Below are 72089 nucleotides of genomic sequence, written 5' to 3' on the forward strand. Positions count from 1 at the left end.
TCTAAACAGTGGAAGCGCACAAGCGTTGTTACAATTTCTGAACTGATTGAAAAGCTTCTAGACCAAGGCTATATTTATAGCCTTGGTCGGGGTGCCTGGAGGGTCCTGGGCACCTTGGCGGGGATAAATTTTATCCCCCAATGTTCAAATCGAGTCAAAGCTTGATCTGGTCAAACTTCACGGTCCGGGCACCCAGAAGGGTTCCGGGCGCCCCGGACCCTAAAGTCAACCAATGTTGACTTTTTCATCGAGGGACAACTGCTCCGGTTCAGTTCACCTCGGTCCGGGTTTTCTACTCCGGATTCGCTTGCTTGGGTGATCTCTGCCATCTGGAAAAAGGCTCACCCGAACCCAACTTCCGATCTTCTCGAGCGGGCTTCCCTCCGGCTTCTCTTCCCTCGGAATCGCTGCGTGTTTCCTTCTCATCCGCCGGCGTACCCATCCGCAGTCTTCGTCCCTCGAACGCACCGCGTGTCGTCCTTCTCGCTAGCTGCGTCTCTTGCTCCTCGAGCAATCTTCCGCTCCGGCTTTCGTCCCTCGGAACCCCCGCACGCTTCCTTTTCATCCGCCGGTGTACTCTTTCGCAACGCCTCGTCCCTCGGACGCACCTCGTGCCGTCCTTCTCGCTAACTGCGTCTTCCACTCGACTACCTGTGCTCCTAAACTCCTGCACACTTAGACACAAGGTTAGAAACATACAGGACCTAACTTAACTTATTTGATCACACCAAAACAACCTTGGAGTTCCAACAATCTCCCCCTTTTTGGTGTGAGCAACTCAAGTTAAGGTAGGGTAAAAATAAACATGAAATAAACTTAACTAAATTTACAATTAAGTGCAAAAATAAAACAAGTTAAATTTTGGTCTACCTCCCCCTAGACTTATACTAATCCTTCTCCCCTTTGATCATAAAAAAATGGAGTTTTTTAAAAAAAATCTAAGGGTTAAAGACTTAGAAAATTTTGAGATCCTTAAAAATTTGTAAATTTTCACATAAACAGTCTCAAAAAAAATTTAAGTAAAATTTTAAGAAAATTTTCTAAGTGAAATTAAAAGAAAATTCTAAAAAACTTAAGAAAAAATTTTCAATTTTAGAACAGCTTTTAACTTAGGCAGAAAAATCTTCTGAAAATTTTCCTAAGTACAAATTTAAGTCTTTGCAAAAATTATTTTAAAAAAATCCTAACTTAAGATTTTTCTAAGTAGAAATTTCATGTAAAAATATTTTTCTAAGCTTAAAATATTTTGAAAAAAATGTTTGAAATTTTTTTAAAAAAAACATTAATTAATTCTAATTTTAATGCTTTGACCGAAAGTTAATTAAATATTTATTTCAATATTTTGGCTTCCAGGTCGTGGCGAGGCACTAGGCCTTCCTGGTTATTGGAGCAACAACCACTTCCTTAGACAAAGCCTCATAGAGAAATTCACTATTTAATTTTCTCACTGAAAGCATTAATTTTGTTTAAAATTTAGAGTAAGCAAGATTTAGGAACCCAATATAAGTTCCAGCCTACTGGATTAACTAAATATTTCTTAGGTACATATTTTCTTGAAATATTCCTAATTTGTCCCTGGTGATATCTATAATACCAATTTAAATTTTTAAATTTTCTAAAATTAGATGAGCATGCATGATTTTTCAAATTATCTACTTGAATTTTCAAATCTTTATTTTCTGATTCCAATTTCTCGTTTTCTAATTTTGATTTGTTTAATTCTTCTAAGGGACAAGATTTAGCCAAAATTATTTTTATGTTTTTAATCTCCTTTTCTAATTTGCAACAGTCTTTTGTTAATAGTTTAACAAACTTAAAGAGTTTATCGGGAGGAAGTGATCGTACCTCACTTACCTTGTCGATTTCGTTGTCCGTTTCTCTCCTTGAACTGTTGCTTTCTTCCGACGTGGCTCCCCCTTCGTCGATGCTCATTTCGGAAGAATTTGACTCGCAGTCGTTGTCTTGATGACTTGCCATTAGAGCAAGTCCGGAGAATGCCTCGACTTCCGACTTCGACGATGTATCGTCCCACGTCGCCTTTAGGGCCTTTCGCTTTTGGATAGGCTTCTTACCCTTCTCCTTGTCTTTGTTCTTCAGCTTGGGACAGTTGTCCTTGACGTGCCCTTCTTCGTCGCAGTGGTAGCAGCAGATCGTCCTTTTCCTCTTCCCCTGCGGATGGTTAGTAGATATGGATTTACAAAGTTTCTTGAATCTTCTTACCATCATTATCATTTCCTCATCGTCGAAAGAAGATTCCGACTTTAGTTTGTCTCTCGAAGCTTTGAGGGCGACGTTGTTCTTGGGCTCCTTCATTCCTACACATCTTGACTCATGCACTTCAAATGTTGAAAAGAATTCTTCTAATGAAATTTTTTCTAAATCTTTAGAAATGTAAAAGGCATCTACTAATGATGCCTATTTGGTATTTCTAGGAAAGGAATTCAAAGCGTACCTTAGCGAATCTCGGTTACTTACCTTTTCTCCGAGATTCGAGAGTCCGGTGATGATCTCCTTGATTCTCGAGTGCAGGTGTGCAACCGTCTCATCTTCCTCAAGTCGCAGGATTATGAGTTGATTGCGAAGTAGATCTCTTCGGGCGAGCATGGCTTCGGACGTCCCTTCGTGCAGCTCGAGGAACTTCTCCCAAAGTTTCTTTGCCGAGTCGTAGTTCCCGATCCTGTTGACTTCTTGAGGTGGAAGAACACTTAGCAGATGATATTCTGCTTTGCCGTTTGCTACGAAGTCGGCCTGCTCCTTTTTCGTCCAATTATTTTTCTCCTTACCTTCCGATGCTGTAAAACCAAATTCCATTGTAAGCATTAATTCAAAATCGGTGGTAAAGAATACCTGCATCAGCTTTTTCCAAGTGGCAAAATCCCCTTCGAATTTCGGTGGATGGATGCTTGGTCCGGCCATCTCGTTGCTTCGTTCGGCAGTTAGTCCTCCTGAAACGCCTCGGCTCTGATACCACTTGTAGGACCGTTGCGGCCGGCTAGAAGGGGGGTTGAATAGCCCTGTAAAAATAAAACACAACTCTTCTTGACTTTTCAAACTAACACTTGCATATAAAATAGAAAAGCAATATATCAAAACAGAAAAAGACGAGGCACCAGATGTTTACTTGGTTACAACCGGGGAGGTTGTTAATCCAAGGAAAATGATCGCACTACTATCTCCTTCAGGCGGAGAAACCTCTTTTACAGCAATGTAGGCACAGAAATAAAGAAGTTAATCTAAACAGTGGAAGCGCACAAGCGTTGTTACAATTTCTGAACTGATTGAAAAACTTCTGCACCAAGGCTATATTTATAGCCTTGGTCGGGGCGCCTGGAGGGTTCCGGGCGCCCTGGGGGAGATAAATTTTATCCCTCAGCGTTTAGATCGAGTCAAAGCTTGATCTGGTCAAACTTCACAGTCCGGGCACCCGGAAAGGTTCTAGGCACCCCGGGCGCCCCGGACCCTAAAGTCAACCATTGTTGACTTTTTCATCCGGGGACCACTGCTCCGGTTCAGTTCGCCTCGGTTCGGGTCTTCTACTCCGGATCCGCTCGCTTGGGTGATCTCTGCCATCCGGAAAAGGGCTCACCCAAACCCAACTTCCGGTCTTCTCGAGCGGGCTTCCCTCCGGCTTCTCGTCCCTCAGAATCGCCGCGTGTTTCCTTCTCGTTCGCCGACGTACCCATCCGCAGTCTTCGTCCCTCGAACGCATCTCGTGCCGTCCTTCTCGCTAGCTGCGTCTCTTGCTCCTCGAGCAGTCTTCCGCAGAGGCTTTCGCCCCTCGAAACCCCCGCACGCTTCCTTCTCGTCCACCGGTGTACTCTTCCGCAGCGCCTCGTCCCTCGGATGCACCTCGTGCCGTCATTTTCGCTAGCTGCGTCTTCCACTCGACTACCTGTGCTCCTAAGCTCCTGCACACTTAGACACAAGGTTAGAAACACACAGGACCTAACTTAACTTGTTTGATCACACCAAAACAACCTTGGGGTTCCAACACAGCGGTCATCTCTCTAGGGGAGCTCGCTAACCGTCACAACCAGATGTCTACTGGGATATGTCTGCTACCTCGCTACTTACTTCTCTTTATCCGCTCAGCCCGTACAATTTCCTTGTTGCTGCAGTTCTAGGTAGAGAGTCTGACCATGTGCTACAGACTCGCTTATTTGGAGCATGAAGTCTAGCAACTACGCACTTCGAGTGGCCAATCAGTAGCTTTAGAGGCACGCGTGGAATAGCTGACTGCCGAGGCCACTCAACTGAAGGCCGACCAATCTGTAAAAGAGCACCGAGTTGCTGGAGGCAGAGATGGGAAAAAACGTGGAGCAAGCTTCACAACCGACGCGACTCAATAAGCAAGCCAGCACCTTCGAAGCGAAGATCCATTCGGCCAACACCAGGAACCTCTGAGCCATCGAGGATTTAGAGCTCAAGAACAAAGAAGCTCAGAGTCTGAAGGAGGTGGAGGTGACACTGCAAGCTGAGTGAGAGAGCTGATTGGCTAAATAAGTAGCGGCGTAAGAAAAGCTGGACACTAAGATGTCGCGCTGGCTTCAATGAAAGCCAAACTGGAGGCCTCTCGCATGGCTTTGGAGGTTTATCAAGGTGTCGAGTCAAGCCGATTCGAGCTTATGAAGCGGGACTACCTTTGCTCGGAACCTTTCAATGACCGACTCACCGATCGGATGCTTTGCCTTTTCAACCTCGCCATAGATGGTGTTGGTGCAATATTCCCTAGGTCAAGGTTGACCTGGTTGACTGAGCTTGAATTGGTTCAAGCTCGAGTCTTGATGTTTGAGTTTCGATGGTTGACAATACATGGAGACAAGACATGGAAATTGCAGGTGCAATTGTTCATGTGGTGAGATTGTGAAGGAGAGTCAAGTAGGTCAAGGTTGACTGGATACTTGACTGGAAAATCCTGATGAGTGAAGCCAGGTGAAAGTCCTAACTGGGAGGTTAGGCAGACTGAAAAGTTTTGGTGAGTGAAGCCAGGCAAATGGATAGACTTGGTGAGTGAAGTCAGGCAGAAGGAAAATCCTAGTGAGTGAAGCTAGGTGAAAGTCCCAGTGAGTGAAGCCGAGCAGCTGAAAAAGTCCCGGTGAGTGAAGCCGGGCAGTTGGAAAATCTTGGTGAGTGAAGTCAGGTGAAAGACCTAGTGAGTGAAGCTAGGCAATATGGAAAGTCCTGGTGAGTGAAGCCAGGCAAATGGAAAGTCCTGCTGAGTGAAGTCAGACACAGGAAATCCAGATGGATCAAGTTTGATCAGACATCTGGTGTTGGGAAGCCCAAGTAGGTCAAAGGGATTGACCGGATACTTGGCACGGGAAAAGTCCAAGTGGGTTAACGGGATTGACCGGACACTTGGTGAGGGAGTTCTAGCAGGTCAAGGGTGACCAGATGCTAAGCATGATGTACCAACAGGTCATGATTGACCGAATGTTGGTTTAGGAGACTTTGGACTTGTTTTTGGGTAAAAACAAGGGCTGGATCGATCAGTCGATCGATTGGCTCATGCCAAATCGATCGGCCGATCGATTGGAAAAGTCCCCGCGACAAGCCTCCTCCCAATCGATCAGTGGATCGATTGGGAAGAAGTGTCGCGCGAACAGAAAGCCTCCCAATTGATCAGCCGATCGATTGGGAGCCTCCGATCGATCAGTCGATCGATTGGGAGGTGTGATTCACACGATAAGCCCTGGATCGATCAGCCGATCGATCCAAGCAATTCCCGAGAGCACAGAGGCGCTCTGGATCGATCGGGCGATCGATCCAAAGCCTCCCCGATCGATTGGGAGCAATCCGATCGATCGAGATTTGACCGTTTGCGCAGGATATAGCTGTTGGCGTGCGTTCGTCTTCGGCAGAACTTCCAGAGCTCACGATTTTCATCCCAGATCTTCACAGCAACTCCACAAAGCTCTCACGCCAGATCTTGAAGGTTCTTGGAGGCTTGTGCTGGTGCACGTCCAAGTCAAGAGGCGAGGAAGAAGCTAGGGTTAGGGTTTTTGTGCATCTCTTGTAAGCTTTTGCTTGTATTGTATTTCCCTTCCCCTTCTTCTTGTACTGTGAGCTTGTAGGGCTTCTCCGCCTTTGGTAGTTACCGAAAAGGAGTGTTTACATAGTGGAGGGTGCATGAGTGTGTGGATCCTTGGATTAGTCACCTCTTCTTGAGGTGGATACCAAGTAAATCCTAGAGTTAGCGTTGTGTGTATGTTTCTTTGTAATTTCCGTTGCACATCTTTGAAGAAACAAGTAAGGACGAGCACGAGATCGCGCCGAGCTATTCACCCCCCTCTAGCTACATAATTGGTCCCAACAGATGGGACGCTCGACTAGCTGATGGTTTGCGGCCATATTCCTGCCACTCTGACCAACAAGGTCATCAGCCGGGATTAGCTGACCATGCTTGACGATGTGTTGGCCTATCTCGAGTGAGCTCGCCTCTTAGGAAGTTTGCCTCTTTTTTGTACTGCCCCTTGATATTTTGTAAAAAATTTCTAAGTGTTAATGCAAGTTCACCTGTTCGGCATACCTTTGTTTTCCGAGTATGTTTATTCAAGCATCGCCATGAGTCATTCAGCATTTCCTTATTTTGTTGGTTGTCTCGCTTACTCATGCATGCTTTGCCGCTCAGTTCGAGTAGGACTACAAACCACTTACCGTTTTGCGAAAAATTTCTAAGTGTGGTGCTATGTCCTCCCAATCGTCAATGTAGTCGGGTGCTGGGGTGTCCAAGCGATCACTCCCAAGCTTCTGAACCGCTTTAATTTAGTGGAAATAGTTGCTTCGTTGAGCAGCACATTTCTTGGTCAGTCTTATTCTTGGCTCGTCGTTCCTCTTTGTTTGTCGTAGACTTAGTTTTAGAACGACCAAACAGCTAAACTCGAATTTATAGCCGCTACTCGACTGTTGAAGATACATACTTGGGTTTAACGTCGTCGCTCGACAGTTGACGTAGACTTGAGTTTAAGGTCACCACTCGACCGTTGGTGATGATAAGGGTTTAAGGTCGCCGCTCGACCGTTGATGACGATAAGAGTTTAAGTTCACCGCTCGACTTTTGACGACGACAAGAGTTTAAGGTTGTCGTCGGACCGCTAATGACGATAAGTGTTTAAGGTCGCTGCTTGACCATTAGTGAAGACTAGGGTTTAAGATCATCGCTCGACCATCGACGTAGAACAGGATTTAACGTCGCCGCTCGACAGTTGAAATGCGTAGACAAGTGTTTAACGTCGCCGCTCAACGGTTGAAGTGCGTAGATGAGGGTTTAACGTCACCGCTCGATGGTTGAAGTGTGTAGACGAGGGTTTAACATCGCCGCTCGACGGTTAAGGTAGACAAGAGTTTATAGTCGCCGCTCGACTTTTAACTTGACCGATCGACACAAGAGTCTGGAACACTTAGACTTTTTATTCATTTTCTTCCTGCATCCACAAGACATACACTTACACAAGTATATATGTATTTACACACACACCTCTCACCCGACCCTATAGGGTTGGAGATGGTTTACGCTTCAATGTTGTTCTAGCTTTCTTCCTTTCTCGTCCTGCTGGTAATAGACTTCCGAGTTGAGCTTCTGCATGACCTTGTAAGGTCCCACCCATGGGATTTCGAGCCGGGTGACATCACCGACCAACTTTATTCTTTTCCACACTAGATTGTCGACTTGGAAAGACCTTGGGATCACCTTCCAGTTGTAGTTTTACTTCACTCACTGCCTGTACACCGTGAGCTGACGCGGCCTTATCCCGAACTTCGTCCACCAAATCAAGCTGTATGAGTCTCCGCTCAGTGTTTCCCTCATTGTAGAGTTGCACCTGGTCGGATTCGACTACGACGTCGACGGGGACCACCGCTTTACCGTTGTAGACCAGTTGGAATGGTGTGACGTCGATCACCTCCTTTGGTGTCGTGCGAAAAGCCCACAGGACACTGGGGAGTTCATCGACCCAACTACCTCCTACGTAGTCGAGCCGAGCCCATAAGCCTCTGAGGATCTCCCGATTGGTGACTTCCGCTTGGTCATTGCTGGGGGTAGGCTACTTAGGTGAAAGCTTGTTGAATGTCATAGTCTTCGCACCACTCCTTGAGCCTCCGCCCGACGAATTACCTCCCGTTGTCTGAGACGAGTCGATGAGGGATGCTGAACCGGCACAAGATGTTCTGCCAAATAAACATGATGACCATTGTTCGGTTATCTTTGCTAGCGGCTCGACCTTCGCCCATTTTGAAAAATAATCCACCGCGATGAGCAGGAATCTTCGTTGAGCGATCGCCATTGGGAACGACCCAACGATATCCATACCCCATTGGTCGAACGGGTAAGACACCGTGGATGTCTTTATCTCCTTGGGCTGTCGGTGTGGGATGTTGTGATATCTTTGGCACGAGAGACAGGTGGCTACTATCCGAGCGACATCTTCTTGAAGCGTGGGCCAAACATATCCAGCCAGAAGGATCTTCCGGGCTAGTGATCGACCGATCGGATGACTTCCTCAGGAGCCTTGATGTACTTTTTGGAGGATATACTCTATGTCTTCTGATCCCACACACTTGAGCAGCGACCTCGAGAAAGCTCGCTTATAAAATTGGTCCCGATCAACGTAAATCGTCCGATCCTTTTTTTTCAATAGACGGGTTGCTTCCTGATCTGTCAGGGTGTCGCCTGATTGGGGGAATTCAATCATCGATGTCCTCAAGTCGCTTAGAAAGGAGAGTCTCTTCATCCGATCGACGTGCACCACCAGTGAGACCTGCTCGATCGGCTGACATATCACAACAGGGGATAATGAACTAGCTAATTTAGCCAGTTCATCTACTGCCTAGTTGTCTACTCGGGGGATCTTCTGTATAATGATCTCTTGGAAATTTGCCTTCAGCTTCTCGAAGGCTTCTGCATATAGCTTGAGTCGAGAGCTGCTTATTTCAAACGTCCCTGATAGCTGCTGAGCGGCTAACTGAGAGTTCAAGTGGATAAGGATTTTTGAAGCCCCAATGTGCCGAGTTGCATGTAAGCCAGCTATCAAGCCTTCATATTCAACTTCATTATTAGTGGCCCGATACTCCAGACGAATAGACAATTGCAACCTGTCCTCCCGTGGTGAAATCAACAGAATACTGATCTCACTGCCTTGTTGAGTGGATGAGCCATCGACGTATATTTTTCATGTTACATTTGGCTCGGTGTTTTGGACCTTTGTGACGAAATCAGCTAAGGCTTGAGCTTTAATCGTCATTCGGGGTTGATATTGAATGTCGAACTCACTGAGCTCGGTCGCCCACTTGATTAACCGTCCGGGCACCTCTGGATTTAGAAGGACCCTTCCCAGGGAGTCTCTGAGCGGCTAGCACCAATGCACATGCTAATTTTTCAAGACAAATGTAGTGTGATTCTGCATCTTTCAATATATAACTCAAAAATATACTGGTTGTTGTTCGTGGCCATTCTGCTTTACCAATGCCGAGCCAACTCCATACTTGGTGGACGACAGGTAGATCCAGAGTGGCTTGCCAATGTTCGGCTTGGCCAATACAGGCAAAGAGTTGAGATACTCCTTAAGCTCTTCCAGTGTCTTGTCGCACTCCGCATCCCATTGGAATTTTGTCATTTGGTGTAGTACCTTGAAGAGCGGATGACTTCAGTCGGATGACTTGAAAATGAACTTTGAGATCGAGGTGATTCGTCTGGTCAGCCGTTGGGCCTCCTTTAAGTTGTGGGATGGGGGCATGCCTTATAGCGTCTTCACCTTGTTTGGATTCACCTCGATGCCTCGTTCGGTGATGATGTATCCGAGGAAGTGGCTATTCTTTGCGCCGAAGAGTCATTTGCTCGGATTTAGCTTTATCTCATATGCCCTTAAGGTTCAGCATATTTCTTCGATATCTGTACAAAGATCAACAGCTCGGAGGGATTTTATTAATATGTCATCGACATCGGTCGATCTACCGACGGAACACTTTATTCATCAGCTTATGATAGGTGGTGCCAACGTTCTTCAATCCGAACGGCATGACATTGTAACAATACGTTCCATCGGCCATGATGAAGCTGGTCTTTTCTTGATCCTCCCGGGCGAGCGACACTTGGTGGTATCCTTGGTACACGACGAGCATGCAGATCAGCTCGTGACCCGCTGTTGAGTTCACCATTTGATCTATCTTGGGCAGCGAATAGAAATCATTTGGGCACGCCTTATTCAAATCGCGGAAGTTGATGCAGATCTACCACTTGTTGCTCGGCTTGAAGACTAATACGACATTAACGAGCCAACTCAAGAATTGGACTTCTTGGATATGACCGGCCTCCAGCAGCTTTTCTATCTCTGCACGGATGATCAGGTTTTGCTCTGCGCTAAATTCCCTCTTCTTCTATTTTACCGGCCAATCATCTGGTTAGACATGAAGCTCGTGCTGAGCCACGTTTGGTGAGATGCCCGAGAACTCGTGTGTTGACTAGACGAACACATCATGGTTTTATCTGAGGCAGACGACCAGTTTTGCCTTCTTCTCGGTCTCCAGGTCGGCGGCGACAAAGGTTGTTGCTTCCTACCGGCTTGGGTGAATTTGAACCTCCTCCTTGTCTTCATAGACCAGCGTAGGGGCCTTTTCCGTGATAGCGTTCACCTCCAAGCGCGGATTTTTTCGAGCAACCCTCGCTTCAAATTTGACCATCTCGACATAGCATCGTCGAGCGGTCAGCTGATCGCCTTTGACTTCACCCACCTTGTCGTCCATCGAAAATTTAATCTTCTGGCAGAACGTGGATACCACCGCTCGGAACTCATTGAGTGTCGGTCGGTCTAATATGACATTGTAGGCCGACAACGCATCCACCACAATGAAATATGTGGTCATTGTCCTCTTTAGCGGCTCCTCCCCGAGCGAGACGGCCAGGCGGACTTGGTCGATCGGCAAACTTCATTGTCTGTGAATTCATAGAGTGGAGTCATCATGGGCAGCAAATCGCTTCAGTCGATTTGCAGCTAATCGAACACCTTCTTGAATATGATATTCACCGAGCTCCCTGTATCACCAAAGGTTCGGTAGATAATATAGTTAGCGATTACCGCTCGGATGATCAGTGCGTAGTCATGATGGATCTCCACTCCTTCAAAGTCTTTTGGGTCAAAACTGATCTCGGGTCCTTCGACCTTCTCCTTACTGCAGCCAATGACATGGATCTTGAGTCACTGAACGTGTGACTTCCTTGCTCGGTTGGAATCACCACCGGTTGATCCACCAACGATCATTTCTATTTCTCCCCGAGTGGCGTTGCTCGTGTTCTCCCCTTCTCGAGCCGAAGGTCTGCTCTGCTCGGCAAATGCTTGGGCAGGACTCTGGTTGTTCCTCCTTTGAGCTTGATGAGGGCGTAGTTAGGTCCTCGTCCTTTCTTCGTCTCTTCTCCTGGTTGATCAACACCTGTGTCGCCGATCAGGAGATGGTGATAGACGACGATATCCCCGCGGAGCTGGCCTGCTAGCTATTGGCGTCAGGTTATATCAGTCCCGTGTGTTGTGCGTCGTCGACTAGTGGAAGAAGCAGAACATTGACATTTACACTTTGCTTTTTGCATCCTTTGGGTGATCGGTCGCCACATGTTGTACGACATGCGTTCTGGACTCGTTGTGTGACTACGCACCCCCCGATCGAGACCCCGTGGGAGGCTGATGGCTGCTCGACGGACATCGCTCAGGAGCTGCTGTGGGTTTGTTCGACACCTCTCTTCTTCTGACCGCATGAGATTCCTCCACGTTTATGTATTCTATTGTCTTCCTTTGCAAGTGGTCGAAGTCCCTCGGCGGCTTCTGAATGAGCGATTGGAAGAATTTTCCCTCGGTGAACCCCTGGGTAAAGGCGTTCACCAATACGTCTGGGGAGACTGTTGGGATGTTTATGACCACCTGGTTGAAGCACTATATGTAGGCCCTCAATGCTTCCCTGGGCCCTTGCTTCATTGAGAATAAATTTACGTTCGTCTTCTGGCAACGACAGCTACTGGCGAAGTGGTGTAGGAACACAACTTGAAAGATCTTGAAGCTGTGGATAGAGTCGATCGACAGTCTTTTGAACCAACGTTGTGCTGATCTAGAGAGGGTGGTGAGGAAGACCCGACACTTTATCCCATCGGTGTACAGATGAAGTATGGTTGTGTTATCAAATTTGGCGAGGTGGTCGTCCAAGTCAGTAGTTCCATTGTATTCTTCGATCACCAACGAGGTATAATGCCGGGGCAGAGGATCGTTCAGTATCACTTGTAAAAATTGCTGATTGATCCACTCGAGCGAATCATTGTCCCTTGGCGCCTTTCCTTTCCTTATGTCCCGCACGGGTGCATTATCTGAGGAAGACCCCCGATCCTTGTCCGCTCAGCCCCATTCCTCTAATGGGGTTCTGAATAGCGCCCGATGGAAGGGGATTAGTGCATTGGGCGGTTCCCCATATGTGCCAGTTGACTTCTTGTTCTTCCCTCGAGCGGATATTTGGTCCACTCGGTCTTTATGTTCAGCCGATTGGCCAACGACTGATGCTGCGAGTTCCTGCACTTGGCGCTTGGCTAGCGCCTGTTGCTATTGCTGCTACACTATTTTTGCCGCTTGGACTTGTATTAACATGTCGAGCTCCTCTTGCGCTAGCATCACCGTGGTGAATCGTCCAGCGTCCTCCATGTTCTCGTTCGGATGCATGCTACATTCCTACAGAGGGCGCCAAAATGATCCTGTCCGAAAGCGGGAAGGTGGAAGGTTGGGGATGTGACAGATTTGCTGACCGGCTGTAGACCTCGCTCCGCTATGCAAAACAAGTAACGTCAGTGCTGAACCCGCGAACCAGGGAAGGGGTTCCAGGCGTTGGTCCTCCGATGCTCAAGTCAATTACCGAAATAGTGGAAAAAAGCGGAGTAACAGTAACTCTAGCACAAACAATGAATAACGCATACCTTCTCTGGTAATGGACCCCCAATTATATAGTCCTGGTGGACGACGTGCACGCTCCTCGAGGCGTGGGTACATTCTCTAATATGTCCTATGAAGGGACCTGTCAAGAAAGTACCTCTAACACCATACCTTAACAGGACATGTATATCCCTGACAAAACAGTAGAAGCTTCTGCCATATGATCTGCCTGTTGTCTATGCCTGGTGTCAGCGGCATTATCTCCTAGAAGGATATCGAGGGATACAATAATGATCTCACTGCTTGGTCGAGTGGGGTAGCCGCTCCGTCGAGACACTTCCGTTCTGTTGACATTAACTACTCTTCCCTGTAGTGACTGTAGTAGTGTACCCCTCCCATTCGGACAAGCCCTCCGATCTCCTTGGCGTCCTGCTGCTCCACATTGCACGTCTGATTATCTTATCATATCATCCCAAGATGGACAGGTGGTCCGCTCGAACATGTCTATCGTTGGTTGGGCACTGACTGCCCCGACCGACCGTTGCAGTCGTCCTCCGTTTGGCTCTTTGACACCTTGATGTTGACCATTTTGACTTTGACCACCACCTTGGCAATTGATCCTGTGCCAGGTGGCCCTCCCTATATCGCCACATCAATGACTATTGTATGTCAATCGGAATTTCAATTGAGCATTTAGTTGCCTATGTGGTAAAAAAGGTGATTCACACGCCCCAGCGCCACAGCGCCCTAGCCAACCCGTCCCTATGTCAACACGGAGGAGGTAAATCATGAGTGACTACTAGCCATTAGTGCAAGTCGCCAAGACATGAGGGAGGGCATGCTCGGACGCGACGAGTTTTGACCCCAAGACCTCATGTGACAATACCCTATGCCCCAACCATCGCATCACCCCGAGGGGCAGCATTTAACTGCTTATGTCCACACACAAAATGGACTAGCAGAATCATTTACTAAACGATTGTAATTAATTGTTAAACCACTACTCATGAAAATAAAACTTTCATCTTCTGTTTGGGGTCATGTCATAATACATGCTACATCATTGATTCATGTAAGGCCAACAAATTATCACAAATACTCAGCGTTACAACTTGCCTATGGTTGAGAACTTGATATTTCTCACCTTCGAGTATTTAGTTTTGCAGTACAGATCCCTATCCTACCTACACAAAGAACCAAAATAGGTCTACAATACAGATTTGGGATTTACATAGGGATATGATTCACCATCCATTATTAGATATTATGAACTTTTGACACGAGACTTGTTTACTGTAAGATTTTCATATTGCCACTTTGATGAAACGAATTTTTCATCGCTGGGGGAGGAAAGTTGCATCTTGAAGAACAATGAAAAAATTTATTAAAATGAAAAAACATTATCTCATTTTGATCTCTGCAACAATTAATGTGAGCAAGAAGTGGAAAGAATCATTCACATGCAAATAATTGCAAATCAATTGCCTGATACTTTTGTTAATATAAAAAATATAACAAAGTCATACATACAAGTAGAGAATACTCTAGTAAAAATCGATGTCCATGTAGGATCATCAATTAATCTACCTATAAATGTATCTAGAATATGCCAAAAGTGTGGTTGACCAATTGACTCAAAAGACACTATACTTCAAAAAAGAAAGATACAAGAAAATGAAGAATCAAAAGCTCTAAAAGAAGCAATTATAGATGATAAAGTAAGAGAAATCAATGAACCAGATGTGGATAGTAATGAGATTTCAATAAATTATTTGATGTCTTATAAAATATGAGATCGAAATAATACAACCATTGATAATATTTTCGTTCTCAATGTGGCCCTTGACATCATGCAAGGTAATGAAGATCCCGAATCACAGTTTGTCAAAGATTATAAAAAAAGAAATAACTGGCCAAAATGGAAGACGGTTATACAGACTAAACTAGAATCTTTAGATAAATGTAAAGTCTATAGGGTCTATAGCTCGAATATCTAAAGATGTAATCCTAGTAGGATATAATGGGTGTTTGTACAAGAAAAAAGGGGGCGCGCGGGGGGGGGGGGGGGGGGAAAGTTATGAGATACAAAGACAAGACTTGTAGCTCGAGGTTTCTCACATAGATCTAGAATCGATTATGAGAAAACATTTTTACCTGTGATGGATGCCACTACTTTTCGATTTTTGATTAGTTTAGCTATATCAGAAAAATTGGACATGCGACTTATAAATGTGGTCACTACATATCTATATGTTTCACTCAATAATGATATATACATGAAAATCCCTGAATGATTTAAACCACCAGAAGCAAGTGATGTAACCCTCAAAATCATGTTCTCAATAAAGTTGTAAAAATTATTATATGTATTAAAACAATCAGGGTGCATGCGGTACAATTATCTAAGTGAATACTTATTACAAGAAGGTTATACAGATAATACTATTTGTTCATTCATTTTACAAAAAAAATAAGACGGAAGAAAGTTTTGCAATTGTGGCAATATATGTCAATGATCTAAATTTTATAGGGACTTTCGAAGAGCTTAATAAGACTACCAATTATTTCAAAAGTGAATTTGAGAGGAAAGATTTAGGAAAGACAAAATTTTATCTTGGATTACAAATTAAACATTTAACAAAAGTAATATTTGTTCATCAATTCTCATACACAAAAAAAAAAAAAAAAATTAAAGTGCTTTTATATGGATGATGCACATCTATTACCTTCACCAATAGTTATTCTATCGCTTGATATTAAAAAAGAGATATTTTTTATCCACTCAAAGACGGAGAAAATATTATTGGTCCAGAACTATCCCATCTTAGTATAATTGATGCATTATCATATTTTACCAATTACACTTGTCCAACTATTACATTTTCTGTTAACTTTCTACCAAGATGTAATTCTTCTCCAACAAGACATTGGAACGATGTTAAACACATATTTCATTATCTTCGTAGTATAATAGACATGAGATTATTTTAATCAATATGATTAAATTTATCTTTAATAAGATATATAGATATAAGTTATCTTTCAAATTCATAAATGCTAGATCTCAAATAAGTTGTGTTTACATAAAGAAGCATTGCTATATCATGAAAGTTACCAAAACAAGTTTTAAATCACTCCGAAGTCATTGCAATGTACAAAGTTGAAAATGTATATAGCTGAGATCTATAACTATAAATATTTAAGAATTATACGGACTAACAACAACTAAAAGAAGACTTCATTGAGGATAGAATAAAATATATTTTATTAAAATTCTTCTGGTGACAATTAGCTAATTTATTCATAAAAGTATTACTGATATAATATTCAAGAAATTAGTGCACAAGTAAAAATACATCAAATAAAGAATAAAATCAGGGGAATATTTACTGCGATAAGGGAGGATGTAAAGGGAGTGAAGGCGGCGGAATCCACCGAGAGCGAGTACCACCACGAAGCAGAGCTGCTGCTGGGCGCAGGGCACCTTGACCCAGTCGCGGGTGCACACCGCCTCTCATATCCCCTCGTCCTCTGTCTCCACCGGCTCACGCAGACGGCCTCCTCAGAGTCCAAGCGTCTGCCCGCTCGAGCACCAGGTCCTCCTCGAGCTCCGCCACGGTCGCTCCCTCCGCCTCTGGAGACACCAGAACCCACCGCTCTCCTCCTGAAGAACAAGTTCGCCGTTGCCGGAAACCTCGATCGAAAGCCTCTTCATCGTTCCTCTGCTCGTCTGCTTCGATTGATTGCGACTAACCGGCGAATCAGGTTTAGTCGGCGTAAACCGATAACACGAGGCAACTATTTTTTTTTTTTTTTAAAAAAAAAAATCATGTCATGCATTCTCCGGGATCTTGTTGGCAAAGCCAAACTTCGACGCCTAGTCTCTACTCAAGTTCGTACCCACTAAAAAAAGGACGCATTGACATGTAGGTCATCAGCCGGGTCCACGTACAACCCATTAGCGAGAGAGGTGCGTTAACTGATTCGTCCACGGGAACAAAATCCATAATTTTGTAATCGTTCCAATAATTGCAACAAAATCCAAAATTGACAGAGAAAAGGGAGTAATTTATATAAAAGCTTAATTTCAAATTTTGTTTTGAAAAATTAAAAAATCCATTATTGTTATTGATCCTAATTCGTAACGCAAAATAAACGTGGTCGATTCGATGACGTCATCTGACGAAACTAGCAGTCGCTAAATTAGCAAGTTTCCTAAAAATCGAATTTCTTTTCAACTCCCCTCCAACCCAACCATTCCCTTTCATGCTAACACCACGTCGTCACATGTTACGTCACCGGAACCACTTTGCAGCCACTCAACGGAGGAGTACACAATCGTGTATCTTACTCCGAGTCATTCTTTAATTTAAAAATAATTGACATCGGCCGTCATCTCGGGTCGCTTTCACGCGTCGCTCCACGTTGCACGTTTTTTTGCCACTGGCCCTCCGTGGGCCCGCGGCGATCTCTCCATCTCGTCCGTTCATCGCGGGGCGAGACGCTTCGTTGTCGTCGGTCGATTAATCAGGCAATCGCGAGTCCACGTCGGGCCGTGTCGGCAGTGCATCTGTCGGTCCTCGCCCCATCGGATGGCCAGCACATCGCCACGTAATTGACCGTTGACAGCGCCTTAGACGCATCGCCGTCGAGCCCTGCCGGCCCGGGCGGAGCCAAGGGCCCAAGGTCCCCCCTCTAGTGCGCCACGTGTTGTGGGCTCGCCGGGCCCACTCCCTGGCGTCCTCCACTAGATGCGCTTCACCCAAGATGCAGCCATTTATACAGCCAGTCAGGCACACAGTGTGCTCGGACGAACGTGGGTATACGTTGGAGGCGTGCGTGTAGAATAACGAATGCTCGACTCATTCCGACGCCCCCGCGTCACGTGAAGATTGGCGTTCCGGGAAATGGACGGCTGAGATGGCTGGACAGGATGGTATAAGTGCTTCGTCTTCGTCTAGTTAAATGATTTCTTCCTCACTTCTGGTAGTGCGTTCACAGTGGCGCGAGGGAGATGTCGGTGCGGAGGACCACGCACCAGCTAAGCAGCGGGATGATCGTCTCCGGCCCGCCGGAGCCACAAAAGGAGCGGGCACCGGCCGTGGGTTCGAGGGCGGCGCCCTACACCGGTGGGGACGTCCGCAAGTCCGGCGAGCTCGGCAAGATGTTCGACATTCCCGCGGTGGGAGATCCCGGCGGAGGATCGTCCAGGTCAGTGTCCAAGTCCCACTCGGGGCCGATCGTTCGGTCCGCTTCCTCCTCTGGATCCGGTCCGGTGCCTCCGCGGAAGACCTCTGGCCCGCTCGCGCAAATCCCTCCGACAGGGCTGATCACCTCGGGGCCCGCGCGTTCGTCCGGCGGGCAGACAGATCAGTCGCCGCTGCCTACGAGGAGGAAGAAGATGGAGGCCAGGTATGGCGGAGCGGTGACTGCGGTGGAGGACGAGGAGTTCGCGTTTGGTTTGTCGCGGGGTTGGAGATGGGTGCTGGTGGCGGTTTTCGTGGCGGGATTTGCTGCGGGTGCATTCGTGTGGGTAGCGGTGGGGCGATCAGTGATTCTGATTGGGGTGGCAGCGGTAGCGGCGCCGGTGGCGGTGGTGTCGATGTGGAATTGGACGAGGGGCAGGGAAGAAGTGAAACGATTTTGGCAGTTCTACCCAAATACTTCTATAGACATTAGAAATCTCCAAATTGGGAAGTTGGTTAAAATCACTGGGGTATTCCTTTCCTCTCGAAGCTTTCATTGCAACTTTTTTTTTCCTTCTTTTTCTCGCTGCTTTGTTTTATTCTTTCTTGTTGCTTTACGAGGATGAAAAATCTTACTTTAAATGAGCTACGACACTAGCTAATAAAGAATTTTCTAAGTTTGATAAGATATTATTGTCTTACTAATTCTGAAAGGCTGATTGAGGCACCAGAAAGCCATGCATCTCATTTATTTAACTATTTTTACGAATTTGGAGTCAGATTTTTTCCCCCTCTATGAAATTAGGCAATAAATTGAAACTAGTTTTCAAGGCACGACAATTTCAGAAAATGTTGAGTAACAATAGAATTAACTATGAAATACGTGAATGCATGATAATTTCTTAAGAGAATGAACACACTATTTGACCATTCGATTCGCTGATGGCTTGTCGGCATACCTTTCTTATGCATGTAATTTATGCTTTTTTGATGATGAATATCTATTTCCAGAAAGTTACATACTTGGGAGAACTAAGCTTTTTTATGCTTTTAGTCGCATAAGAAGAAAAAAAGAACTTTTTGGCCTAATTTTTGACTCGGAAGCTGGTCACTATGTTAGACACCTTCATCTTTGTAATGACCTAAAACTTTCCCATTTGTGCTAAAATCTCTGAACTTCAATATGCATATAATTCTTGTGTTTTTTTTTTCTAAACAATGCATACTAGTATTTTATATATGTTGTGTTTAGGTGAAAGCTAAATTACATGTTTCTTGAATGCTTTTCTCAGGAGTTGCAATTACTAGTATTAAAACCGGCATTTGTTGTTTTATTTGATTAAAAAAATTATTTCTTCAACATGTTAGGAGGGAAGTTCTCTCTGTATGGTGGGGGCATAATAACTAGTTTCCTTATTTATTTCTGGAAAAATTAATTAATTGCCTTGCAATTTTATGTTAATTCAGACAATGACCCTTTAGAATTAGTTGTTATTTCAAGCTGTAGACAACTTAGTATAATACTTCAACGAGAGATTCGTCAACATATTTCTTGTTTTCTTTGCTAAGTGGATACAAGTAACTGAATTCTTACTGGATCTCTCAAATAAGCTTAGGATGATATTGCTGTTGGAATTCGAAATATTCTCTGTTGCTTTTTATCATTCCATATGTGTTTTTATTGTTGATTGATACTTTATTAAGCATTGTTGCAAAGGTGACACATGGTACATGCGAGGTGTTCAAGTTATTGAAAGCAATATGGTTAGTTTGACTTTGAGGGATATTGACTGTTTTCAGTTGTTTCCTGTTTTTGTCTTTTGTGCAGCATGTCACTTGTGGAAGCATCCCTCTTGAGTCATCTTATCAAAATATCCCCAGGTGTATATATGCATCTACTGAGCTGCACGAGAATAGAGGATGGAGTGGATTTACTACTAATCCTGCTCATAATTGCTCCTCATGGAGACTCAAATTTGTTGAGGTTAGACTTTGATTTGGTTTTTAAATGACTAATCAAGTCATCTTAGCTATGATTGTCCCTTCCTGCACTTCTATCTAATTATTACACACTACACAAATCTGAAATGAAATGACAGATTTTCCTTAGAGCAACATTTATCTTAGCTTTACTTGTCACGACCTATAGCATCATCACCTAGACTGTTACAAATTTTAAAATTATAAACCTCTATTTTAAAATTTGAAATCTAATGCAGATGCCTAAAATAGCTTTAACCTTGATCTAAGCCTTTGGAAGCTTTGGGCAACCTTAGCACTCTATCCAAGGAGAAATAGAAATATTTTGGTCCAACCTTTTCAAGTCAAAGCTCTCTAAGAGCTTGTATAAGAAAATAGAAATATATCCCTGCAAGCTTTTGAACTGTAAGCTCTCTAAGAGCTTATATAAGAAGAGCTTCAACGACTCACTTTCATTCGCCATCAACCGACTGGAAATCCCTAGTTTATTGCTTGAACAAATGTTACATTGGACAACCAACGATGATATCAATTGACTATTGCTCAAACCCTTACATTCAGTTGACTCCTTGGTCAACTAACATGCTCTTATTGATTGAATTCCTCTCAGTTTATTGAATTCAGTCAGTGATCCCTCCTTCTGTTGACTTCTTTGTAAACCTACACAAAGTTTTGGGACCAAGCTAAATCATAGAATATAATTTAGGACCGATAATTTCTCGGTTGAAGATTTCAAATCAATTTATTACCACCTAGTTGTCTACCTCTACCTAGATGAATCTGTTATTTCCAATGATGTTGCATAAATACACAAACTTCAATGTTACATTTGTTGGTAATGGGAATGTGCAAACGTGGGTTTGCCCATGATACACACGTTACCCATATATAATAAGTGGAAATTACCATTATACCCCTAGGGGATTCCCATTATATATATACGTCCAAGTCATTCATTAAAGAGGTATGTGAGAGGCAGAGAGACAAGAAGAATGTTCAAGCAAGAGGCGGAATTTGGTTCGTGGATTTGTGAAAGTCTTTCCGATTCTATGATCATTTTTCCGACAACGAGCAAGCACGAAATTTGTTCTTTGCCTTCAACAGATTGCTTTGCTTTGGGAGATCACCGTAACTTTTTACAGTTTAAGAATTTCGGTATTCTTTATTTTCATACTTTAGTATCTACATTGGTATCAGAGCATAGATTGTAAAAGCATGAAAGTTATCTGAGTATGTCTTCTTGGCCCTTGTTCGCTGTCACTAAGTATGACGAATGGAGTTTGTCTCCGTCGTGTTCTGTCTCCGTGGTTTCTGTTGACGGCAAGTGAGATCGTGACTATGTCGCGATCTGCCACCATTGTCGGACACTAGGAAATACTAGTCGCCGCGGAGGTCCCGAGTCGTGAAGGAAGAGAAAGACGGCTTCCTCATAAACCCATGTCGGTCGTGCGTCAAGGGCATTCACTGGAAAAACACGACTGTGTGTTGGGAATTTTCCTTGAGCCGACGGCATCGCGAGCAATAATTAAGAGAGCATACTCCTGTGTCCGACGACCACATCACGACGGGAACGAGCATTTGCCTGCTGTTCACGTAGGTGGAGATCGTGGCGGCATGGGTGACGGGCGTGACGGAAAAAAAACCAAACGGTGCTGCGTGGATGTTTTGAAAAAAAACCCAAATGCATATTAGGTTTAGAACATGTGGCAGCAACAATAAAAACAATATAATATATTGTTTTTACTATGACAAAAAAATGTTAGAGTAGTTTTTTTTCTGCATGTTATTAATTAAAATTGGGATTATTGGTTCACTGTTTAATTAATTAGGTTGGGTTTTAACCAATTTGGTTTCACTTAAAAAAATATCTGATTCATTGAACCAACCAACTAGGTTGGTTTAACGAGACTAGTTGGTTCAATTAGGCCCCGGTCTGATGCAAACCATTAGTTGGTTAACCAAACCAGTTTGATCCAAACTATAATCAATTTGGATTGATTTGATTAAATGGGCTTAGACAAGAACAACATAGGTAAGACATCCCTGCCCAATTACCGAGCTCAGGATCGGGATCCCAATCGACCGGTCCAGTCTGTCGGTCCAGTGAGTCCACTGGAGCTCTACAAAATAAGAAAATTAGTTTTTCTTATTTACTTATGAATTCTGTATATTTTTTATGCATATGTATGAATTGAAAAGAACCAGTTTGATTACTGGTTTGTCAGTTTTATACTGACATTATTATTTTTCAATTCTATATGACACGGATGATATGCACGATGACTCGTCGCGATGTGCGACGGAATGAGCGAGGAGATTCAAGAGATTGAGTATGACCCATTTCATGGAGTCAGATGGTATATTGGACGACTTGATCGATTGTTCTGAAAACTTGAAAAGGAAGAGTTCCCATCCTCGATAATTACAAGATTTGGGCTTTGATTCGTTTACTATGGGGGAATCCATAGGTGGTAGCATACCATATATGGGGGCTCTTCGAAGGGCGAATTTCATATGCACAGTTGTACGTGAAACTATTTCACCATGAGTTCCCATAGGAGGATCTTGAAGAATCTGAGGATGATCCTGAAGAATCCGAGGAGGATCTTGAAGAATCGGAGGATGATCCTGAAGAATCTGAGGAGAATCTTGAAGAATCTGAGGATTCAGAGGAAGATCCTGAAGAATTTGAGGAGGATCAGAGGAAGATCCTAAAGAATTTGAGGAGGATCCAGAGGAGAATCCTGAAGAATCTGAGTTGGATTATGAAGAAGGTTCAATGATAGACCAAATTGAAAATCCTGAAGTTGGTCTACCTGAGACTGCCTCAAATGAGTCCAGGTTGAAAGGGATTGAGTTGACCACTGCACTGTGTTTGTTCTAGTGGGAGTAGTGTTAATCTATCTAATTTATTATAGTTCTATTTTTGTTACTGTCGTTATGTACGAATAGTATTAGTCCATTTAATTTTTGAGTCGTGTAATAATTTCTATTGTTATGTACGAACAGAGTTATTTTATGAAAAGATACGTGTTAACGAACTTGAAAATGATTAGTTCATGTTTACTTTAATGATTTATTCATTCAATGAGTAGTTCATTTGTTAGGGATGTGTATAATAGTATTAATCAATGTTGATTTGATTGGTCATACGAATGATGAGTGGAAACGTAGTTACCACTTCATTTTGTACATCAACTCAAATTAACATTGAGTAAATCAAAAAATGCATGCATATGAATTACACTGAATACTAAATAATGTGTTTATTTATGTTAGATCATGACAATTAAAAACATCATAGCTGAACTCAATAAGGGAGAGAAACTTAATGGGGATAATTACAAAATATGACACCTCAGGATATAATATATTTTTTAGGATCACGAAGTTATAGAGATTGTTCATTAGTTTATGGAAGAACCTGCAGATGGTTCTATAGTACAACATAAATGTGATCTTGATGCCTATAAGGTATGGAAGAAAAAAGACTCTACTGCTAAGAGTATATTGATTAGTTCTATGCTAGATGACTTGGTTTTTTAGTATGAGCCATTTCATCAGCTTCATGCTGTCGGGGTAACCCTTAGAGAGAAGTACAGCGGAGTTAGTTTAAGCAAGTTTCGTCGGCACAATAAAGTTTGGTAGCTACAAAAAGCGTCCGAATGTTACCATGGTCCAACGTCTAAGGGAAATGGCTAATACGATTCGAGAGCTAAAAATTACTGGTCATTGAGTTGACTGATGAACAATAGGTTCGGGCAGTAATTCGTTCTCTTCCTAATTCTCAAAAAACAATGAAACAGAATCTTACATACTATGAGAGTATCAAGACTTTCACTGATGTCTCATGCTATGTTGAACTTGAGGCGGAGAGAATTGAATCCACAAGGATTTCTAGACAAACTTTTGTAGCTGAAGGTTTTGTTGGAGCATCCAGATCCAAAAATAAAAGGAATTGGTTCCATAAAAAAAAGGGAAAAGGAAAAGAAGCTGGTGTTATTGTTAGGCAAGACTCAATCAAGAAGTAAGGAAAGAAGTATGAAAAGAAACCTAAAAGCAAGCTGACTTGTTATAACTATGGGAAGAAGGACCACTTTGTTTGAGATTGTATTGAGCTGAAAAAGGTAGATTTATATTTAATTTCTTTTCATGAATATTATGTTGTTAGTTCAGTATTGTTAGTTGATTATTATCCTTTGTGGATTATAAATTCAGGAGTAATGAACCATGTAGCTCGTGATCGAGCTATATACGTGGAGTACCTTCGGGTATCGGCTGACAACAAATGGATATATATGGGAAACAATACAAGGATTGAAGTAAAAGGAGTTGGCACATGCAAACTCAACCTGTGGACGTACCTTATTTCTACATGATGTCCTTTATGCTCTTGAGATTTGACGAAATCTGATTTCCGTTACTAGTCTTCTTGATTTGGGTTATTGTAAAAACTTTTTCAGTCAATGTGTGAAATTTCGTATTAACTCTGTGTTAATTGGATGTGATTATGTAACAAATAGTTTCATGGTTCTTGATGTAGAACCGGGTATTAATTATGATATTAATGATTATTTTTCAAATATTGCTCTTACTAGTGATGTTGATATTAATGATGAAGTTTGACATGCTAGATTAGGACATGTTGCACCAGAATGAATAAATAGATTAGCTAAAGAGGGTCTGTTAGGCACTCATGCTAGCGTGAGCATTGTCTTGCTGGAAAAATAGCTAGGAAATCATTTGGTAAGGCTATTTGAGCTAAATCACCATTGCAATTAATTCATTTGAATATTTATGGTCCGATGAATGTGAATGTTAGACATGGAGGTTCCTATTTCATTATATTTATTGATAACTTCACATATTTCGGTCATGTGTATTTGATTTCTCATAAATTTGAAGCATTAGATTGTTTCAAACGTTATTTGAACGAAGTTGAGAATCAATTGGAACGTAAGGTTAAAACTTTACGCACTGATCGTGGAGGTGAATATTTGTCTGATCAGTTTAAGACAATGTGTAATGATAAAGGGATTATTAGACAACTAACTATCCCCGGAACTCTACAGTAAAATAGGATTGCTGAAAGAAATCGAACTCTTCTAAATATGGTTAGGTATATGATGACTCAAGCTAATTTGCTAATTTTCTATTGGGGAGATATGTTATTAGCTGTAACCTATATATTTAACGGAGTGCCTTCTAAATATGTTTCATCTACTCCATATGAACATTGGACAGGCAGAAAATAGACCATGGGAGTCAGCTGCCTATATTCATGATAAGACTCACAAATATGGAAAATTAGGACCCAGATGTAAGAAGTGTATCTTCATAAGGTATTCTGATACTTCTAAGAGTTATGTTTTTATTTGTGAGCAACAAGATAAAACCATATCTGAAATAGTGTCAAGAGATGTCACTTTTTTCGAAACTGAGTTCCCAACAAGAGGTGAAATTAATAAGATAATTCCTTTATTTGCAATAGAGGAAGAGGATAATGTTCCTTTATCAACAAATCAGGTATCACAAGAGATGCCTGAATCTAGTCATCCTAGTGGGAGTGATTTGTCGATGAATGAATTAGGTTTTCAACCGTCAAACCTACGAAGTAGTTGTCAGATTATTCTTCGGAGAAGATTTGACATTGAGAATGAGATATTAATGATTCTTCCAGTTGATGATGAGGAACTTTGAACAACTAAGGAAACATTGAGATGCTTAGTTAGAGAAAAATGGAAAATTACAATGGATGAGGAAATGGAATCTATGAGAAAGAATCAAGTTTGGGATTTAGTCGATCTTCATATGGCCGAAGGGCTATTGGGAATAAGTGGATTTTCAAAATTAAGAGAAAAGTAGATGAATCGATTAATCGATACAAAATTGACTGGTTGCAAAAGGATATACCCAAACGGAGGGTATTGATTTTGAAGAGACATTTTCCTATTGTTGTGAAGTTTGTGTCAATATGTGTCATCTTAGCTATAGTAGCACATTATGACCTAGAATTACATCATATGAATGTAAACCTTAATGGTAATCTTGATGAGAAAATCTATATGGTATGACTAGAAGATTATATTGCTGAAGGCTAAGAGAATAAAGTATGTAGACTTAAAAAGTCTATATATAGGATAAAGCAACCATCAAGACACTGAAACATAAGATTTAATGAAGTCATTTTATCTTATGCTTTCAAAATGATCAATGAGGATCATTGTCATTGTGTTTACCTAAAAAATGAGAAAGCAAAGTTGATTATCTTATCATTATATGTTGATGATATGCTAATAGTTAGAAATGACATTAAGTTTGTGATAGAAGTCAAATCATGACTTTCATCATAATTTGACATAATAGATATGGGAGAAGCTGAATACATCTTAGGAGTAAAGATCATTAGAAATCGATCGAAAAGACTTTTGGGTTTGTCTCAAGAGACTTATATCACTAAGATGCTACAACACTTTAATATGTCAGATTGTAATATTGAACAAACACTTGTAGCGAGAGGTACTGTTCTGAGCAAAAGTATGTATCCCAAGATTCTTGATAAATAGCCAAAATGAAGAAAAAATCATATGCTAGTATCATTGGTAGTTTGATGTACATTATATTGTGTACTTGTCTTGATATAAGCTATGCTGTTAACTTAGTTAGCCGGTTCCAGTCCAATCTAGGATTGAGACACTGGAAACGGTGAAGAAAATATTCAGATATCTCAAAGGGACAATAAATTATTGTTTATATTTCTAATGATCTGAGATGAGCTTGAAGGGCTACATGATAGAAAATTCAAATCTGGTTATATCTTCTTTCTGAATGAATGGCGACACCATCTTATGGAACAACAAGAATCAGACTTGTGTAGCCCTGTCGACAATGAAAGCTGAGTATATGGCTTGTGCAGCGGTTGTGCAAGAAGCTGTTCGGTTGAGAAGGTTCTTGAAGCATTTGAAGATTGTTGAGAATAGTGGGAGTATTGTGATAGTCAAGCTGCTATAGCTTTTTCCAAGGATCCCAAATATCACAATAAAACCAAGCATATAGAAATTAAGTATAATTTTGTAAGATATATTGTTGACAAAAAATAAATAATTCTTGAATATGTCCCTACACGTGCTATGCTTGCAGATCATTTTACTAAGTCATTAACTAAAGAGTTATTTCAAGGATATGTGAAGTCTTTGAACTTCGTAAAATGTAGCACTTTGTAAAGACAATTGGATATATAAAATGTCATGATTTATTTAGTGTAAATGTAAATGTCTTTGTTACATTTGAATAAAGTCTCGGTGAGCATGTTGGCAGATTGAGATTGGTCCATGTGGGCAATCATCTCTATTTGTTAAGTATAAATAAAGGTAAGGTTGTTACTTATGGGGCAACTTATGTAGCTGTGAACAGAGACATACCCATAAGTTAAGGTCGACTTGATAATTGTGTCAAGATGAGATCATTTATGTGTTAATAATGATCGAAGTAAATGAACCCACCATTTATTGAACCTGCTAAAGGATAGATTTAAATTCATATGTTGAATTCAGAATTAGACATTAGGTATGTCTAGATCAAAATCAGTACGATGTTAAATTTGAAAAAAAATATGCATTCTTGTTAGTAAAAAGAATAATATCGTAGCATGTGATTCATACCATATGTGCTATTGCGATAATAAGGGTAGTAGGAGAATGAATCTTTGCTTCTCAATTATGTAAGACCCTTGAGATTATAAGTTAATTTCAGTTTTACCCTATGTGACTATTCAGCTGTTTACTTGAAGTTTTAATCAGTGATTGCTACTTTAACATGTAACCTATTGACTATGGATGATTCGGTCTATGAAGCATAACTTGGAAAGCGGCCGATTAGAATGAATAAATTCTAGCTAAAAAGAAAGATTAAGATAGATTTACATCTTTGACATTTATTCACTCGTCAACCAATTATATTTTTCGTTGAGGACACACAATGTAATTGTGAATAGTTGTCTTAATTATAGATATGAGACATGCTCTCGACATAATTGTCGTTATAAGGGATTAGAGATGTTCATATTAATGTAAATGATTTAATCTGGGGTAAAGGCAATATATAGATACCTCTGATTCATTTGGAAAAGCGGCTAAGTGTAACAACTTTATTAGCATTGATCGCTCAAAGAGTGGCTATGTATCTTATTAGCATCAATCGCTCGGTATGTTTGCTGTCACACGAACCATTTTCCCTAATGTATGAAATGGATGTTCTTGTATAGTCTTTGTGACTTAATTCTATTTAGTCTTTGTGACTATCAGCCTTGGTGACTTGACTTGGACGAGCGGGAGATGTTGGTAATGGGAACGTGCAAACGTGGGTTTGCCCATGATACGCACGTTACCCACATATAATAAGGGAAAATTACCATTATACCCTTAGGGGATTCCCATTATATATATGCGTCTAAGTCATTCATCAAAGAGGTATGTGAAAGAGACAGAGAGACAAGAAGAACGCCTAAGCAAGAGGAGGGATTTGATTCATGGATTTGTGAAGGGCTTTCCGATTTTGTGATCATTTTTCCGACAACGAGCAAGCACGAAATTTATTCTTCGTCTTCAAGAGATTGCTTTGCTTCGGAGATCACTGTAAGTTTTTACCGATTAAGAATTTCGGTATTCTTTATTTTTATGCTTTAGTATCTACCACATTTCACTCATCTCACGGTCTTATGCCCTTAGGCCTTCTTTTGTCCTAGATCAGATAAACCAAGCTTCTCAAGCATATTCCATGATCTAATCTTCTATACCTTCTGAGTCCACATTGTACTAGGCCTCCGAGTCATTAGGCACACGATCTCCGTGATGGTATCCTCTACCACTCCTTGCTCTAAAGCATTCTTCATGTTCCTCTAAAGTTCCAAAACTGGTTCAAGGCCTTTGACCCATCAAACACAAACCATTCAACCAACCAACTCTACGAGCTCTATGTACACTGTGCCAAATCTCCACATGCATGTTTGCCCTCCACAGTTTCCAAATGTACCCGGTGACATCTTTGTTGTCCAGATCACTACAATTGTGAGAAATTTACATCTCGTATGAAATTCCTGGTGTCACATTGTTGGAAGTCTGAAAAGTCAGCCTTAGGGTTTTGAGTTAGGAGTTTGTGTGGCACTACTGGGTTAGCTGGGCCTAACACTAATTTGATGACCAGAACCGAACCCAATATATACAGCTGGGGAACCTACCATAATTTCGGATGATGGGGCGACTCTAGTAGGATGTTGATGTCTTTGAAAGATTCACACAGAGAGACTGTCTTGTACTAGCTGAAGTTGACACAGCTGCCTTGTATCTTCCGGGTGCCCCAGTATCTTAAGAATTCTTCTTTTGTTTCTCCACATGCAACATCGGCATCACTCATTCAGTTGATGCCTTTTCTAAATAGAATCAACCATCAACTTAAACAGCACCAAGCATGGAACATCAGCCAACCACTCATGGAATTGATGTATTTCCTAAATAGCCTTCCATGCATCAATTAAATCAACATTGTGAAACTAGATTTGCAGTTGGTTCTAAATGAATATATTATAAATTAACTTCTCAAATGTTTGTAAGTGTAAATATAATTTATAAGCCAATTTTGTAGTTTTTGTTCTCTATCCATGTGTTTCATTTGAGTGAGTGTTGTCTAGCTGACCTATGTTACTCTCCTTCATATGCAACTTACTCTGGATGTTCTATCAATTTTAGTTCAATGTATAGGAAGTGCTATTTAGTTAACTGGCTTCTTATTTTGACAGAGGTATGTTGCAGATTTCTACATATCTGACCCAGACAGTGGAACACGGTTTCTTGTGAGAGCAGGAAACGGAGCTAGAGTGACTTCTTTCGTTAAGCCTGCCACTATTATTGAGATAAACAAAGAAAATAAAGATTTGTCTCCTGATTTTACAAGTTGGCTGACAGAACGCAATCTTCCAAGCGATGCTCACATAATGCACCTTAAAGAAGGGTAAGTTTTGAACAATTTAAAATTTGATAAAGAAACTGTTCTGTTAGCTAGTAACTGCATCTGCAATCAGTTCTCTTGTGTCAACTAAACCTTTTTTTTTTTTAAAAAAAACTTTTCAGAATCACTGAATTGCGAACCTTGTTGCTTTTCTGAATCGTGCTCTATCTTTTCTTGTTACTTCAAAATGTTTCTTTTGTCATGGCGATCACTATCAAATTATGTATGTCACAAATATTTGGGGCCACCTCAAAATGTTACACTATTAAGCCCTACGACAAGAATATCCAGTTGACAAACTTATCATTTTGATGACATGATGTGTTCCCTTGCTTCAATTCTCACAGTTTCTTGCTCCGTCATATGATTATGTCATCATCTTAATTACTAGAACTTCTTGATCAATGTGAATGACAAGGGATAAAGCCAATGAACATGATTATTAGGAATTGGCAAAGCTTGTTTCGAAGTCCACTAGTTCACAGCCATTTTGCAACCATCCCGTCCTTGATTTCTGGTTTTTCAGATAAAATAATAAAGAACATGATGGTCACCAAACTATTTGTTTGTATATCTGTATATTCAAATGATCTGAATGTTATAGTGATTTAGTCTTAAATAAAGTTCAATAAAGTTAGCTTGAAAAGTCAAGACATAGCTTGATGATGATATTATGATCCATCTATAACATTAAGAAGACAACATTGAAAGCAGCTCTCTTCTATTTGGTTAGATATCACTTGTTTTCTTTAAAACTCATCATCATACTAACTGATGAATGGCATGATAGGTTCATCAAGGAGGGCAACACCGCAAGTGTTATCGGTATCCTTCGGAAGCATGAAAATCTAATCATTATCGATCCACCTCCGGACGCCGTATCAACTGGTTGTCAGTGGAGAAGATTTTTCTTTCCAATGTCGGTCGACGGCCTTATCCTAATAGGTGATGAACGACCAGATGAAGTGATATACCAGGTGTAAATATTATAAAATTATTTCATACATCCTCTTGCATCAATAGGCAAGGAAGAGAATAATTGTGGCTGCTTTCAAAGTGTATCTTCTTTGTAGTGTCTTAACTTTTCAGTTTCAGTAGGTGTCTTTGGGCATCAAATTTAAGTTGAAGCAGTCGATATGTCTTATACATTGAGTAGTCAACTGAAGCAAGTATTAGATCTCTTGGTGTCCCTCGTTTAGTTAATTCTCAAGAACTGTTATAGCTAGTTTCTAGTCAAACTTGTGCATATTGTAATTAAAGAGTATAGTGTACAAATGCACTTCTTAGCCAGTAATGTATCCTAGCTAGCAATAATGCTTCATGAGTAACAACATTTTCTAATCCAGTTAGACTCAACCGATACAGTTCAACCGGTTGAACGCAAAGACAAAGGTGATATTCATAGTGCCAGGCTAACCAAATTCTGGAAGATGCAGACAGTAAGTTTGATTTTATTTCTAGAAGATGTACCTTTTTATCTTTGTTTTTCAAATGCTCAAAACGCCTTGGATGATATGATTATGAATTATTCTTTGAAAGATCTTTCTAAGGTCTAAGTTTTACCATTTTGAAGGGCTGTTGAATTGATGAGAGATGTTTTTGATTATTTTAAAATTGAATTTAGGCCATTTAGTTCTTCTTCTCTACATGAAATGAAACCAAATTTCTTAAAAAGACCCTTTTTTTAAAAAAAAAAAATAAGAAGAAGAATTGTTGTTTATTTCTTCATTTTGTCATCTTTAGGTTTATAAGGTGGGTCAGAGTTAAAAGTTTATTTTTATTATTTATTTCAATATAACACTTTTTTTAAAAAAAAATAGTTAAAATTACAAAAAAAAAATTGCTAATTTTTAACCAATATAAAAGACTATCAAAATTCAACTATTTAAATTATTTTTTTAACTTTCAATAATATTCCGGTTAAGTTGAGATCTAGACTAATTTCTAAATATTTTAAACTACTAGTAAGACAAATTATATTTAATTTTATTATCATATTAATGATCAAGAGGTAAACACTCACACTAGAGAAATCGATTGCTCAAGCTTCTCGACTAACAAAAATAGCATATATAAATAATTAGAATAAATTTGTAAAATATATATTTTTTAAAAATTTATATCTTATTTTGAGGTTATTTAATTATAAAAAATAAAATAATTTTTTTTTTAAAAATTTATATCTTATTTTATTTTGAAAATAAAATTTCAAAATAAGTAATTAATCAAATCAGCAACAGCAGGGCTGAAAAGAGGAAGAATAAAAAAAAAAAAAAAAAAACTTTTCCTCACTGGAAATAGATAGATCATAGAAGAGGGTTTAAGGGCCGCGTTTTGTTCCGCTTGAAGGCGCCGCCGTGTTTATCCCTGCGCTCCTTAAGCGCCGCCACAGCCACAGTTTCGCAGCCTCATCAACCCTCCATAGTTTTATCTTTGTCGACTACTCAAGGACGCATCTTCTGTTTCGCCTCCGTTCTCGCCCCCTATCGGCACTCCTACTCCTTTTCTCACCCTAATGTCGGAGTTTGATGCGCGATGAAGCTGTCTTCATCCGCCCGAGTCTCGTATCAGTGAAGATACTGTAGTTCGATAAGCTCTTGTTTGATCCCGGCTTTATTTCGTGGCATACAAATGTGGCGCGGCATTGCAAGAACGGCATGCCGCTCCTCCCGAAACTTCAGGTTCTCTGGTGACAGGCCGGCCGAGTTCCCTACCTTCTCGTGCTTTCTGGGTTCGTCTACAAATTCAATTTTGTGCAAGGAAAATACGATCTTTGACTCGTCCCTTGCCGCTAGACTCTTGGATGTTCGTTTTCGAAGGAAGGGGCAGGCGGGTGTATCAGTTTGGGAAGTTACGGGCCTGCACACGAATTCCAGGAGCTTCACTAGCATTGCAGAGGCGGTCTCTTCTACTGATGCGGATGAAGATACCTCGACAATTGAGGAGATGCGTAACGACAATAGTGGAGGTGGAGGCAAGCACAAGGATGATGGGATTGTTACTGAGGTTAAGATGAACCAGCAGTTTCAGAAGTCACCAAGGATGATAGCAGGAATGATTTCAGGCAAGTATTTATCTCTGCACCGGAGACAGGTAAAGATAGAGACTGAAGCTTGGGAGCAGGCGGCAAAAGAGTACAAGGAACTCTTGATGGATATGTGTGAGCAGAAGCTTGCCCCGAATTTGCCGTTTATAAAGTCCTTGCTCTTGGACTGGTTTGAGCCATTCAGGGATGCTATAGCTGCAGAACAGGAGATATGTAAGAAAAATAATTCTAAGTCATCACATGCTCCGTTCTTCAATCTTCTTCCAGCAGATATGATGGCTGTGATCACTATGCACAAGCTCATGGGTCTTGTGATGACTAACACTGGACATGGGAGTGTTCATCTAGTTCATGCTGCATGCCAAATTGGCGACGCCATTGAGCAAGAGGTGCTAATACCTCCTTATGGTGCATTTTCACATTGCTGTTTATTTACTTTGTTGTCATAACTATGCACTATCTTCATGGTTCTTATGGTAAAACAGCAAGCAGGTTGGCGAATACTAAAATCTCAATTCACCATCGTGAAAATTTTGGGAGCCACCAGCTTAATTGACTTCATTCTAGTAACAAGTACAATCCTTGGAGACTGTAAATATTTAGTGAAGTTAAAAATCTGTTATGTCTTAACTACAAGTTGACTATTTCCTTAATATAGAGTGAACTCTCTTCCCATGGCTAGAAATGCTTAAATGGAATGTGACTTGTGCCAGTCAATCTGTATATTCCTCGTGTCAATGTGCCATTGAGATGTTAAACATTACTCTTAACACATTTTCACTGGACAGATATAGAGTACAAAGGCATCACACACATACCAATATAGTATCAAATTACCAATGTTAAACAATACTCTTAAAACATTCACACTGGACAGATATAAGGTACAAGAGCATCACACACATACCAATATAATATTAATTTACCAATCTATTCTATAATTCTTTTCATTACCCTTAGGTCTTGAGGAAAATGATCCCACAAACTAAAGCAGACTAATTCTATTAAAAGATGTTGACCTTCTGTTTGGATTGGACAAGGTGAGATATGATATATTGAAATCAGATTCTATTTCATTCTAATTTCCTAGTGTAACAATGAATGGAACTATGACTATTTCATCTAAGTTGAATAATAAAGGATTTTACTGCAGATTCTGATATTCGAGAATTTGCTTCTTGTACATATTATGTATTAATCTACTATAACGATGCAATACCTAGTTATTGCATTTATCCTAGTGATCCACAAATGACAAAAATCTCTCTTTTGCTGCCTATATCTCGTTGAGAGGAAGCCAAAACTTTATTTTTTTTGTTGAGTAGTTGCAATAACACTTTATTAAAATGATTAAATTCATTTAATTGAAAACTTATCCAATTAGTTATAAGGTATAATGCAGAGAGACAAAGTACGACAAGCTCCATAAATGTAAAAGAAATGCTGGAAATAACAGTAAGTCAACAGAAACCCCCCAAGTTATGCAGAACTCCAACTCTAGTGTCTTAGAATAACAAAAATGGTAGTGCTTCTAACAACTTGACCAAAACTGTTATTGCCCACCTCATTCTAATGGGAGGCAAACATAAGTGAAGGGTGTTAGTGAAACTGGTAGGAGAATATCAAAAGAAGTCATAAAAAGAAGAGAAAAATGAAAAATGTAAAAGCAAATGCACCAAATTAGGAGTCTAACCCTTGCTATCATCATGGAAGATCCTACCCGTACATCATCTCTATGCTCAATGCAAGTGACTCATCATAATTATAAAAGAAGGGTGAAACTCACTATCTAGCATAATAATTATTGCACTCACCTGGTGTAAGTAACTCTATCAGTGCCATTTGGTAGAACAATTGTAATCTTTGGAGATTATGGTTTTAATTTAGCTTATTTAATCTTCTGACCTTTTATTTTCTCTATTTAGCTGTGGATGGTAATTTAAAGTCTCCTTTAATTTTCTCTATTTTTTTTGTGGATTTCCTTTAGCATTTTGTTTCTCTTTAATCTTGACTTGGTAATTTAAAGGCCATTTGCAATGATACTTGCTATATACTTAGTTTCCTTGTCAATACATTATTGCTTCCACACGTTCTATATTGGCCTGATTGGTACATGTGTTTCAGGTTAGAATCCACAGGTTTCTAGAGAAAACAAGAAAGAAGAATGCAAGGAAAAAGAAATCTGAAGAAGTGGAAGGTGACAGCGTGATGGAAGACCAAACATTTTTGCGGAAGAAGGTAACAACTTTGATGAAGAAGCAGAAGATTCGCCAGTTAAATATGATTGTCAAGCGTCAAGATGACTCCAAACCATGGGGTCAAGCTGCTCAGGCCATGGTATAGTTTCTTTTATATTTTTGAAATTTATTTCTGTATATATTTTCGGTTGCAATTACAAATATCATTTGTCAGGTTGGAAGCCGTTTGATTGAGCTGTTAATGAATACAGCTTATGTACAACCCCCAGTTAGCCAGTCAGCAGATGCTCCACCAGATATTCGACCTGCCTTCAGACACACACGCTCAACTGCAGGAAAAGAACCGAAGTAAAATTCTGTTAATATTCCTTCATTTAAGCCTGTTGAAATCCGTTTATTTTCATAAAGTAATATTGCTTCTTTTTATACAGGAAGCTCACTCGTCGTTATGGGGTTATTGAATGTGATCCAGTGATTCTTCAAAGATTAGACAAGACAGTGAGTGCTTACTTACTCACTTTTAAGCACTTCACATTCTTGTGATATTTACTCTTTTTGTATGACTAAATTAGCCTGCTCTAAATAATTTTCTGGTTTACAGGCAAGACACATGGTTATTCCTTATGTGCCTATGTTGGTACCTCCAATCAATTGGACAGGGTAGGTTCTTATGAATCTTGAATACTGGAATTTTGGTCAACATGCTTCTTTATGATCTTGTATTGTGGGCTTGAGATATGTGAAATAATACTGTCCCTTGATCATTTTGAAAGTTTCTCTTGGCTACTTTGTTTTATGGCCATGTGTTCAATCAGAAATTTTCATGACCTATTTTAGCTGCATTGTTGTGACTTGTTACTATGATATGTTATTTGCTTTTCTTTTATACAATGACTTTGATTATTACAGGTTATAATTGGTTTGAAATATGCAGATTAATCTACTGACCAACAATGCTTGTCAAGTTGACTCATTGAAGAAATCAGCTTCCTTGTTAACTGCATATTTGTATTTATTTGAAAAAAATGTTTTTGATTTAATTGGATGACTTTATTTTCTATCTAGGTTTGACAAAGGAGCACATCTATATCTACGCTCTTATGTAATGAGAACACATGGAGCAAGACAACAAAAGCAAGCAATTAAAAAGGCTCCGAGAAAGACGATGCAAACTGTTTTTGAGGTTTTATATCTGTTATAATCATTAAACCTCACCATTGCTCATTGGATTATAAATTCTTTCATATTTTCAACAGTATTTTTTGAGATGGAATTTGAAGATGCCAACTAAGTCAGATCGTGAAATTGATGGTTATTGATACCTAAGATTCCATGATTAGATCATCAGCTTTTACTTGTGGAAAAAGAGTACTTGTATCACAAAATTGTTCTTCTTGTAACCGTTTCTAATTCATATGGTTTCGTTGTTTATCTGATATTTAGCATTTCTAGTATACTATTATAAAATTTCATGAGTTTTGTTTGAATATTTTGGAGTAATTATTCTTTCTCCTATGAATTTGAATATTTGATGGATAGAGGAGTCCTTTTCCTTCTCTCTCTTCTTCTTCATTGAATTACCGTCAACTTTCACATATGCACTTATTGCCACTAGCAAGAGCCTGAAGACTTTTTTCTTAATATCTGTACTGCAGTTTCATCCTATTGAGCTTTTGTAGAAATGATATGGTTTTCTTATTGAATAAGGTATTTTATTTATTACTAGAGCACTAATCCCATATATTTTAGGCACTGAATACACTTGGTAATACCAAATGGAGAGTAAACAAAAGTGTTCTTAGTGTTGTGGAAAGAATATGGTCCAGTGGAGGACGTCTTGCTGACTTGGTTGACCGCGAAGATGTGAGTTTATATTTAGCCTTGAAACATTTTTTGATTAGCATAATTTTATGGCAAAGAATGGGAGCTTGGCTCAACGATAAAGTTACTGCCGTGTGATTTTATGACCACGGATTCGAATCGTGGAAATAGCCTCTAACAATGCATGGTAAAGCTGTATATAATAGACTCAATATTATCCGACCTTTTCATGAGACCCCACATTGGCAAGCTTTGTGCACCGGGTTACCCTTTTATAATTTTGTGGCAAAGTGTTCATTATTTTCTCATGACAATGCAACATATTTAGTGTTTTCATTGGTTTTTTGCCCCTTGTTTTTTCTCACTCCAGATTCCTCTTCCCGAGAAACCTAATACAGAAGACGAGGCTGAAATTCGAAAGTGGAAGTGGAAAAAGAGTTCTGTTAAGAAGGAAAATAGTGAAAGACACTCTCAACGCTGTGACGTGGAACTTAAGCTTGCTGTAAGAAGTTTGTTGTTGTGTTATTGTCATACTTCAGTCAGTTCCTTTTTACTACCACCTATAATATTATTCCGTCTTTATTCTTGAGAGCAGGTAGCTAGAAAAATGAAAGATGAGGAGGGGTTTTACTATCCACACAACCTGGATTTCAGGGGTCGTGCTTATCCAATGCATCCCTACCTAAACCATCTTGGTTCTGATTTATGTCGAGGAGTTTTAGAATTCGCAGAGGGACGCCCCCTAGGAAAGTCTGGCTTACACTGGTTAAAAATTCATCTGGCAAATCTATATGCTGGTGGAGTGGACAAGTTGTCATATGATGGCCGATTAGCATTTACAGAAAATCACTTGGAGGATATAATTGACTCTGCAGATAGACCACTTGAAGGTAGGCGTTGGTGGTTAGGTGCCGAAGATCCCTTCCAGTGCCTGGCTGTTTGCATCAATCTTGCCGAGGCAGTAAGGAGCTCTTCCCCAAACGCTACAGTCTCTCACATACCTGTACATCAGGTGTGTGGCTGTTCAAGTTCATTCCTTTGTACTTCTTTATTCTATCTGAGATCTTAGATTTTGTTTTAAATTTGCATCAGGCTCTATGTTGTGGCTCATGCCTTGTATCATGCCATCATATATTGGAATTGTGTGAACTGCAGGAAACCTGATTTTATAGTCAATAATTGAATTTTGAATTTCAGCTTCCCCAATTGTTTGATGGACAGTTGGATAGTTAACTGACCTCAAGATCTGCAGGCCGCTGTAAATTCATATTTGACATTTAAACAAATATATGCTATAGAAGTAAATGCAAAGTTAATCCTCATGTTTCTCTACGAAGCTCCACTTTCCAGGATGGATGAGTTAGAAATTCTGTACTGTGAGCTTCTTTTGGATTTTGATTTGCCTTAAAGGAGAGGGTTTCAAATAATCTGAGGAAATGTTTAGATAGTTGAATTTTGACTTCATAGATTGACAAAGAGAGAAACATTTCGCAATTGGTTATTTTGATGTGAAGTATCCATGTAATTGAGTGAATCACAATAATAGTAACTCTTAGTTTGAATTTAAGCTATGTTGGTAGTTATGGTGTGTAACAAAAATGGTGATTGAACCTTTTCTTTTTCAGGATGGATCTTGCAATGGACTTCAACACTATGCAGCTTTAGGAAGAGACAAGGTAGGTGGGAAGTGTTTTCTCATTTATAAATTGTGGTAGTTCATTTGAGTAAAATGAACGAGTGTTTTCATAGAACATATTTTTAAATATGTTTCTGATATGATTTAACGGTTGATAATTAATAAAAGCATTTGTTTAAATTGGAAGTCTTAATTTCATCACATTATAAACTCATCTGTATTTTCCAACTTGTACTCAGTTTGCTATTGAAAATTATATTCACGTAATCCAAATGCTATGTTTTGGTTAAATTTGACGGCTTGAGCTTGATCTCGTGATAGTTTTTCCCTGGAGGAAAAATATATGTTTTCTTTTGTTGCCAGCTTGCAATGGGTTGTTCAAATTATATACGAATAGTTGAATATTTCCTTTGTACTTGAGTTCTAGTTGTATTTCTATCAGTCTATGCTCTTTTTTTTATTGCATGCATAAAATCACGAGAAAAAGATGTCATGTGAAAGTGAAAAGCAAGACAAAAGAAATCGATTTGTGTGGCAATTACTATGTAGGTTGAGTAGCAAAATCACAGTATGCATCAGGTTGGAGAGAATTACTTGCAAACTGATTTGTTCAATCTTTCATGGAGGGTTTGTTCCATCAGTGAATCAGTTGACTATCTAATTCATTGTCATTGTGATAAAGATGAAATGATACCCTAATCCTGTTGACTTACTATGCCAATTGTACGATAAATTGTCTCCGACCAACAAGTGCATACCATATTTTGATTATTTTAATTGTTGAACTGTGTTTTTCTTTGTCCCAACATGAATATGCTTTATTTGACTACCTTGTGCTTGACATAATGCAACTTGAATGAAAAAGTATGCAATTTGAAAAGCAATCTTCTACACATCTCTATTATTACAAACAAATTTTAACTAATTTCAGTGCGTATTTTCTTTTTTATTTTGCAGACTATATTTCCTTTTTCAATATCACTTTGCATCTTTTTTTGTTTCATTGCATTAATGCTTTTTTTTTTTAAAATTAATTTAAGCTGAATTAAAATTTCTATGTTTAGTTGGGAGCTATTGCGGTAAACCTTGTTTCTGGAGACAAGCCTGCAGATGTTTACTCTGAAATAGCTGCTAGGTAATTGCATTTCAACAACTTGTTTACTTGCTTCTAGTTCATATATTTTGTTTTTATTTTACTAGCGATACTCTAATAAGAGTGTTCAAAAAATCTGTCTAGGCGCCGCCTAAGCGCTAGGTGCCCACCAGTCACACCGAAAACATGCTAGTCAATTAGCCTAGGCGGTCATGGCGCCTAGGCGGAATTAGGCATCCCTAGAAGCCGACTAATCAGTCGAATTATCTAGGTGCCGTGGAAATAGTGAGGGGTTTCATGATTTGTTTTAGTTTGGGTTTTTAAATTTAAAGCCTAATTAAAAAAAAATTGAAATGTAACCTTTAGTTTGTGTCCGATGATGATATTGAGTTTGTGTCCGATGAAGAACAAGTTGTTGAAAATTATGGAGAATAAGAAGTAGAATAAATTTGTGATATTTTATTAGTTGTGTAATTTTGAACTCATTTTAAATTTGATGTTATTGTGTTGGAGTTATAGAATGTGATTTATTATGTAATTTATGTTGATGCCGTGGAATCCGCCTAGCGGCACCTAGTCCCCGCCTAGGCGTTGGTCTAGCGCCCGATTAGCGCCTAGTGAATTTTATAACCTTTAGATACCAAACTTTGGTTTCACAAATGTTCTTTCATCCGATCTCCATTGAGACATGTAATTCATTGCACTGATATTTTCTGAAAGTATTGCACCAAATTATCACATTATCTGTTACGAAGCATCTCATTTTCTAACCACCTGAAAATCCCTTGGACTCTATCAGTACTTTGATTTTTGTTACTAGTTTAGATGCATCTGCAAGTCAGGCCTTCACTTTTCATGGCTTTGTTATTTTGGCACGTGAGTTGAATTTTAGGAATGTTCTATAAATACTTGTGCAAGTTCTATATTTTCTGTTCTTTAGAATTAACTCTGACAAACATGTATATACCATGTGTTTCAGTGTATCATGCTCTAGTGTTCTTTACTCAATATTGCGTGGAAGCTAGGCATGATTAACATCATAGGTCTAACTAAGGTTTTTTCATTCTAAGGATGTAAAGGAGCCAAATCCAGTTGAGCTTAACTTTGTTGAAGATTGATTATGTTCTTATTGATCTTCGAGCTTGTTAATAAATAAGTTTATTTACAAATTGTTGATACAGCCCTACATGTTTCTATCTTTTCTATCAACACAACAATCTCTCTTTTTCTGATTTTTTTTCCCTAGTAAACAACATGAAAATAAAAAAGAAAAAGTAGCAAAGCTTCATCTCATACTTTCTGTCTTCTCTCTGTATTATCTTTCCCTAGAGCTAAATTTTGAAGAGCCATATATTTGAACATCTCCGACAACAAGGTGGTTGTGTTGTATAGAACTTAGACGAGCGAATGAGATGGCCATGATTATTCAACCAAAGCCTCATTGGTCAAGATGTGCTGTTGACGTTGTTAGGACACTCCGGGAGAGGTTGTGGGCGATTAGCTCTGTTCGCTTCGTCGATGATGATTTGCAGCGGAAAACTTGAAGCAAACGCTAACGCTTTGATTTACGTGGTATCCACCTCAACGAGGTGACTAATCCAAAGATCTGGCTCTCTCTCACACACCCACTATGAAATAACTCCTCGGAAATAGTCCGGGGGTGGAGAAACTTTGTACAAGCTCTCAACAAGAATACAATACAAACAAGAAGTAAATACAAGAATACAAATGGAAAACCTCTTCTTGCTTAATCTCTTGTAGCTTGTAAACACCTCTTGAATCGTGAAAGTGCAGCAATATTTATCCCTAAGAAGCTTCAAGAACTGGCGACAATGGTGGAGATGATATCAAAGAAAAGAGTTCTATCGAGCTACAGTGAAAACACTCTTTATCTGCGCGATTTAGGGTTCCCAATCGATTGCCATGTTGGATTCTCGTTCAAACATGCGGAACGGTCATATCCCAATCGAATGGGAGGCTTAATCGATCAATTGATTAAGTCAGAGCGCCTATCTGCTCTCACGGAAAACTTCGGAATCGATTGGGCTCCTTCCCAACTGATTCAACCTCTCTTCCGCGTCATCAGGAGAAACCAGCCGCAATCGATCACCTGATTGATTGGAGTGGCTTAATCGATCAATCCAACCACATGTTGTGCTCCCTCTCGAAAAGCCTCCAATCGATCGATTGGCGTAGCCCCAATCGGTCAGCTATGCTCACGCCACTTCCCCAATCAATCAGCAATGCTCATGACACTTCTCTAATCGATCAACGTTGGGACTCTGGCTCAATCGATTTCCCAACTGATTGAGCAACCTTGACTTGCCTAACCAAGTCTAAGGTTCTTTTGCCCAATATTCAGTCAACCTTGACCTGCTGGGACTTCGTCATCAAGTGTTCAGTCAATCCTTTGACCCACTTGGACTTTATCTCTGCATGCTAAGTGTCCAGTCACCCTTGACTCATTTGGACTTGCCGTCTCGTGCCAAGTGTCCGGTTCTCCATTACCCACTTAGACTTCGACTCACCAAATGTCCGGTCAATCCTTTGACCCACCTGGATTTCCACTCTTATCAAGTGTCCGGTCCTCCATGACCCACTTAGACTTCCGAACGCCAGATGTCCGATCAACCTTGATCCACTTGGATTTCCACTGCCTGCTTCATTCGCTAGGGTACTAGGACTTTTCACCTAACTTCACTTACCAGGACTTTTTCCACTGTCTAGTTTCACTCACTAGGACTTTCCACGTTGCTTCACTCACCAGAACTTTTCAACACCAAATGTTCGGTCAACATTGACCCACTTGAATTCTCCTTCTTGTGCCAACCTTCCCGTTGGTCTTGTCCGTGTCTAACCTTCAGTTAGGACTTTCTCAGTCTAGTATCTGGTCAATCTTGACCTACTTGATTTTTGGTCAACCTTCGATCGTCAATCTCCCAAATGGACAATTACATCAGCAATCTCCATATATCGTCAAACATCAAAACTCAAATATCAAGACTCAAGCTCGAGCCAACTCAAGCTTAGTCAATTTGTTCAACTTTGACCTAGGGGAAATTGCACCAACAGACGTATGGCTCAAAGTTCCAGAGGGTTTGTGTATAATGGAGCACAGATACAAGAGAAGGGAAGTCCAAAACGAACAAACTAAAAAATCAATTACCAGCTGGGAAGTAGCTTTTTTGGATATTTGGTTCAGTGACAAATAACTGTTCCAGTTTCTTTCAGATCAAGTGATGGCAAAATAGTCACTAGTTTACCATGATTAAAATAGGTTAAAAGAGATTCTTTTGCGAGTTTCCTATCTGAAATGGCTTTTCCAAGTAACTATATGCAGTGAATACATCTTATTATGGCACTATTCTCCTTTAGCAGTGTCTATGTTTTCTTGGTTCATTGCTTGCATCAAAATAAATAGGGAGGGACTTAACGATGATCTCTTTGTCGGAATCTGTGATGGCCCCCACTTGTGTTGGAATGCTTAAGCATAAGCAAGGATGCTGTAACCATATTCTCTGTTTGTGTGAATTTCCTCAAGTTGTCCTGCTTATTTGCTTTGAGAAGCAACATACATATTTTTGTTTTATCATATAGGAATTATTTAGTGAGATAGTTGACATCTCACGCTTTTAATTTGCAACATGTAGTTTCATTACATAGGAATTCTTTAGTGAGCTAGTTGACATGTTCTGCACTTTAATTTGTTTTGCACCTTCTGAATCTATTAGTCACGATCTTAGTGGGTTCCTTGAATTTTTTCAATTTGCCTCTGCTAATTCAATACTACTAAAACTCGTCAGTTTATCTGATTCAAACTTCCAATAAAGCAGAGAATGTTATGATCTGACCATGACAGAGAATTTTATGAATGAAATGCAGGGTTCGTGACATTATGCAAAGAGATGCAGAGGAAGATCCTGCTGAAAATCCAAATGCTTTGCGGGCGAGGCTTCTAGTTAATCAGGTTTTTTTATTCACCTGGGCTACACTGTATTGGATTTAGTTTGAATCTGCAATATGTTCGATCATATACAGCATGAGTACTATCTAAACCTTAACGGATCAGACTGAACTTGTTTACTAACATATATATCGTCTTGTCTAGTATCAGTAAAAACTCTGAATTACTAAGTTCAGATAGCTTGCTTCTCTGCACCTAACCAATAGGCATAACCAAGGTTTGAGATCTCGTGTTGAGTCGGTTGAAATGGGCAAAACATTTAGTTTCGCACCGGCACCAGCACGAACCCAGCACCAGTCCCGCCGCAGCCGCAAAGGCATTGCGACGCTCGCTGTTGCGCAGGAAGGGCACCGCGATGCCCGCGACCATGCAGGAAGGGTGTCACGACGCCTACAGTCACATAAGAGGGGTCACGCGACCCCCGTGACCGCACAGGAGGGGCCGCGCGACATCCGCGGCCGCGTCGGAGGGGCTGCGCGACCTCGGCGGTCACACCAGACGGGTCATGCAACACCAACGGCTGCGTTGGATGGGTGCCTACAGTCGCATTCCATTTTTTTAATTAAATATTTTGTTTAGTTAAAACAATTCCTAGAGTGAATTGGGATAATTCAAAGAGGCTTAATTAAATCCTAATAAAATTAATTAATTAATTATTTTATTTATTTTAATTTTAAAAATATATAATAAATATTTTTTTAATTTATTTATTTTAGTTATGTTATTAATTTTTTAATAATCTAATTATCTCTAATTGAAATAAATAATAAAAAAATTAAAAAACCTAATTAAATTATTCCATTAAAATATATAAAAATTAATTTAAAACTCTAAAAAATTCGAATAAAATATGATATATTTCTAAAATCCTTCGTAGATATTGTGCTGGAGGGACCATGGTTTTTTTAGTATTTTGATTTAGTTAATTTTTTATTTTTGAAATATCTATTTTTTTATAAATAAACTATTATTAATAATAATTATAAAATATTAAAAATTATTTCAAATTTTTTAAATAATTTTAAATTTTAATAAATATTTTACAAAATAATTTAAAAATTATTAAATAATTTAAAAATTAAACATAAATTTAAAATAATCTAAAAAATTTAAAAAATATATAATTCTTAAACATTTCAAATAAAATTTTTAAAATTAAAAATTTACAAATACATTAAAAAAATAATTTAAAATCTGTAAATAACTTTATATTTATTTTTATAATTTTAAATATAGTTTTGAATTTTAAGAATTATTTATTTTTTAAAATACTTTTTATAAAAATTTAATAGGCATTATTTTATGAGAAAATATTAAAATATAAATTTAACATCTCAAAATATAAACATCTTTAATAATCAAATATTAATATATATTAATATTTATATTTAAAAAATACCGAAACTATATTGTCACGGCACGATACGATACCGAAACCATATCGTTCCGGTCCGTGACCGAAACCTCAGCACGGGTCGAGATTTTAAACCTTGGGCATAACAACCAATTTTTTTTAATAAAATGATTGTTGATCCTCCTCTCGATAGCTATGCTTGCAGGAACCTCTGATGGAGGCCTCCTTCCTTGTCTTCTTCAGCTACTTGGAGTTTGTTTCTAACTATCTTGCCATTTTGCCACGAGACCCTTGTTTATCACTCCCTCTTCCTTTCCATGCTTCATTGTTCGCAAAATCTGCTTCTCCTGCTACCATCATCATATTTGACCTTTTACTCTCTGTCTTCACCTCAGTCAGTCTTTGCTCATTGCAGCGTGTGCTAGATTCACCAAAGTCCAAAGGTGCTTTAATGAGGACAGCAGATAGGATGGTGGACGGTGATGATAGATGTTCGATGTGGTTGCCACTTTCATCGTTTTACATGTGATGGTCAGTGGTTGTGGTTCTACGATTGAGGGTGGCAATGAGAACGTTGGTGAGAGCTTTGAAAGGGAAAGAAGAGAACCCATAAATCAGGCATGCTTGAACCATTGGCCTCATTTAAAAGAATTAAATTGGCGTTTCTTCTACATCCAATATTTCTTGTGCAAGGCATTAACGCTATTTCTTTACCACTGAAATTTTCAACTCGTAATTTCTTTACCTGACATATTCAATCTAATATATTTTTTCCTTTCTAGTTCTATCCTATAGATTTGGATATATCTTTTAGAACACCTATACTTTAGGCTAAATTTAAATGTTTCTATACTATACACCATTGTTGTTTGCCTGTATACAGTTGATCCTCATATGATAAAATTGTTATTAGTACCGCAGTTGATGTCGGTGTGGAAGTCATGAATGTGGGAACTCTACACTTTCTTATTAAACCATGCAATATATTTCGAATGCTCATTCGTAGTTATTTTGTTTGCTTGATGAAGGTGGACAGGAAGTTAGTGAAGCAGACTGTCATGACATCTGTGTATGGTGTAACTTATGTTGGCGCTCGCGATCAAATCAAAAAAAGATTAAAAGAGAGAAACCTTGTTGCTGACGATGCAGAGATATTTAGTGCTTCATGTTATGCTGCCAAAGTAAGTGAGAGTCCATTGTTTTACCAGTTTTTTCTTTCTTTATATACTATATTTTTAGTTTGATTGTCGTCTATTTTGCTGAAAAATCTGTTATCGCTTGAACAGACTACTTTAACTGCATTAGGGCAGATGTTCGAATCTGCACGGAAGATCATGAGCTGGCTCGGTGACTGTGCAAAGGTCTGTATCGTTTAGTTAATCATTTATGTTCCAAAGATAACTGAACTTGAAATCAACAATGTTGAATGCTTTTCAACTCATAAAAATAGTCTTTAACAACGTAATAATCTGAGTCGTATTGGTCATAGACTATTGCTTCACAAAACCATCCGGTAAGATGGACTACACCTCTTGGACTTCCCGTAGTTCAACCGTACCGTGCATTAGGAACACGTCAAGTAAGTCATATTTTAACCTACTGATCTTATTACCATCTTCATTCTTCTTTGCTTGACATCAACTTCTCTCAGTATTGTCGTTACATATCTTGCAGATTAGAACATCTCTTCAGCTATTGACCTTACAGCAAGAAACCGAGAAGGTCTACTGCTTTTCTTGATCAACATTAGATGTTCTATTTTTAACATTTCTGTCGCTTCTCCAGGTCATGGTGAAACGACAAAAGACAGCATTTCCCCCAAACTTTGTTCACTCCCTCGATGGATCACACATGATGTTGACTGCGCTTGCTTGTAAAAAAGCAGGATTAGCATTTGCAGGTTCTTTCTTTTATTGGGTGATGCCTTGTAGATATCTAAGTTGATTCGCATATTATTATTATTTCCTTTACCTTGCAGGAGTCCATGATTCATACTGGACACACGCATGCGATGTAGATCAATTGAATAGAATTCTTCGGGAAAAGTTTGTGGAACTTTACGAGACTCCCATACTAGAAAATGTAACCGACATCTTTTATCATTGTCAGCTACTTCAATAACTGAAGAATTTTAAGGCGATGTTCTTTTCTTTTTTGTATTTTGCAGTTGCTGGAGAGTTTTGAGAAATCATTCCCCGGTCTATGCTTCCCACCATTGCCTGAACGGGGAGATTTCAACCTGAACGAAGTTCTTGATTCTCCATATTTTTTCAACTAAGATGGCAGTTTACAGCTCTTTACCTTATCAGTTGCTGTACAGATACATTTGCATCGTCGTCATCATCACTGCTGTCGTGGCACTCTGCAGCCCTACTATGACAAGATATAATGCGCGTCTGGCTATCGAGCCATCATTGTCAAAATGAAGACAACCGAGACGGCCCACCTCAGATTATCAACATGATAGAAGAGCTGATCAAAACAATAAATCGCAAGTCTTGTAGAAGGCATCGAGGGGATTCCTCTTATATGTAACACACTGAGCAGGCGAGGTCTCAGCGAAGTAAAAATTCTGGTGTTCTTCGATTCTGGATCACCATCTGTAATGTATCGAGTGCCAATTGTAGTATTGGTTAGATAGGGTGGTGAGAAAACGCTGCGTATAGTTCGTATAGTTCTTAACTGCTGTCACTTTGATCCATCTCTTCTCTTCAAGTACATTTATATTCCTTTAGGTTGAAGGTCTCTTGAGTTGAAATTTAAAAAACAGGCAAAAAAGACCTTTATTTATCTAAAAATATTCCTCTATTCCTGACTTTTGAATTACTTTATGCGATGGAAAGGATGAAAAGTGATATATATAAACTGATAGAGATTCATATGTAATTTTATTATTTTTCAGATTCCTTTAATGGTGTACTAGATTTTACATATAGTAGAGTATATGAGAGTTTATTATTATAATTTCTTTTTAGCTCTTTGGTGTTATGGTGCGAGAGCTTGTGGGGATGATAATGGGACCGGGTTTGAATTTCATCTCCATCCTCGTTCCCATCCTCATTTTGTCGGGTTTGGGAAATTTTTGAACCCGAATTATCGGGGATCAAATCTCCATCCTGATCCCCTTTTATCTCTAAATTAATTTAATATTATTATTATTTTACTATTAATATTAATATCAGTATTAATAACAATTTTATTATTAATATTTTAAAATTAATATTATTATCAATAATATTATTATTATTATTATTATTATTACTATTGGAGGAATCCGTCCCATCTTTGAAAAAAAATCTTTGAATCCATCTTCATCTCCGAATAAATCGAGAATCTCCATTCCCATTCGGGTTTTTTTCTCCGCGGGGCACTAAACTCACGAGGAAAATTGTCATCCTTGAAAGCTAGAGATGGGATGTGTCTCTTAGATAATAAAGATTTAAATCTTATCCGTGATATATTACATATGGACAGTTTGAAAAATTTATGACGCCGAGTGTTTTTTAATTTATCTTGATGATCGATAAAAATTTTGAGTACGTCGGCCGGTTTTTAAGAGTAGTCGGATTATAAAAGATGAATTCTGGAATAAAAAAAATAAATGAGAGTTTAATTTTGTAATTAATAATAATAATAATTTAAACCCTCATCGGAAAAATAAAAATAAAAAACTTTAGATAGTTTTCAAAATTTTTAGAAGCATTTTTCAATGCTAAAATTTTTTTGATTAATTATTAAAGTCGCATTGAGCATTTTAATGCAAATTCACAATACAAATGAAATTCATCATCATGTTGGTAAAAGATGATTAATCCGTTTCAATGTCTTCGCCAGTGTATCTCTTAATCAACATGAAAGAAGTAAATCATGAATAAAAATCATCATATTTATACGGAAGGATAGTCTTAATGCAATGGCAAAATTTCTATTGTATGATTTTAAAATTATGAATTTAACTATCATTTTAGCACAATAATACTTAATTATGAACTTGGCTAAAGCCAAGAAGTGAACAACCATTATATTCTGAGAGCCTGGATTCCAAATCTTACTTTTGAGACTTCTAAAATGGAAATTGGATCCGAGGCTTACAAAAAGTTGTCAAATTTAACTCACTTATCACTTGATTAAACAGCAATTGATAATATTTATATGCCTAATGGACATCTTAGTACGTACAAACATTTGAAAAACACTATTGTTCTTGTAACAAATAGAACAAAGATTGCTCAACATGAAATGGATAAAAGATTATATATATATATATATATATATATATATCGTCACACATACGTTGCATTTCAAGTAAATTGGTTTCTGCTCATTGATGTTGTATAACACACAAGAATGTGACTTACATATTGTATTCTCAATAAGTTGGCGGTGTTGCTTGTGCTTTGACTGGACCAACCAAATTGGCCAGGTCAAGACCAATCCTGTAACACCTCTAGTTTTTTTTTTTTTTTTAACAAATCATATAAATATAACTATGGATGTCACTTGTTCATACTTCCATGGTGAGTTCTTAATTCAACGAAATTATATAGATGGTTCTTAAGACATAAGTTAATGCGGAAACTAAATTGGAATATCTTCGGGTTGTGTTGTCGTGGTCCCGAGCTGGCTCACTGGTCAATGCTTCTTGTCTCACTTGTCCCATTGTCTGAAAAAAAGTTAAAGTTCGTGTGTCGAAAGATTCAACATATTCAAAATCTTGTTATGCGATAATTAACGGCTATAATCTAGTGCACTAAGGGAAACCCCCTTTTAGATAACCTGGTGTTGGGGTTGCAAGGTTGCAAACATAGTCCCACATTGAAAACACATGATAAAGATCATCGGTTTATAAGAGAAAAGATATCTCCATTGGTATGAGACATTTTGGGGAGAGCCCAAGAGCAAAGCCATGAGGGTCTAGGCCCAAAGTGGACAATATCATGCTATTGTGGAGATATCTAAATTCTTTTCGATCCTACAATTGGTATCAGAGCCCGGACTGCCAGAAGGTTTAACCACCGACTGTGCACAAGAGATATGGTCTGATTGAGTCATGTGTATACAATATTGACCTCGAACAAAGAAAGTGAGGACTCCTATGTTCGGATCAAGAGGACCAGACACCAGGCAGAAAGTCCTAGTTGCGGCTAGGTAAGGAAGTCCTGGTAGGTCGGGTGGATCAAGGGGCAGGAAGACCTGGTGGGTCGAGGATCGGACATGGGAGGCCGGTGGGCCTTTGTTTGAGGGGGGGGGGGGATTGTTGGGATTGCAAGGTTGCAAACATAGTCCCACATTGAAAACACATGATAAAGATCATGAGTTTATAAGAAAAAAGGTATCTCCATTGGTATGAGACATTTTGGGGAGAGCCCAAGAGCAAAGTCATGAGGGTCTAGGCCCAAAGTGGACAATATCATGCTATTGTGGAGATATCTAAATTCTTTTCGATCCTACACCTGGGACTTTCCTACTGACGTACTGGTAGAGAATATGTGAGCATAGACATCTACTTAAGCATGAGAGCATAAATATAAGCATGGAAATGGATTTAGGATAATGATAGACTTTGATCATGTACAAAGGTATAGACATAAACATAAGCATAAGCATAAACATAAACATTGGCGTAAACATAAACATAGCTTGAACATATCTGCATGCGTACTTATAAACGTATCGTAGTGGTGGCTTGGTTGCATATAACATTACCGTAACATAAGTTGTTGATGAGACAAGTACCCTAGCTAGGTTGGCGGGGACTGTTCCTTGGAACGAATCCTTGAGACAAGTACCCGTAAGTGGATTCATTTCATGAGCATTCAAGGTTATCAAAATGAGAAGCAAAGAATAACAACATGAAACTTACCTAACCTATAGATCCGAAATCTAGATGTAGCCATTAAAGTCCACTAAATTACCATGATGTGAGAAGCAAGAGTAACTCAAAACATTCATACTAAAATTTGAAGATTACAAGTTTTAGGAGCTAGCATGGTATTGACTTCCAAATAACAAAAGAACATAGGAATCTACAAAATATGAACTGTACAAATCTAAAGAAGCTAACATGATATCATTTCCTCAACACATACATACAACCAAAACCGAAACTCATTTAGGGTACCTAACAAAGTTGAACATGATGAACTAAAATAAAACATGATATGAGAAAGACATGAAGAAATCATAGAACAACATCATGATGAATATGACCCTTAGAAAACTACTCTTATCATGCCCAAAACTTGCAAGACCAATAACATAATTTGAGCATGCATAGTTCTCTAGTCTCTAAAAGTAAACTAATAGTAAAACATGAAGACTCGTAGTACATCATCATGATAACTAAACCTCTATAACAAAATTTAAACCAAGCCTTAAAGAATCTAAAACTTGGAAGTTCTACTCTATAAATTGAGCATGCAAATTTCTCTAACTTTTAAGGGTAAACATGAAGTAACTTGTAGTGCAACATCGTGATAACTATATAACTTCTAAAATAGAGTTTAGAACTACCCTTATGAATCCGAAACCTACAAGTTTTAAATTTAATGGGAACATAAATAATTCTCTAGCTTTCGTGTAGAGGTGAGGAAGGAACCTAAATCATGGTATCATTTTTTTAAAAACACAAAAGGACATAGGGTTCCATAAACATCTAAAACTTACAAGTTCTAAAATCCATTAGAAGCATAAACACTTTTCTAATTTCCAAATAGAGATGAAGAAGGAACCTAAACCATGACATCAACTTCTTAAAATCGAAAAGAATATAGAAATCTATAGAATCCGAAATCCTCCATTTATACAAACCATTAAAACTTAAGAAGAGAACTTAAACTAGAGCATCATACCTCAACCCATAATACCCGAAGTTCACCAATCATAGAAACTAACTAAAGTATTACAAGTTAGGGAGCATGCCTTAAGTATTTAGTTCCTAACTCCTTGTCTTCCCTTGAAGTTCTAGCACCGGTGGAGAAACAAAAAGGGGGCGGAAAACCTTCTTATGGCCGGTGGTAACATCCAAGGTGAGACTTTTGAGGGTAAGGTTTAAATAGAAGAGGGAGCTTAGGACCTTGTTTTCCTTTCTATATACTAAGTCATTAATTGCATTAATTTCATACATATTTATATCCATATACTAATTTTATATTTATATATATCCATGTATATATATCACATATACATGGTAATATATTTAATTCATATTATAATATTGAATCATGTTAAATATAGGCGTTCCAACATCACATATTAAAATCTCCTCTCTCTCTCTCTCTCTATATATATATATATATTATAATTTTCCTATTTCCATTATTTATGCTATAATATTATTTATATGGATCAAATTTACTATATATATCCATCACATATACAAAATAATATATAATTCACATTGATAGTTTCCTAGTTAGAGCATCTGCAATGGCGTTAATGCCCCATGCATTAACGCCGACGTGGCATCTTGTTTTTAACGTGTAGAGATATTAATGCTGATGTGGCGACTTTATTTTTTACTGTAGCAGTAACGCGTTCAAACCTTTGAACGCGTTAATGCTGCAGAGGTAAAAAAAAAAAATATAAGCATTAACGCTTCACGCGTTAAAAGCGTTGCGGATGGCCTTATGATATATATAGTTATGTTACGTTATGTTATATAAAATATATTAATCTTATATTTTATTTCTGCATTGATTAGATGAATAGCCTATAAAATTTATAGGCTAAGTCTTTATAAATTTTATTATACTAAGTCATAAAAATTTATTTTCATATGTTATATAAATTTTTATCTACATGTTAAATCTTATAACTTTATATAAAAATTTATTCACATGAGTTATATAAATTTTTATATATTAATATTCGCATGGGTTATTATTTACTATGTCATATAAATTTTATATAAAAATTTATATACATGGGTCATATAAATTTTTATATACACATTTATTTTTTTTTAATTAAATTTTATACATATTTATATTTTTCCTTATACACATTATCCTTTCCTGGATTATGTATAATTATCTTAATTATATATATAAATCTGAATTTACTAATTATTTAGTAAGTTAATAAAAATTTATATCATGCGTCATATAAATTTTTTATGCACATTTATGGAATTATATCATATATATCAATTTTCTTTTCTTTTGTGATCACTGAAATATATTAGAAATATTATTGCTAATAATATTAATTACTAATTAATTATATTAATTGAATATGGTGTTCTACTATGTCAAAATATTAATCAAGTAACTAATCTAATAATTTAAGTTAATATTCTCATTATAAAACGTGATTATTGATTTTGGGCGCTACAAATCCAGTCTGATTCGAACAATGTAAAACTTCTAGTTGAGCAGGATTCTTGATGGGTGTGGTTCAGCCAAAAAAACTGAGGCTTGGAGTTGGGTTCGACTGGATTTCAAAACATTACTACTAGTGAAGAAAAGAATCAAACTAACCATCTAATTACAAATAAGGTTTAAAAATCTTAAATCATGTCGGAGTTTCGATCAACGACTGAAATGAAACGATACTATTTTAATATCGTATCAACATTTCAATGTAAGATGTCGGTAATGGATTGAAAGTTCAAGAAAGAAGGAAATGAAGTATTGTAAAGAGACATTATATGTGACAAGTATAATTTTAAATCTTGTATCATGTCATATGAGACAAAATATATTATTTTAATAAAATCTCTTTTCTTTATTGTATCTTCTTCGTTCTTCAATTTCTAATTTATCACCGACACAATGTATAAAAGCGTCCACAGAATAATTTTTTTCCGATAAAAACCGAAATAATAACACAGACACAAATATAATCTTGACTCTATATTTTCTCCATGTATACATCAGACACAAAAAGTACTTCTTTTGTGTAAATTCTTTATAAATTTTTTTGTAAAGAATATTTGATTCTTCAGTTCAATCAACATGGTTGTAAGTAGTTGCAATTAATTACCATGTCCCAAATCATTCAAATTTATAGAGAGTGAAGTAAAAAAATGTCACCTTCTGTAGCATTGATTGCAGACCAGCTTTACCTTGGATCCCGTTTGTGAATGTCAATTGCTGATTCAAGCTCAGGCTAACAATCATCAGGTTCGAAAGTACCGAACAGCCGCAAGGACCTGCATAGCTTCCAAGAAAGACAAATTTCTGGCCTTCCGTTACTAAGAACAACATAGATAAGCATTTCCGAATAGATTTACAGGAAAGAAAAGTTGAGAGATCATAGTATTATCACCAGACAAATTTCCAACCGACTCCGCATCAATCACAGTGCCAGTGGATCTGCAAGTTCAGATTGCAAGAACAACGCATCCCCCTCGCAAGATCCAAATAATCAAACGGATAAATCAAGAAAAAAAGAAGAGGGAGGAGGATGCGGAAGTCCGGATGCAGAGGTTTATCGACCGATTCCCCCATTGTTGCATCCAGAAAGAGAAGAGAGAGAACAAGGATAGGAAAAGATCGATAAACCGCTGCGTCCAGAGATCGACAAGTCGAATCGCGAGCGGAGAGGGAGAAGGGGAGATAGAACTCACTCACCGGGTGGCCATCGTCGGACGCCGGCCGTTCTGGATCGGGAGATCCGTCAATGGAGAAGGGATGCGATTTGAAAAGCGAATCAAATCGTCGAAGAAAAAAGAATTGAAAGCGAGGAAGGGTGATGGAGATTTATCATTCGCTACCCGCTGGGGTACCCGTGTTGTGGCGAGAGAAAGGCAGAAAAGGCGGAGCCAACGGGTGGGTCCCAATGGTAGCGTTGGGTTGATTCTAACCTGGTACCGATGGAAAACTGGAGGATCTGCTGGGTTGGTTGGCAGAAACAAGAATGCCTTTGGCACAAGTGGATATGAAGGTTAACAACTCTTTTATATACTCGATTATCTGTTTATTTAATCGAATCTAATAAAAATTCCTTCAATATATATAATTATATATAATTAATTAAATAATAAATTTGAAAAACTAATTATTAATATAGATGAATAAATTTTTATATATTATATTTATTAATAAAATTCTTAAATAAATAAACTCTTAAAATCAAGTTCATTAACTAATTAAAAAACTTAATTATATAAAAATTTTAAACGATCAGATAAATTTAAAATTTGATAACATATAAATGAACGAGTTCACACTTATAAAAAACACTAAATCAAATCAAAATAGTCATTTCAATTACTTAATTTATTTTAAACTCAGCTTGATCACTTATCAAATAACTAACTTGAGTAATATAAAACTTGATTGAGCTGGACTCATCATTCCACATCCACATGTAAAAGAATGCATGATGATCAAATACTTTGTACTCTGTCAATAAAATGCAAATTGCTTCCCCCTCAACGCGCACCCCTCCATTTCCCCTCTCTCCCCCGTCAAAAAGATGCATGTAACCTTCTTTTTGTTTTGTTTTTTTTTTTGATTTTTTTTAATTTTTAACTCATACTTATATATTTTTAATTTTTAATTAATTTTATTTTTAATTTTTTTTATTCATACTTATATATTTTAAATTTTTTATTTACTTTAATTTTATTTTTTATTTTTAAAATTAATTTTATTTTTAATTTTTTTTCATTCATACTTATATATTTTAAAATTTTTTTTTAGTTTATATATTTTAAAATTTTTATTTAGTTTAAATTTTTAATCAATTTTATTTATTATTTTTCATTAATATTTATATATATTTTTAATTTTATTTAATTTTATTTAGTTTTATTTTTTAATTAATTTTGTTTATTATTTTTTCATTAATACTTATATTTTTTAAATTTTTATTTAGTTTTTATTTTTAATTAATTTTATTTATTATTTTTTAATTTTTTAATATTTATTTAGTTTTATTTCTTTAATCAATTTTGTTTATTATTTTTTATCAAATTTTTTAATTTTTTTTTTTTTTTATAATTTTTAAATTACTCCCTTCCTTTAAATTACATTCTTAATTTGACACTTAAATTACCCGATCCAACTATTAACACATATCATAATCTTCTCTCCCTTTAAATCATCCCTCCCTCCAACCATTGACATATAACACATGTCAGAATCTCTCACCCTCTTTAAATTACCCATCATCCAACCATTGACACCTGTCAAAACACTCCCTCCATTTAAATTCGTCATTCTTCAACCATTGACACCTGTCAAAACACCCCCTCCCTTTAAATTACCCCTCTTCAATGCTTGACATATGTCAGAACCTCCCCTCCCTTTAAATTACCCCACTTCTAACCCTTGACACATGTCAAAATCTTTTATCCCTTTAAATGACCCCCCTTCCAACCCTTGACACATGTCAAAATCTCTCATAACTTTAAATGGTCCCCCTTTCAACACTTGACATATGTTAAAATCTCTCATCCCTTTAAATTACCCTCACTTCCAACTCTTGACACATGTCAGAACTTCTCACTTTCTTTAAATTACCCATCATTCAATCCTTGACATGTCAGAACCTCCCCTACCTTTAAATTACCCACCTTCAACTCTTGACAACACCTCCCTCCCTTTAAATTACCCACCCTTCAACTCTTGACATGTCAACCTCCCCTCCCTTAAATTACCCACCCTTAAACTCTCGACACGTGCCGACCCTCCCCTTAAATTACCCACCTTCAACTTTTGACACGTGTCAAAACATCTCCCTTTAAATCCTCCTCTCACACTTCATTTTTAGTCACTCTTCATTCACACCTCCATCCATATCTCCTCTAATTTTCGTAATTCATAAAAAGGAAACTATGGATGACTATTTGAGTTTATTTTTAAATAGTTGGTCAATTGAGAATGATGTTCTTAGTGGAGAGAGTATCTCCAACAACAGTCGTGATTATACAATCGAATTTACCACATATCAGGTTAGGTATTATCATTATTTTATGCATATTCGTTATTTATTTTATAAGTAGAGAAATTATATTAAGATAGGATAATATCATACTTATATGTCTTTGTTAAATTTTTTTATATAGATATTTAAAAGTAGAGAAGGTATGATAAATTGGGTAAAGACAGTTGGTCTGAAGAATGGTATTATAGTGGTTATTAAAAATTTTGCTAATTTAAAAGGTGGTAAGCTACCAAAATACCATCTTATGTGTGAAAAAGGTGGAAAGTACAAACCGCCACGATATCTAGTTGATGGAAATCCTTAAAAAGGAATACTAGGACTAAAAATGTGAATGCCCATTTGAGTTGCGAGGTATACCAATACCTCCAGATGGTGTGATGTGGGGTTTAAGGGTTGTTTGTGGTTTCATAATCATCGATTAGCGGAATATATTGATGACATGAGTACAAGAGCAGTTAAAACCAAAGAAAAAGAATTTGTGCTTACATGGCCAACAACACCACACCTCGTGAAATTCTTAGTATTTTGAAGGAAAGAGACCCATCAAACACTACGGGGATCAAAAGCATTTATAATGCTATTTTCACAAATAAATCCGCTAAACGGGGTGGCCTAAATTCTATTCGGTATGTCTTGGACCAATTAATCAAGAAAGAATACCTCCATAAAAACATACAAATCCAGACACCAACGAAATCACGGATATTATTTGGGTTCATCCAAAAAGTCTAGAGGCGTCGTCAACTTTTCATCCATGTTGATCATTGATGCCACATACAAGACCAATGAGTATCGGATACCACTATTGGAGGTTATGGGTATCACATCCACAAGAACTTAACTTATGTTCGCATATCTTAGTAATGAGAGGACAGGGCAACTAACATGGACATTAGGTACCTTAAAGAAGTGGATGGTTGAAAAGAAGACATCGTTGTCATTGGTGTTTGTTTGAGATCGGGATTTGACGCTTATTAATGCCATTGAAACATATTTTTCCAATGCACGTCACATCCTTTGTATTTGACACATAAACCAATGTGTAATGAAGAAATGCACACCTATGCTTGGTCTGGAGTGGCAACATTTTTATGCATCATGACACTCACTCATTAATTCATCGACACAATGGTCTTACTAGCAGCACTGGGATGTCATGCGCAAGGAGTATCAACGATTCGAGAGTATTTTAAATTACCTTTGGGATACATGGTTACACCCTTACAAAGAGCGGTTTATTTCAGTATGGGTTGATACATGTATGCACCTTAGGAGAAATTCAAATAAAAGCTATAGTCACTTTATAGCTTTATTATTTAAATTTTGTTCATTATTGTACTATTTCAAATTTTTTTCAATATTAAAACAAAATGTATTTTTTTTATTATAGGGCAGAGTCTGCACATGCGAGACTGAAGTTATATTTGGGAGACACCATATCATCCCTACAAACATCTTTTGAAAAAAATACATAAGATGTTGGGAATTCAGTTCGGGGATATTAAGAAGTTGTTCGAGAGATCTCTCAACATTCCACATTATCAACATTTACATAATGACATTTTTAGTCAAATAAGGTGTCAGATTTCATTAGAAACAATGGAGTTGATTTCTGGTCAGCTAAAATACATTAAGGAAGTATCTCACCAGCTAGTCGGCAAATGTAACTTTTCTATTAAAATTGTATTCGGATTGTCATTCGAGCATGATCTTGTATATTACCGTTACTTTTCTATTCCAATTTCACTTCAGAGTATCAACGCTCATTGGAGGAGATTATCGATGCACGTACATCAGTTTAATGATGAGGGAGCATAACCTAATAGGACATCCCACGTTGTTGAGATGTTATATGGGATGGATCTACATATGCAAGAGCATATGTTAGACAAGTTTTTCGATATGATAGATCCATCTCAAAGTACAGTTCAAACCCCTTCATACAACACAGAACATAGAGGTCGACCTACGAGTAGAGATGAGCAAAGTGGGCGTCGCATACCTTCTTTTGCAGATGCATCCACTTCAGGATCTAGGGTCTCTCAACCGACTGCAACATCTCAAGGGAGAGGAAGACGTAGAAGGGGGTCGAAGGTTCACAATACTCAAACGACCCATGATCACTCTCCAGTTCCACCCATCCATGATACTTATATTGAGAAATTACCTGTGCCTCTGCAGCGTTATATTTTTCTCACTGTTGATGTTCAACCTGATGGTCATTGTGGTTTTAGGGCAATAGTTGCACTAATTGGGTATGACAAAGAAGGTTGGTTTCAAGTACGATTCGAGCTTATAGAAGAGATTCAACAAAATAAGGATCTATATGATCAACTTTATCCAGATCAAAATTTGGTAACCAATCTATTATTCTCATTAAATTGGTTCGACCGTTCGAGCCGTGGGCACCATAAATGTATTGGATGGACTCTATACCTTTGGAAATTGTCATCGCATCAAAGTACAATCTTGTACTTCATACATTTGGTGAGAATATTGATTTTACTCACTTGCCATTAAGAACTCCTCCAGTTCCAAACCAAGAGCGTCGAGAAATAGCTATGCTCATATCGGCAATCACTTCGACAAGTTTTCTTATATCCTCATTATTCTGCATCACCCATTCCAACTTCGTGGTGGCAACATTCATCGTATGAAGCTAAAGGATGGGTCACTCGTTAGGACACGTGCTCATTTGTGGTACGAAATAATAGGTGCACCACCACCAAATGCATCGGGAGCGAATTTGGAGGTAATATTGATTAAGATTTCTATTTTTATATGTTTTATGTTTTTTGTATTATTACATGTACTCTTCATTTGGAAAAAAATATATTTGTTCCTAAGTTATGAATGTGTTCATTATTAATTGGTAGTATTTTTTTAGTTTTAAATATAAACTAAAAATAAATAAAAGATTATAAACATATAAAAAATTATTGAAAAAATAAACGAAAAATTTGATAAAGAAATTGATTTAAAAATTAATAAAAATTAAAATTTAAAAAATCAATTGAAAAATATAAGTATTATGAAAAAATAATAAATTAAATTATTTAAAAAATAAAATAAATAAAATTTATATAAAATTGAAAAATAAAGTATTGATAAAAATAATAAATTAAATTAATTAAAAAATAAAAACTAAATAAAATTTATATAAAATTGAAAAATAAAGTATTGATAAAAATAATAAATTAAATTAATTAAAAAATAAAATTAAATAAAATTAAAAATATAATTATATGAGAGTTATTTTAAATAAAATTAATTAAAAATTAAAATAAATGAGAATTAAATAAAAAAAAAAAAACAAAAAGGGGAGGTGGAGGGGTACATGCGTTTTTGGCAGGGAGAGAGAGAGAGGGGAGGTGGAGGAGGTGTGGGTTGGATATGTGCTGGCTCAGCTGACTCCATGATCATGAAGTTGTGGCCTAGAGGAATCTGTTGGCTGAAGAGCTGCCCTGAGGCGGCGCTGGAGGTAGCCTGTTTGGCATTCGCCGGTCACCGGAGTTCAGACCTGAGTCACCATTCTGTGGTGAGTCGCTGGACCGGAAACTACCACGGCTATCGGCACTTTTTGATCTGGGTGACCCCCTGAACGAGTCACGGACTGGCCCTTTGGAACCGGCATCAAATGCCGACCTCCAGTCATCACCTGAAGCAGCATTTCTCCTCGGGCTGCTTTCTGCACATGAATGATCTTCACAAGTTAACAAGAATTGCAAGTCTATGTCACTTAAAAAGAGAATTTACAAAGCCATTCTTTAAGGTAAGGCCAGAAATGTGAGCAAAATTTTACACATTTGAAGACCATAACTCAGAGTAGGATTGCCGACGAAAAAGAATACCTATTTCAGTGTCACCATTAGACCAGTTAGCTGCCGATGCTCGGTTATCATGAACGCTAAGCTGGCGTGTAATCTTTGAAAGCAGAGACTGCTGCTTTTGGAATTTCTCTCTTCGGTGCTTAACGTTTTGGTCCTCTAGTAGTAGTTCTTCAATCCTTGCTATGCTTTGAGCACTATAAGGAAGAGGCAGAAAAAAATGATACTAAATGTTGAACTTGCACATTGATGAGCTGAACAAATATATGCTTTTCTGCAAGTTAAAATTTTTAAACAGAAAAAAATCTTGAAAATGAATTATCAATTACTTATTATATTGCATCCCAAGCAATAAAAGGCTGGCGATAGTTGCTAATTCTTAAGTACTGATAAGCGGAATCCCCTGACGACTAGACAATTCCAAGCAATCAGATCAATAACTGGAAGCTAGTGTGATAGTAGTTAATTCTAATGTAGAATCAACAAAACAGTGGATTTTGAAAATGTATTAACTATTAACAATCGTGGACCCGAAGTGTGCATTGTGCTTACTAAAAAGAAAATTATTTTGTTTCCTATTCTGTGCAAATTTCTACATGTAAAAAGAAAGCATCTAGCCAACCTTATGGAGCTATATAGCTGGTTGAGCATGTCTTCCTTAGCTTTCTCCACTTGGCAAAGCACAACTGCCTGCTTAGCAGAATGAGAGGCATATTAAAAGGATTTGTTAATGTTTAATCCAACTCCTAACAAAAAATCACTACCTTTGGAACGTTGGCTGCAAGACTATTCAAAAGAGCCTCGACATAACCACGGACTTCTTGTGACATCCATCTAAGTTCTTCTGGATCAGCTGGTTTTCTAGCCATAGTGTCCTACATATCCAAATTATCCTAAGAAAATTACAATGGCACCAAAGATCAAACTCAAAAGCATCATATAAGTGGCTTTTTTTGGTTTGTAAATATTTATGGGTCTACGATCAGCAACAACATCGAGTGGTCATCCACAAACATGAGCAAACCAAAATTGTCTAGAAGCTTCAAGCAACCACATCCATGCATACATGAAAGCATGTGTGTAAAGGCAACTAAATGGAAAAGACAGGTTGAGAAGTGGTTATAATAGCATTGGGGTAAAACAGACTCTTCTGTCCCTGAAAGTGGTTTTCCAGGCTTGTAAAACTATTTATGGGAATCTTATCAAAAGAACACATGAGATCAAATAGGTTTAGATATATCCAGAGATTTTCATGAAAAATCAATTAATTTCGGTACTAACACTCTCCTGAATATGGAAATAGACCAGCCAAGACTTACAAGTGAACCATCTGAATGACTTTGCCTAATCGAAGTACTAGCTTCAAGACCAGATGAGCCTTTAGAAGGAATTTCCTTGGAAGATTTGCAAATATTCATCATCTTATTCACCCATTCAACTTTGTCTGCCATGCTCTCAGCCCTCAAAATTAATGCACTTTCCGCTGCAAGCTCCAGCCCATAATAATTGCATAAGAAACATGTGTTACATGAGGCAAACGTATCAAAAATCAGATATGCATTCTCAGGTTACCTTTAAGCACCGTCTTGTAAGCAACTTTGCTGGTTATCTTAAAATCTAAACTTGAAAGTTTATCTGATCCATTTGCTTTTTTTGATTCTTTGGAACTCTTAAGAGATTCCTCTTCTGAAGCTTCTTCAATGTTGCATTCCTGTGGGTTTAATGTCTTAGTCATGGAAGAAAATCCATAAATGAACATCTACATGAGCTACAGATTTAATTCTCATATATAATGATGAATCTATAAAGTTAATAGAGCCTGAATCCTTTGAGATATTACCAAGAATCACTAGACAACATGCAACCATCAATCATAGCTAGGACTTAACAGGAACCCAAACTTTCTAATCTAGAAGATGTTAAAACGTTTACATAATTATTGGCACTCTACTTGAGAGGTTGATTCCCTTTTTTCAGGAAATTCGAAGATCTCAAAAATAAATATATATCTTTGTGCGCCAACGAAATAGATGAGTGAGAAGAGGATGGGACAAAGATGGAAATTCTCATAAAACTCCTCCCAGATCAAGTCATCAAGCATATGCTTATGAGGGCAATAAAATCTACAATTGCTTTCCTAATGAGTCAGACGTGTACAATGAAACTCAAAGTAAGATCACCCCGCAATTACACTTAGCACACAATTATATTCCAATGTCTGGAATTTCTTTCAAATGTTAAGTTTTATTTCTAAAATTTTCATTTTATTAAAAACATCATTACTAAAACACCATTTAGGCATGAAAAAAGTTTCCATGTTTCTCAATTTTTTTATACAATGAAAACTCTAGCATTAACAGTTAACATGTCCAGATATGGTTATTAGACTCAAATCTTTTAATTAGAAGTTAACAACAATGTAGTCCAGTTGTAAGATTGGACTTGGAACATAGAAGAACAAGTAGACGCAGAAATTATGAACAAGAGAACCCCAAAGATCATGTCTAAGCTGACATATGTATGGGCTGTTGCTGCTGCAGTGGTGTGAAGTATTTGCCTTGCGCAACTAAGCTTACTCAAGACAACTCAGACATGGACAGAGTAACAAACGTCAATAGGGTATCAACATGATCAACGAAAGAAATATGGATAATTGTCCAAATTAGGAATGCCAACTAGGATGACTGAAGCAAATAGGAAGACTTGTATACAGTCTATTTAAGGAAAATATAAGGCACCGAAGATACTTTGATGAATGATAGTATTTCAACAAAGCTCGATGGCAGAAAAGACCATGGTTTAAAATTTTGAGTCGTGTTTCGGTCCCAGACTAGAATGATAGTTTCGGTACCATATAGTGTCATGCCGATATAGTTCAGTATTATATATATATATATATAATTATTCCAATTATAACAGGGAGTTGATTAAAATTATTAACCTAAAGTTTATCTAAACCCTAAGTTTAAAATGCCCTCTTACCACTGTTCTGGCCCACGCGACGAGTCCAAATGCATTACGTGGGCTGACATGCATCGCACGAGCCCGGCTATTGGCTCGGACACGTCGCTCGGGCCCGCACGATGCTTATGGATGTGTCACGGCGCATTGGCACGTGCTTGTATCGGTGTCAGTCCGCAAGCGGAACAAGATGTTTCAGTTGTATCGAGTAACGGCTGGAGATTTCAATCCATGGGAAAGACCATTATCACCTGACCCAAAAAAATGTGGGGTTATGATTTTTGTGTTGCATTTCATTTATTTTTTTATTTATGTTAAATACATATCTATCATGCCAAATGTTGGGAAATTCTGAATTTATCCTTTCAAAATGTTAGTATCATATCTCTATTAACATTTTGCAAATTCATTAGTAAAAATATCCAAAGTGTGGGAACATAAAAGATCCTTAACTACACTTACTGTGTTTTGCGTCTTAGACAACCAAAAGGAGCTATTTCTCGTCATTACTTAATTTTCCTTATTTTATAATGTTTCACAACCAGTTAGCATGCATATATGTTTTTTAATTCTGAAAAGCATCAAATATGTCACCAACCAGAAATGGAGGTGCTTTTGGTAAAGGAAAGACCCACTTGGATAGACAGATAGCAATTAAGAGTCTCCTGAGGACAGAAAGGTATTCAGTCCTTGATCACCCTTGTATGACCTTCAGGAGGCACTATGACCTTCTGATTTGAATATTTCTAAGTTGAAACATAGAAGACAGAAAGTTGCTTATTGCAGGGATAGATTAATATGCAGGTCTTTTATCAATGAGTGTTCACATCCATGTTTGCAACTGTTTTGCTTATTGTGATAGCACTCAGTTGTTGCTAACACATCCTTTACTTGAGGTTGAGAAACAAATTCAATGGGAAAAAGAATTTAAATCATTGTACTTGCAAATGAACTATAACAAGATCATATGGAAGGAGCAATTACCTCTAAAGTGATAACGCCTCGAAAATGTTTTTCTTCTTGCCTTTTAGTGTATCCAAGCTGTAAGAGCAACTCATAATCAATGTTTGACCATTATCTAGAAAATAAACAATTTAACAAAATGCAACATGGAGTTCAACGGTATATTCCCAAGTAACTAACTTTTCCACTTTTCTCATTGAGGACAAACCATCGCTTGCTCCAGCCACTTGCTTTTCCACTTTTTTTTAGCAACCACCCTACATATGAAAGGAATCTGAGTTTAAAATATGTAGATACGTTATGCAAACATAAATACCCTAGTTAAGGCAGTATTAATAAACAGTCTATGGGTGACTAAGTTAACATAACATAATTAATTAGTCAGTTGAAATTATGACAAGGCTGGAAAGCAGGGCTTAAACTGTGAACCAAATGACTAGCTCATACATCTAATGTTGACATGAATGTATTAGCTAAATCATTGGCATATTGATGGTATAAGTAGAAACTTTAGGCAAAACAAAGAAAAGGAATCAAAATCAAATAGCAGAAGTTAATTGGCATATTCAAGAGTCAAGACATGCCTTGCAATTTGAAAATTTGCTCCATTGCAACTTAGGTAAATTGGTGATGAGTCACCAGGGTTGCAGTCAAGGTGAAAGAATCTTGAAATGGTAGGACTATGCCAAGATCTTCTCCAGACTTGGCATTGCAAGAGCCTTGTATGTTGAAACCATTTGTTATTTTGAAAGAGCGTGCATGTGCATGATAGAGGTATTAGGACAATAGGGTTATGTGCATAGTGGATTTAGTCCCGATATTCTAGATCTAGGATTTCTACATTGGGTATATATATATACACATGTAATTATTCCTTTACAATATATTGCAATGCAATATTTCCCTATCCCCCAATTCTATATGGTATTAAAGCCCCTTACAATTTCTCAAAGAGGTATTGAATGAGGAGTAGACTGCCAACTTCTGATCCTTCAAACTTCTCTCCTCCCATCTCTCTCATCCACGTGAAGCCATTGTCTCCATTGCGTGACAACTGCTAGCATGTACTAGACACCATCTTGCACGGACCCTCCTTTGAGCTTCATGCATTCTTCCCCAGGTAAAGTCACCACCTGACATCGCGAGGCAGCTAGAGTGAAGGAACCACATGATACCTATCCACAAAAGCCTTATATGGCAAGCATCCATCACAGAAGATCCATCACTGCAAGACACCTCCCTTCCAAATAGCTCCACAGTCCAACTGTTACATCACTTGAGTCTTGAGTCCAACCATAAGCTCACCTGCTAACTCCTTTATTGTGAGTGACTCACTTTGCCAAATCTAACAAAATTATCACCACTTTTTGAAGGGGACGAGCCACAAGTGCAAGAGGAGAAACTCTCATCTTTCCTCCAATTCTGAAACCGAGTCGATGATGCCAACTCCAACCAACGATCCACATCCCAATCCACTTCTAGATCTACAACCTCTATCTTCCACGTTGGAGTTTAAATCATCTCCGCCTTTTGCCGTACAGTCTTGTACCTACTCTCTAGTCCTCTAGTCTTTTGATGTCCACAATCTCAGCAAAGCCATAACTCCATTTTGGCATGAGGGTCTGCGAGATTGATTGCATTCGCTGGACCAAGCTCCATCATAAGAAGAGTCTTCACCTTCTATCATATATGAAACAATCATCTCCCATCGTTTAGTACTTATAGATTTTTTTTCCTACTTCTTCCACTCCTCTTATCTAATTATTCTTCTCAAAAATTAAATTGTTTGCATGTTGCATTTGCTTTGCTCAAGTCAAAGAAGACATAAAAAAGAAAAAACATCATGTTTTCAATTTTTTATGTCCAGCAAAGGATCGAGATAAGCTTTCCTCTCCAATAAGACCTGAGACAAGAAAATGGCCACTCATTCTGCTGCATTCAGCAAAAGAATTAGCTGTGCAATCCATTCAGTGAAGACCTGAATAGGAAAATCTAACAAGTTGGAGATAGAGCATCTGAAGCTTACTCTCGCGCGCACGTTCTTTACTGTTCTCCACTCACCCGGCCGGAATTGTATTGACTTGAGCGTCGGAGGGCCTTTGCCAAAGACTCCCCCTTGGTTTTTGGGCGTTGACGTTTTGTTGGCTTGTTTGAGTGTGCGCAGGATCGAAAGAAAGCTTTTCCACGGAGTAAAAGGTCTTCTCTCAATCAACAACCAAGCTACCATTCCCAATACACCATCTCTCCAGTTTTCAGACAAGATCACCGGACATAGATGCTATATATGCTCCAGCTATACCAATAGAATTTTGGTGTAAAGGATTTGGTCACTCATGGTATTTTAGGTCTAGAGTTTCCACATTGAGTCCAATATATACATGTAATTATCCTTTTAAAATATATTGCAAGATACTACTTTCCTATTTCCAAATTCCATAATGCAATTAACTATGGGTATTGACATATCCAAAGGGATTATCCACCAATTATGGCCTTCCGTTCATAGTTTTTGTGGTTCCATTATCAATTCCATAATAACACACTCAAAAGACAATTTACAGTTTTAATTGCATAGTATCAAAAAGATAATTTGCAATATTCAAATTAGTGCTTTGCTAAGCAACTTTATTGTATGTTATTGGCATGGAATTTGTTTGCCAGAGCTTAGTGAAGAACAAAAAGCTGAATGATTTAAGGCTCTTTACATAAAACCATGGTGTACTTAACATTACTGGTATCATTAACATGTGGAATAAGATTATACATGTTACTTTAAAGATGGTGGACAACCTGCTGTTATTTCTCCAGATGGTCCAGCAATCTGCAAGGATGAGCCCTCTTTTGCATCTTTGTCGGATTGATTTGTTTTGTCTTTCATCGATTTCAAGCTACCACCTGTCTGCTGAATCCCAGGCCGAGAGCTTGATTCCTAGTTAAATCATTATAAAAATATTCAAAATGTGTTAAAATACTAATACAAAATATCATGCCAGATCTATAGTAAATCTAAAATCTTTGCGTCATATTTTATACTGTAGAAAAGTGGAGGGAAGAAGGCATTGTAGATTAACTCTGTTTATAATTGCTTGCTCTACCTCATTTGCCTTCTTTGACGACTGGTGCTTCAGCTCGTCTTCGCGTCGTTGCCTCTCCATTCTGCCAGTACATTATTGTATTAGAAGCTTAACAATTTGAAGTTTTTAAAGATTCATATGTAATTTTATTATTTTTCAGATTCCTTTAATGGTGTACTAGATTTTACATATAGTAGAGTATATGAGAGTTTATTATTATAATTTCTTTTTAGCTCTTTGGTGTTATGGTGCGAGAGCTTGTGGGGATGATAATGGGACCGGGTTTGAATTTCATCTCCATCCTCGTTCCCATCCTCATTTTGTCGGGTTTGGGAAATTTTTGAACCCGAATTATCGGGGATCAAATCTCCATCCTGATCCCCTTTTATCTCTAAATTAATTTAATATTATTATTATTTTACTATTAATATTAATATCAGTATTAATAACAATTTTATTATTAATATTTTAAAATTAATATTATTATCAATAATATTATTATTATTATTATTATTATTACTATTGGAGGAATCCGTCCCATCTTTGAAAAAAAATCTTTGAATCCATCTTCATCTCCGAATAAATCGAGAATCTCCATTCCCATTCGGGTTTTTTTCTCCGCGGGGCACTAAACTCACGAGGAAAATTGTCATCCTTGAAAGCTAGAGATGGGATGTGTCTCTTAGATAATAAAGATTTAAATCTTATCCGTGATATATTACATATGGACAGTTTGAAAAATTTATGACGCCGAGTGTTTTTTAATTTATCTTGATGATCGATAAAAATTTTGAGTACGTCGGCCGGTTTTTAAGAGTAGTCGGATTATAAAAGATGAATTCTGGAATAAAAAAAATAAATGAGAGTTTAATTTTGTAATTAATAATAATAATAATTTAAACCCTCATCGGAAAAATAAAAATAAAAAACTTTAGATAGTTTTCAAAATTTTTAGAAGCATTTTTCAATGCTAAAATTTTTTTGATTAATTATTAAAGTCGCATTGAGCATTTTAATGCAAATTCACAATACAAATGAAATTCATCATCATGTTGGTAAAAGATGATTAATCCGTTTCAATGTCTTCGCCAGTGTATCTCTTAATCAACATGAAAGAAGTAAATCATGAATAAAAATCATCATATTTATACGGAAGGATAGTCTTAATGCAATGGCAAAATTTCTATTGTATGATTTTAAAATTATGAATTTAACTATCATTTTAGCACAATAATACTTAATTATGAACTTGGCTAAAGCCAAGAAGTGAACAACCATTATATTCTGAGAGCCTGGATTCCAAATCTTACTTTTGAGACTTCTAAAATGGAAATTGGATCCGAGGCTTACAAAAAGTTGTCAAATTTAACTCACTTATCACTTGATTAAACAGCAATTGATAATATTTATATGCCTAATGGACATCTTAGTACGTACAAACATTTGAAAAACACTATTGTTCTTGTAACAAATAGAACAAAGATTGCTCAACATGAAATGGATAAAAGATTATATATATATATATATATATATATATATCGTCACACATACGTTGCATTTCAAGTAAATTGGTTTCTGCTCATTGATGTTGTATAACACACAAGAATGTGACTTACATATTGTATTCTCAATAAGTTGGCGGTGTTGCTTGTGCTTTGACTGGACCAACCAAATTGGCCAGGTCAAGACCAATCCTGTAACACCTCTAGTTTTTTTTTTTTTTTTAACAAATCATATAAATATAACTATGGATGTCACTTGTTCATACTTCCATGGTGAGTTCTTAATTCAACGAAATTATATAGATGGTTCTTAAGACATAAGTTAATGCGGAAACTAAATTGGAATATCTTCGGGTTGTGTTGTCGTGGTCCCGAGCTGGCTCACTGGTCAATGCTTCTTGTCTCACTTGTCCCATTGTCTGAAAAAAAGTTAAAGTTCGTGTGTCGAAAGATTCAACATATTCAAAATCTTGTTATGCGATAATTAACGGCTATAATCTAGTGCACTAAGGGAAACCCCCTTTTAGATAACCTGGTGTTGGGGTTGCAAGGTTGCAAACATAGTCCCATATTGGAAACACATGGGAAAGATCATGAGTTTATAAAGAGAAAGATATCTCCATTGGCATGAGACCTTTTGGGGAGAGCCCAAGAGCAAAACCATGAGGGCTTAGGCCCAAAGTGGACAATATCATGCTATTGTGGAGATATCTAAATTCTTTTCGATCCTACAATTGGTATCAGAGCCCGGACTGCCAGAAGGTTTAACCACCGACTGTGCACAAGAGATATGGTCTGATTGAGTCATGTGTATACAATATTGACCTCGAACAAAGAAAGTGAGGACTCCTATGTTCGGATCAAGAGGACCAGACACCAGGCAGAAAGTCCTAGTTGCGGCTAGGTAAGGAAGTCCTGGTAGGTCGGGTGGATCAAGGGGCAGGAAGACCTGGTGGGTCGAGGATCGGACATGAGAAGCCTGTGGTCCTTTGTTTGAGGGGGGGGGGGGATTGTTGGGATTGCAAGGTTGCAAACATAGTCCCACATTGAAAACACATGATAAAGATCATGAGTTTATAAGAAAAAAGGTATCTCCATTGGTATGAGACATTTTGGGGAGAGCCCAAGAGCAAAGTCATGAGGGTCTAGGCCCAAAGTGGACAATATCATGCTATTGTGGAGATATCTAAATTCTTTTCGATCCTACACCTGGGACTTTCCTACTGACGTACTGGTAGAGAATATGTGAGCATAGACATCTACTTAAGCATGAGAGCATAAATATAAGCATGGAAATGGATTTAGGATAATGATAGACTTTGATCATGTACAAAGGTATAGACATAAACATAAGCATAAGCATAAACATAAACATTGGCGTAAACATAAACATAGCTTGAACATATCTGCATGCGTACTTATAAACGTATCGTAGTGGTGGCTTGGTTGCATATAACATTACCGTAACATAAGTTGTTGATGAGACAAGTACCCTAGCTAGGTTGGCGGGGACTGTTCCTTGGAACGAATCCTTGAGACAAGTACCCGTAAGTGGATTCATTTCATGAGCATTCAAGGTTATCAAAATGAGAAGCAAAGAATAACAACATGAAACTTACCTAACCTATAGATCCGAAATCTAGATGTAGCCATTAAAGTCCACTAAATTACCATGATGTGAGAAGCAAGAGTAACTCAAAACATTCATACTAAAATTTGAAGATTACAAGTTTTAGGAGCTAGCATGGTATTGACTTCCAAATAACAAAAGAACATAGGAATCTACAAAATATGAACTGTACAAATCTAAAGAAGCTAACATGATATCATTTCCTCAACACATACATACAACCAAAACCGAAACTCATTTAGGGTACCTAACAAAGTTGAACATGATGAACTAAAATAAAACATGATATGAGAAAGACATGAAGAAATCATAGAACAACATCATGATGAATATGACCCTTAGAAAACTACTCTTATCATGCCCAAAACTTGCAAGACCAATAACATAATTTGAGCATGCATAGTTCTCTAGTCTCTAAAAGTAAACTAATAGTAAAACATGAAGACTCGTAGTACATCATCATGATAACTAAACCTCTATAACAAAATTTAAACCAAGCCTTAAAGAATCTAAAACTTGGAAGTTCTACTCTATAAATTGAGCATGCAAATTTCTCTAACTTTTAAGGGTAAACATGAAGTAACTTGTAGTGCAACATCGTGATAACTATATAACTTCTAAAATAGAGTTTAGAACTACCCTTATGAATCCGAAACCTACAAGTTTTAAATTTAATGGGAACATAAATAATTCTCTAGCTTTCGTGTAGAGGTGAGGAAGGAACCTAAATCATGGTATCATTTTTTTAAAAACACAAAAGGACATAGGGTTCCATAAACATCTAAAACTTACAAGTTCTAAAATCCATTAGAAGCATAAACACTTTTCTAATTTCCAAATAGAGATGAAGAAGGAACCTAAACCATGACATCAACTTCTTAAAATCGAAAAGAATATAGAAATCTATAGAATCCGAAATCCTCCATTTATACAAACCATTAAAACTTAAGAAGAGAACTTAAACTAGAGCATCATACCTCAACCCATAATACCCGAAGTTCACCAATCATAGAAACTAACTAAAGTATTACAAGTTAGGGAGCATGCCTTAAGTATTTAGTTCC

General features: G+C 37.8%; 3 protein-coding genes and 2 long non-coding RNA genes across 5 annotated transcripts in view; 2 read left to right on the top strand and 3 right to left on the bottom strand.

Annotated features, from left to right (window-relative positions):
• Nucleotides 1–17866: 17866 nt before the first annotated feature.
• Nucleotides 17867–31623, top strand: LOC121975868 (uncharacterized membrane protein At1g16860-like). Its single transcript, XM_042527780.1, has 4 exons — nucleotides 17867–18609; nucleotides 19908–20063; nucleotides 29853–30064; nucleotides 30852–31623. Exons 1-4 carry the CDS (start codon nucleotides 17908–17910, stop codon nucleotides 31042–31044), a joined length of 1263 nt encoding a protein of 420 aa, XP_042383714.1. The 5' UTR covers nucleotides 17867–17907; the 3' UTR covers nucleotides 31045–31623.
• A 754-nt stretch (nucleotides 31624–32377) lies between these two features.
• Nucleotides 32378–47988, top strand: LOC121975869 (DNA-directed RNA polymerase 1B, mitochondrial-like). Its single transcript, XM_042527781.1, has 19 exons — nucleotides 32378–33496; nucleotides 35232–35444; nucleotides 35520–35653; nucleotides 35737–35803; nucleotides 35907–35965; nucleotides 36371–36488; nucleotides 37055–37168; nucleotides 37497–37628; nucleotides 37722–38138; nucleotides 38752–38802; nucleotides 39827–39897; nucleotides 43738–43822; nucleotides 46202–46354; nucleotides 46460–46534; nucleotides 46663–46752; nucleotides 46848–46895; nucleotides 46959–47073; nucleotides 47152–47255; nucleotides 47341–47988. Exons 1-19 carry the CDS (start codon nucleotides 32693–32695, stop codon nucleotides 47449–47451), a joined length of 2961 nt encoding a protein of 986 aa, XP_042383715.1. The 5' UTR covers nucleotides 32378–32692; the 3' UTR covers nucleotides 47452–47988.
• Nucleotides 47989–49698: 1710 nt separating this feature from the next.
• LOC121975870 lies at nucleotides 49699–55155 on the bottom strand. Its single transcript, XR_006110468.1, has 3 exons — nucleotides 54444–55155; nucleotides 54209–54327; nucleotides 49699–49836 (listed from the first exon to the last, which is right to left on the bottom strand). It is a non-coding gene; the product is annotated as an uncharacterized LOC121975870 (long non-coding RNA).
• Nucleotides 55156–60417: 5262 nt separating this feature from the next.
• LOC121977792 (dynamin-2A-like) lies at nucleotides 60418–67974 on the bottom strand. The gene is made up of 10 exons (XM_042530214.1): nucleotides 67915–67974; nucleotides 67610–67748; nucleotides 65000–65076; nucleotides 64841–64897; nucleotides 62468–62606; nucleotides 62215–62378; nucleotides 61660–61770; nucleotides 61518–61585; nucleotides 60920–61092; nucleotides 60418–60756 (listed from the first exon to the last, which is right to left on the bottom strand). The coding sequence occupies exons 1-10, from the start codon at nucleotides 67972–67974 to the stop codon at nucleotides 60503–60505; spliced, it is 1242 nt and encodes a 413-aa protein (XP_042386148.1). The 3' UTR covers nucleotides 60418–60502.
• A 1702-nt stretch (nucleotides 67975–69676) lies between these two features.
• LOC121975871 overlaps nucleotides 69677–72089 on the bottom strand; it is a 5421-nt gene continuing 3008 nt past the window's right edge. The window contains exon 3 of the long non-coding RNA XR_006110469.1: nucleotides 69677–69814. This is a non-coding gene — a long non-coding RNA (uncharacterized LOC121975871). The remainder of the gene's footprint in view (nucleotides 69815–72089) is intronic.

Source organism: Zingiber officinale, chromosome 4B (assembly GCF_018446385.1).
Source record: "Zingiber officinale cultivar Zhangliang chromosome 4B, Zo_v1.1, whole genome shotgun sequence".
Classification (NCBI taxonomy): domain Eukaryota; kingdom Viridiplantae; phylum Streptophyta; class Magnoliopsida; order Zingiberales; family Zingiberaceae; genus Zingiber; species Zingiber officinale.

Coding starts and splice junctions, on each gene's coding strand:
- LOC121975868 (XM_042527780.1), top strand. CDS start 17,908: ATGTCGGTGCGGAGGACCACGCACCAGCTAAGCAGCGGGATGATCGTC. Junction 18,610..19,907: donor AGTTGGTTAAAATCACTGGG/GTATTCCTTTCC, acceptor TCTTTTGTGCAG/CATGTCACTTGTGGAAGCAT. Junction 30,065..30,851: donor ATAATGCACCTTAAAGAAGG/GTAAGTTTTGAA, acceptor ATGGCATGATAG/GTTCATCAAGGAGGGCAACA.
- LOC121977792 (XM_042530214.1), bottom strand. CDS start 67,974: ATGGAGAGGCAACGACGCGAAGACGAGCTGAAGCACCAGTCGTCAAAG. Junction 61,586..61,659: donor TTGCAGCCAACGTTCCAAAG/GTAGTGATTTTT, acceptor TCTGCTAAGCAG/GCAGTTGTGCTTTGCCAAGT. Junction 60,757..60,919: donor TAATGGTGACACTGAAATAG/GTATTCTTTTTC, acceptor ATTCATGTGCAG/AAAGCAGCCCGAGGAGAAAT.
- LOC121975869 (XM_042527781.1), top strand. CDS start 32,693: ATGTGGCGCGGCATTGCAAGAACGGCATGCCGCTCCTCCCGAAACTTC. Junction 35,654..35,736: donor ACTGCAGGAAAAGAACCGAA/GTAAAATTCTGT, acceptor CTTTTTATACAG/GAAGCTCACTCGTCGTTATG. Junction 38,139..38,751: donor CTCACATACCTGTACATCAG/GTGTGTGGCTGT, acceptor TTTCTTTTTCAG/GATGGATCTTGCAATGGACT.